At 60.6% G+C, this 66,640-nt stretch overlaps 4 protein-coding genes across 11 annotated transcripts; 3 read left to right on the top strand and 1 right to left on the bottom strand.

Annotated features, from left to right (window-relative positions):
- The first annotated feature begins 174 nt into the window (after positions 1-174).
- On the top strand, positions 175-5,555 carry GZMM (granzyme M). Of its 2 annotated transcripts, none has more exons than XM_061188922.1 (5): positions 175-235; positions 3,177-3,333; positions 4,373-4,508; positions 4,703-4,966; positions 5,400-5,555. In XM_061188922.1, exons 1-5 carry the CDS (start codon positions 175-177, stop codon positions 5,550-5,552), a joined length of 771 nt encoding a protein of 256 aa, XP_061044905.1. In that variant the 3' UTR covers positions 5,553-5,555. The 2 variants fall into 2 exon arrangements, with proteins under 2 accessions (XP_061044905.1, XP_061044903.1); XM_061188920.1 differs by having other exon boundaries at positions 3,174-3,333.
- Positions 5,556-16,825: 11,270 nt separating this feature from the next.
- BSG (basigin (Ok blood group)) lies at positions 16,826-24,384 on the top strand. 2 transcript variants are annotated; one of them, XM_061190966.1, is made up of 7 exons: positions 16,826-16,959; positions 21,672-21,828; positions 22,300-22,382; positions 22,496-22,909; positions 23,477-23,501; positions 23,589-23,655; positions 23,747-24,141. In XM_061190966.1, the coding sequence occupies exons 1-6, from the start codon at positions 16,893-16,895 to the stop codon at positions 23,650-23,652; spliced, it is 810 nt and encodes a 269-aa protein (XP_061046949.1). In that variant the 5' UTR covers positions 16,826-16,892; the 3' UTR covers positions 23,653-23,655; positions 23,747-24,141. The 2 variants fall into 2 exon arrangements, with proteins under 2 accessions (XP_061046949.1, XP_061046948.1); XM_061190965.1 differs by lacking the exon at positions 23,747-24,141 and adding an exon at positions 24,152-24,384 and having other exon boundaries at positions 16,827-16,959.
- A 5,344-nt stretch (positions 24,385-29,728) lies between these two features.
- HCN2 (hyperpolarization activated cyclic nucleotide gated potassium and sodium channel 2) lies at positions 29,729-50,331 on the top strand. Its single transcript, XM_061188919.1, has 8 exons — positions 29,729-30,366; positions 39,300-39,723; positions 40,801-40,962; positions 41,976-42,194; positions 43,849-43,995; positions 47,487-47,727; positions 47,936-48,100; positions 49,454-50,331. Exons 1-8 carry the CDS (start codon positions 29,729-29,731, stop codon positions 50,218-50,220), a joined length of 2,763 nt encoding a protein of 920 aa, XP_061044902.1. The 3' UTR covers positions 50,221-50,331.
- Positions 50,332-50,954: 623 nt separating this feature from the next.
- POLRMT (RNA polymerase mitochondrial) lies at positions 50,955-64,154 on the bottom strand. Of its 6 annotated transcripts, none has more exons than XM_061190962.1 (21): positions 64,021-64,153; positions 63,401-63,499; positions 60,651-61,270; positions 58,302-58,432; positions 58,009-58,201; positions 56,637-56,789; positions 56,271-56,435; positions 56,025-56,180; positions 55,573-55,797; positions 54,564-55,370; positions 54,099-54,221; positions 53,644-53,766; positions 53,218-53,397; positions 52,897-52,983; positions 52,699-52,812; positions 52,555-52,607; positions 52,341-52,439; positions 51,527-51,599; positions 51,295-51,386; positions 51,144-51,205; positions 50,955-51,055 (listed from the first exon to the last, which is right to left on the bottom strand). In XM_061190962.1, the coding sequence occupies exons 1-21, from the start codon at positions 64,106-64,108 to the stop codon at positions 51,006-51,008; spliced, it is 3,693 nt and encodes a 1,230-aa protein (XP_061046945.1). In that variant the 5' UTR covers positions 64,109-64,153; the 3' UTR covers positions 50,955-51,005. The 6 variants fall into 6 exon arrangements, with proteins under 6 accessions (XP_061046945.1, XP_061046947.1, XP_061046946.1 ...); XM_061190964.1 differs by having other exon boundaries at positions 51,527-51,638; positions 56,637-56,786; XM_061190963.1 differs by having other exon boundaries at positions 56,637-56,786.
- Between the last annotated feature and the right edge of the window lie 2,486 nt (positions 64,155-66,640).

The following is a 66,640-nucleotide window of genomic DNA, read 5'->3' as shown; positions in this document are numbered from 1 at the left end:
GAGGGTTTCTCGTCAGTTTTTGAGGTGTGATCATGGTGATGGGGTTCTGTCTTCAGAGAGTCTGTATCTTTCAGAAGCACTTCGGGGTGAGGTGGAACCAGCCAGAGCTGTGAATGTCACCTCCCCCACAGGAAGGGTGGGTGTGGGTGGCGCTGGGGGCCCGGGGCCAGCATCATGGAGGCTCCGCGATCCCCAATGCTGCTGCTGCTGGCGGTCCTGGGAGCCCTGTGGGCAGGTGAGCGCGGTGGGGAAACTGAGGCCCAGAGCTGTGGCACCCGGGGTCTGGGGGTGGGAGACAGGGCACGGGGCATCAGAACAGAGACTGGAAACAACTCCTCCGTCCTCAGAAGGGACCCCACTGAAGACATGTTGGCTGCCCCAAAAGCACAAGGCGGCTTTCCTTGAAACAGCCTTGAAAAGACATTGTGGGGTAAGCAAAGAGCAAAAGGCCGAGGATGCCCGCTGTCCTGGGGGTTTCTTTTCTGACAGTATGTGAGAATCCATTCCCTTTTGCTGGAATATTTCTGGAAGGAGGCTCCAGAGCTGGGAGGCATGGAGGGAGGGAAGGAGTTTCACTTTCCCCCAACAGTTTTGTGCGGGGCACGTGGATGACCTAGTGAGAAGATAATAAAAATTTTTTTAAATGGGAGGGATGTGGGACTTCCCTGGTGGTCCACTGGTTCGGATTTGGCGCTGTCACTGCCGGGGCCTGGGTTCAATGCCTGGTTGGGGAACTAAGATCCCACAAGCCTCAAGGCGTGGGGAAAAAAAAAAAATGGGGGGGGCATAAATTAGGAGTTTGGGATTAACAGATACACAGTACTATATATAAAAGAGATGAACAACAAGGTCCCACTGTTTAGCACAGGGAACTATATCCAATATCTTATAATAACCTAAAATCGGAAAAGAAACTGAAAAAGAATATATATCTATAACTAAATGACTTTTTGCTGTACACCTGAAACTAACACAACATTGTAAATCAACTATACTTCAATTTTTTAAAAAGTGAGACAAAAAAAAGCATTTAAAAAAAAAGTGTGAAGAGGGCTGCTAATGGCGCGGGGTCCCTTCCTGAGGTGATCATCTCACAGCTCAGTGCAGTGGAGGCTTTGAAAGTTTAGCAGGTGGATTGAGGGTCTGTGAGTTTTATCTCCAATAGCTGTTAGGACTTCTTCTAAGTGAAGCCTGAGGGCGAGTCGAGGCCTTGGGGCAGAGGAGAGGCCCCATGAGGACAGATATTTTACATTCTTTTCCTTTTGACTTAATTCTGCTCTTACAGAGAAGTCGAGGGAATCATGCAGATAACGTCCATCTTCTCTTCCCTAAATTCCTCGTTGTAAACACTTCGCTTCAGTTGCTTTATCATCCCCTCTGCTCACATCCCGCCCCTGGGTGTGTGTGTAAAATATAAATAGGTATGTTTATCATTCTTTTTCTGAGCCCTTTGAGAGTGGGCTGCAGACGTGCTGCCCCTCACCCCTAAGCGCTCCAGCGAGTGTTCTGAGAACAAAGACATCCCCTTATGTGACTGGTAGATTCTCAGCATCTATCTGCCCACCTACAGACCTTATTCCAACTGTCGCCACGGGGTCCTCTGTGGGTCACTGCGTCGTCCTGCTGTCCTCGGTCCCTGCGCTCTGGAAGCGTCTCCATGTCCCCCAGGTCCTCTGGCCAGTGCGGGCCTGTCAGCTGCGTCCCCAGACTGGGCTCCAGTGGTGCAGTTTCCACAGGAACCACGGAGGGGGCTGTGTTCGCCCTGTCCTGGTGGATCCCCTCGGCCGCTTGGAGAAGCTGAGGTTCACCGGGCTTCTCCAAAGTGAAATCAAGCATTTCCCCTTGTAGTTGTCTTGAGGGGAGACTTTGGGGCTCTAAGGATAGAGCGTGCTCCTCACCTCACCCTCGAGCTGGAGTCACAGGACATGGGGCAGATGCAGGCTGTTTGCCCCCCAGCAGCACGCAGGAGGCAGGGTGTGCTACGTATGTTTATACACAACTCCAGCTTGCAGGGGCAGGAGACACAGCCCAGAGAGTGAGGCAGCCTAGCCAGGACTGCCCAGCGGGGAGTGACGGAGCTGGAATTTGAGCCCCAGCTGCCTGCCTCCCCAAATCATGAATGCTTGGCCAGAACCAGCACCTGGCGGCGTGAGATGGAAGGACGGTGGTGGTGGGCATCCCACTCTTCTGGCCTGGCTGGATGACAATAGTTCTGTGATCAGTTGGTGACCCAGCAGGATAGGGACCCAACCATCCACCCATATCCTTTCTCCCTCCCTTCTTTCCTTCCTTTGTTCTATCCATCCATCATCCATCATCCATCCATCCATCCATCATCCATCTATCATCCATCATCTTCAGTCATCCATCCATCATCCATCCATCCATCATCCATCCATCACCCATCACCCATCATCCATCTATCATCCATCTATCCATCCACTCATGCTTCCTTATTTGCTGAGCATATATTGTATTAGACCTGTTGTAAACAAGACTGGCACAGAGCCTGTCCTTGCATCACTCATAGGCTAGTGGGAATAGACAGGAAATGAGCAAGTGTGTGGGATACAACACCAGGGTGGGGTGAGTGCTTGGAAGAGAACAGAGCTGAGTAAGGGGAGGAGGTCTCTGAGGAGAAGACTTTTGAGCCGATACCAGTGAGACAGCCAGACTTGGGAATGTCTGGGGGAAATGCACTCCAGGCTTCCAGAACAGTACATGCAAAGGCCCTGAGGTGGGAACGAGGGCAGTGCCCTGGAGGAACAGCAGGGAGACCCAAGTGCTGGAGTGGGTGAGGGCGAGTGTGAAGGAAGCAGGGTCAGCTGATGTGTGTCTCGTGGGTCATGAGGAGTTTAGATGTTTAAAGCATGATGGGGAATCCCAGGAAGATTTTGAGCTGATTCACATTAGAGCACTTTTTATCCTTTTAATTCATGATTGGTTTTAGAACAATTTTTATAGCTGCTTTATTGAGATGTCATTCACATACTGTACAATTTGCCCATTTAAAGGATACAATTCAGAGAATTTCAGCGCATTCAGAGTTGTGCAACCAACCCCATAGTCTAATTCCAGAACATTCCATCCAGGGCTACAGAGCTGTAGTTGCAGGGTCATGGCAGGGGTGGGGCACCCAGCCCTAACCTGGCTTTTTCTCTCCCCATCCCCAGGAGGCAACACGTTTGAGACCCACATCATTGGGGGTCGAGAGGCTGCCCCCAACTCACACCCATACATGGTCTCGCTGCAGAAATCCGGCTCCCACCTGTGTGGGGGGGTCCTCGTGCACCGGCAGTGGGTGTTGACAGCTGCCCACTGCCTGACCCATCCGTGAGTGACCCTGTCCTGCCCCACCCCCATCCCCCAGGTGTCCCCAAATCTATCCTGTCGTCCCCACTCTCACCTGAGAGATTTAAGCCAATTGTAGCATTGTAGGGGGGTCCCCTTCCCCTCTGCAGTGATTGCTGAGGCCTGTGTATGTGACATTGACCTTAGGCGTGTGTATGTGACATTAGGCTGTGAGGATTCCTGGGGATGGTTTATCTGCTACAACAAAGCACCTTCCAAGTGGACAGAGTCAGGCCCCTTGTGACACCCAGGAGTGTATCTCCCACCTGTGGCCATGTGGACAGAGCTGGTCTATGAGGGTGGCAGGGCCAACACAGAGAGGAACCTGGGTCCCTGATGCCATTGTGAAGCCACCAAATAAACCCATCCCAGAGCTGCCCTACCTCTGGTCTGGCCAGTAACAAAGACCACAGATCAAACTGGGTGAAATAACCAAAAGGGATCTGTTGGTTCATGTAACTGAAAACGCTAAGAGGAGGCAGCCTTCAGGCATGGCTTGATCCAGGTGCTCCCATGAGGCGCTCAAAAGCTTGCCTGTCTCTCAACTCTGCTGTCTTGCCCCTTGGCCACATTATCAGGCAGGCTCTCTCCCATGGTGGCAAGAATGGGCCCCCTTAAGTCCTGTAAAAAGAGCTTCTTCCTCTCTAGTTTGGGCAAGTTTATGAGGATAGGTACCGATGGGCCCAGCTAGGTCACTGCCAGCCTCTGAACAAATCACTGATGTTGAGGCATAACATAAGCGCTGTCTGGAGCCCCAGGCTGATGGTGGGGGCAGGGAGGGTCAGCATTTTTAAGACACACACAGCACAAGCCCCTGGCCGGGCCGAGTCTGGGGAGGGGTGGGAGCAGGGAAGGCTTCCTGGAGGAGGTGGGGAGAAGAACGGACTGAGCAGGAGCAGGGGGAAGGACCGCAGAGAGAGGCCGGGTGAGGGGGTGAGAGAGGCCGGGTGAGGGGGTGCGGGACACCAAGTGCCCCTGAGGCTGCAGGGCTGCTGCCCACACCCTAATCCTGTGCCCGCAGGACACAGCTGCTGAGGCTGGTGCTGGGGCTCCACGTGCTCGGAGACCCTGGCCTTACCTGCCGCATCAGGGAGGTGGTCCTGCACCCCGAATACAAGCCAGCCCCCCATCTGAAGAATGACCTCGCGCTGGTTAAGGTGCTGCCAGTGGGAGAAATGGTAGTTCCAGGTCCCCTCCCCCAGTGTGGTGTTCCCCTCCCCCAGGGTCCCCTCCCCACTGTCCCTCCCCCAGGATCCCCTACCTCATCGCCCCCCCCCAGTGTTCCCCTCCCCCAAGGTCCCCTCCCCCAGGGTCCCCTCCCCCACTCACCTGCCCCTTTCTGTCCCTGTAGCTGGATGGGAAGGTGAAGCCCAGCAAGACCATCCGGCCCCTGGCCTTGCCCCGAGGACGCCAGGCAGTGGCCGCAGGAGCGCGGTGCAGCGTGGCTGGCTGGGGTCTGACCCACCAGGGTGGGCAGCTGGCCAGGGCGCTGCAGGAGCTGGACATGCATGTGCTGGATGCCAAGATGTGCAACAACAGTCGGTTTTGGCACGGTGGCATCAGCCCCCGCATGATCTGCCTGGCGGCCCACTCCAAGAACCAGGCCCCCTGCAAGGTGAGGGCGCTGGGGTGGGGGAGCGCCTCATCGGCCAGCAGCTGGGCACCCAGGCAAGCCCCAACTCTCCCCGGGCCCTGCTCCCTCCATTCCCTGGGGGTCCTGAAGGTTGGCACGAGCGTGAGCCCATTTTTCAAGTGCAGAAACTGAGGCACAGAGAGGTTGCCCATGGTCACATAGCCGGCGGCAGAGCTGGGGTTTGAACTCCAGCACCCAGGAAGATCAGGGCATAGGTAGAGCATGTGCAAAGGCCCTGCGGTGGGAAGAAGGCGCAAAGAGGGTTAAAAGGAAAGGAAGGGAGGAGGGAATGAAGGAGGTGGGGGGAGGGAGGGCGCAGGGAGATGGGGGCAGGGGTCTCTGCTCTGGAATCAGCCTCCCACCCCCACCTGCCGCAGCGGGCAGCAAGGTGACCGGTGCTCTGTTGCCTTGGCAGGGGGACTCGGGAGGACCCGTGATGTGCAGCAGAGGCCAAGTGGCTGGAATCCTGTCCTTCAGCTCTAAGGTCTGCACCGACATCTTCAAACCCCCCGTGGCCACCGCCGTGGCCCCCTATACGTCCTGGATCAAGAAGATCATCGGCCACTAGCGGCCCACCTCCCTAACCCGACCCTCCAGAGATGGCCCGACTCCCCTCCTGTGCGCCAGCAGGATTGCAGGGAGGGGCGGCCGGGGGCCTGCATGTGTCAGGGGACCAATAAACTGTAATAAGGAAATGGCATGAGCCAGCCTGGATTCTGCCTCATGCGGCGGGGGCCGGGGGGATGAGGGTTCCCCATTTGCAAAACAGGGGTTGCAGGTTTGAGGCTTCCCAGGCAGCCCAGCAGCTGGCGAGGGCCCCAAGGGCGCTGGCAGGGAGCAGCACTGGCCACTGGGTTCTGAAGCCAGATTCCCTCTGGCAGGGGGTGGGCTGGGCACTGGGGAGCCAGAGGGAGACACTGAGAAAGCAGCCAGGGATCTTCTTCCCCCTCTCTTTTTTATTTTGGTACCGCCTTTATTGAGATATAATTCACATGCCATACAATTCACCCTTTTGAAAAGTGTGTAATGCAGTGGTTTTCGGTACATTACCAGGGTTGTGCAACCAGCCCCTCTGTCCAGTTCCAGAACATTCCATCACCCCCAAAACAACCCCATCCCCTCCCCCAGCCCCTGACAACCAGGAACCCACTCTCTGTCTCTGTGGATTTGCCTGTTCTGGATGTTTCCCATCAATGGAATCACACCCTGTGTGTCCGCGTCTGGCTTCTCTCACGGAGCATCGTGTTCTCAAGGTCTGTCCACGTTGTAGCGAGTGTCAGGGCTACTGAGTGACGTTCCCGGGTGTGGAGGGACATGTGTGTGTATCTGCTCACCTGTCCGTGGACACCTGGGCTGTTTCCACCCTGGCTGCTGTGGCCATGGGTGCACAGGCGCGTGTGTGGACGTGTGTTTTCAGTTCTCCCGGGCGTGCACCGATGAGGGAGAGCTTGCTGGGCCATGTGGTGACTCTCTGTTGAACAGTTTGTGGAACTGCTGTTTTCCAGCAGAATCTTTTACTTTTACTATGAAAACCTCCAACACACAGCCACGTTGAAATAACTGCACACTGAACACCTAGATGCCCACCATGCAGGTTCTGCCAGGAGCAGGTGATGTGCCTGCTTCTTGGTCCACTGTCCGTCCGTCCGTCCATCTGGCTTTGTTGCATCTCACAGCAGACAGACACTGCCCTGTGGGGACACGGCCGGGATTGCAGGGCTTATTTAGTGCCCTGTCTCTCCCTCCTACGCGGTGAAATGCACAAATCTCACTCAAGGATTTGCTGCTCCGACAGCAAGGACAGATGTGAGCAACCCAAGCCCTGCAGCATTCACATCCCTGACCCCAGAAGATCGCTCAGCCCCTCCCAGGCTTGTCTTGAATGGAGCTTTTGCATAGTTACTACAGCACATGGGCGAGAAGTTAAAGGGACAAAAAGCCGCCAAGGGAAAAAAGTGCCCCACGTCATCCGTCGATAACCTTTTTCCCAGGAAGTAACTGCCTCTGGTGCCTTCCGTCCTCATCTGAGGGTTTTCTAAGCAGGAAAGGCCACCGCTCAGGCAGCCAGCCCGGCACTGCCTCAGCCCAGGCCGGGGAGCAGCTCCCGGCCCGCACCTGCCGCCCGTATCTGCTTGTCTGGGCTATGGGCCCAGAAGTGGAGTTTGCCCATCAGAAGGCAAGGGCTTTTCCCCTTTGGTGATGGCACCAGAATTTCTTGTCTACTGAGCACAGACTGAGTTCCAGGCCTCCTGCAAAGTGTTCAGATGCTTTAGGAAACCCTTGCCATCTTCATTTCAGAGCCAGAGAGAGGAAGGATGAAAAGGAGGAGGAGGAAGACGGAGACCAGCTCTCTCTCTTCTTTTCCAAACTGCTAAAGCTTCTTTATCTTTTTTTTTTTTAATAGACTTTATTTTTCAGAACAGTTTTATATTTACAGAAAAGCGATGAAGATAGCACAGAGTCCCCGGGTGTCCCTTCCCCTTTGGTAGACATGGTTATTATCATGATACGTGTCACAATGAACCAATCTTGATACATTATTCTCAACCGAAGCCCATAATTTATTCACATCTCCTCGGGTTCCCCTGAAGTCCTCTAGGCTCCAGGACCCCTCAGGGTACCCTGAGATGTTCAGGCCTCTCTGGGACCCCTCTGGGCTGTGACGGTTTCTCAGACGTGCCTCGTTTGATGCCCTGGGCAGTTGGGGGTGGGGACACAGGTCAGGGGTTTTGGAGAGCAGCCCTCTCTGGAGATTTTTTTTCTCTGATGTTTTTCTCATGATTGGATAACCCATCCCAAGATTGATGGGTCTGGGAGAGGCAAGTGCCTCGTTAACATTTAACTGTTTATGGAGGTGTCACCTGTGTACAGAATGCACCCAGGTTACAACAGCCCAATGACTTTCCTTCCACAAACCAAACTGCGATATCCACATTTGGCCCTCATCCAGTCCCAGCAAAGAGCTCCTAAAACCCTCGTAATGAGCCCTTTTCAACCACACCTGAGTTTATGTCAATGAGCCCCCTTCAACCACACCTTTCAACCTGAGGGACGGGGCTAGAAGCCACTTCCAGCCCCACCTGCCAGCCTGGGGTAGGGAGGCAGGGAAAGGAGGGGGCGGTAGACCCAGCCCCAGGAAAACTCTGGAACAAAGAGATGTGACGTGCCCAGGACACACGTGGGCCGAGAGGGGGCGCACCCCACCCCCTGGGTACCCTCTGGACCCACCCTCTATGCTTCTTCATCTGCTCATCTGTATCCTTGGTCATGCCCCTTACTATGGAATAAACTGGAAAACAGGGGTAGGTGCTTCCCTGAGTTCCGTGAGCTGCTCTAGCAAATTTTTTTTTTAATTTTTATTTTATAGTGGAGTAGAGTTGATTTATAATGTCGTGTTAGTTTCAGGTATACTGCAAAGTGACTCAGTTATACATATACACATATCCATTCTTTTCTAGATTCTTTCCCCATATAGGTTATTACAGAGTATTGAGCAGAGTTCTCTATGCTATACAGTAGGTCCTTGTTGATTACCTATTTTATATATAGTAGTGTGTATCTGTTAATCCCAAACTCCTAATTTATCCCCCCCCCCACCTTGCCCCTTTGGTAACCATAAGTTTGTTTTCTATGTCTGTGAGTCTGTTTCTGTTTTGTAAATAAGTTCATTTTGTATCATTTTTTTAGAGCCCACATATAAGTGATATCATATGGTATTTGTCTTTCTCTGTCTGCCTTACTTCACTTAGTATGATCATCTCTAGTTGCATCCAAGTTGCTGCAAAGGGCATTATTTCATTCTTTTTATGGCTGAGTAATATTCCACTGTGTATATGTACCACATCTTCTTTACCCATGCCTCTGTCAATGGACATTTAGGCTGCTTCCATGTCTTGGCTATTGTAAACAGTGCTGCTATGAACACAGGGGTGCATGTTTCTTTTCGAATTAGAGTTTTGTCTGGATATATGCCCAGGAGTGGGATTGCTGGATCATATGGCAACTCTATTTTTAGTTTTTTAAGGAACCTCCATACTGTTCTCCATAGTGGCTGCACCAATTTACATTCCCACCAGCAGTGCGAGAGGGTTCCCTTCTCTCCACACCCTCTCCAGCATTTACTATTTATAGACTTTTTGATGATGGCCATTCTGACTGGTGTGAGGTGACACCTCATTGTAGTTTTGATTTGCATTCTCTAATAATTAGCAGTGTTGAGCATCTTTTCATGTGCTTGTTGGCCATTTGTAGGTCTTCTTTGGAGAAATGTCTATTTAGATCTTCTGCCCATTTTTCGATTGGGTTGTTTGTTTTTTTTATATTGAGCCACATGAGCTGATTGTATATTTTGGAGATTAATCGCTTGTGGGTCGCTTCGTTTGCAAATATTTTCTCCCGTTCTGTGGGCTGTCTTTCGTTTTGTTGATGGTTTCCTTTGCTGTGCAAAAGCTTTTAAGTTTAATCAGGTCCCATTTGTTTGCTCTAGCAAGTTAATCAAACCCGAGGAGATGGGTGGCAGGAACCCCAATAGCTGGTCAGGTAGAAGCTCAGGGGACATGGTGGACTTGGGATGGGTGTGTGGGGTGGGGGCAGACCTGTGGGGCTGGCCTGTAACCTGGGGGTCTGCACTGACTCTGGGCAGAGAGGGTCAGAACTGAGTTAAATCTTCAGGACGGCGTCCTCTGGGCATAAGAGGATTGCTGGGTGCTTGACAAACACCCCAGGCAAACACCCCTGTGTAACCAGCGCCTAGGTCGACAGACAGAGCAGGAGCCCCCCAAGCCCCCTCCCCAGCAAGATTCCCACTGCCGGATTCCCATCCCCGAGATGGGTCCTGCCTGCTGTGTGCCCCCGAGGATGCTGCTCTGTGCCCGGGTCCTTCCCTCAACACCAAGTGTGACAGTCCTCCCGCCTGGCCATCCACACCATTCCCACGGGGTGTTCCATCGAGCACCCCGCTCACATCTCCACGCTCCTGCAGACCAGGGGTCTCACCTGGGGCAATTCTGTCCCAGGGACACGGGGCCACAACTGGGGACGTCTGTGGTCCCTAGGACTTGGGGGCTCCAGCGTTGAGAACATGGGGCCAGAGAGGCCGCTCCACACCCCACGGTGCCCGGGATGCCCCACAGATGGTGAGCCCCCCATGGCAGCATGCGGGGTTGGGGAGCCCCGATGGAGGGGCCTCGGCTTGTCTCTGAAGGTTTGGGGCCTCACAAAGCCAGCGCCGCACTCACCGCACCCCAGCAAAGGGAGAGGGCTGAGCATCTGACCCCACTGGACGCACCCCAGCCTTTCCTGTGTGCATCTTCCAGCCTGCAGAAAAGCTGAAGACCCTGCAGAGAGCGGCGGTATCCCCCACCCCTAGAGCTGGCACGGTTGGCACTTTGCACGTTCCCTGCCTGTTCTGGACGTTTCCCGTCAATGGAGTCACACCCTGTGTGTCCTTCTGTGTCTGGCTTCTCTCACTGAGCCTCGTGTTCTCAGGGTCCGTCCACATGGTGGCGAGTGTCAGGGCTTCTCTCCTTTTCAGGCTGAGTGACATTCCCATGTGTGGAGGAACCACATGGCATTTGTCCATTTATCCGTCGAGGGACACGTGGGCTGTCCCGGCGCCCTTGGCTGCTGTGGGTGCGCGGCTGCCCTCTCTGGCCGCCGCCTTCCCGCAGTTCAGCTGTGGAAGGATTTCGGCATCACACCGCCACCAGGGCCACCGGACGCTGCAGTTTGCAGGGATCTGCGCCATCCTCCAGTAAGTCCCTGATTGGGAGGGGGGAGGGCCGGCGGCAGGGACCTGGGGTGGCTCCAGCTGGACGGAGATCAGTGGAGGCCAGGCGGTGTTTGGAGGCCCGGCGCCCTGGAGGGGGAAGCTTATCTTCGTCCACAGCTGTTGCCTCTCGCCCAGCTGAGCCCCACCCCACGCCCAGGTGAGCAGGAACCTGAGAGCCTTAAAGGGACAGAGTGAGGCACTGGCAGCAGGACATGCTGGGGGACTCAGGGCACCAGGGCACCACCACAGGGGGTCAAAGGGCACGAGCGAGTGGCAGGGCTGGGCGGGGGCTCTGGCTGGGCGGGGGCTCTGGTCTCTGCCGGTTTCAGCTGACCGGCTGGGGGTTGGGGGATGGTGGGAGAGGAACACTGCAGGGAATGTGTTTCCCAAAACCAACCCTACACCTGGCCGCTCACAGCAACTGTGTTGTGTCCTGGAATAAGGGCCAGGAGAGCAACAGGACAGCTCAATGCAGTGTCCCCAGGGCCTGGGAAAAAATTGCCATAAGGGCTGAGGTTGGGGCCTTCAGGGAGACTGGACCGCAGGGAAGATCCAACATTAATTTACAGGGAGACCTCAGATGGGTCTTCGGATCCCAGCCTTCGTGTCGCGTCTTAGGGTGAAGGCGGTGGTGTCCTCACGCGCAAATGGTTCTGGAAAATGTGAGAGGGAAACACAGAGACAGAGACGGAGAGACAGAGAGAGAGGGACAGAGAGAGACAGAGACAGAGGAAGGGGTTGGGGCACAAACGTGGCCAAGGCCCCTGGCTGAGAATCCAGGTGCAGGGGGCTGCTGTCCCCAGGGTGCCTCTGTAGGTTTGAGGACTTCTCAAAATAAACTGTTGAGAAACAAAGAACCCTCCCCTTGTTCCACCAGGACAAAGACATCAGCAAACAGGGTGAGGAAACCTTGAAACGCCAGGACACCTTAAAGCTCAGCCCCCACGAGGCCCAGGGAGGGTTTCCGTTGACAGCAGCGCCCCAGATGTTCAGGACATTGTGCATCACAACTGTGCAGGGAGAGAATCTCTGAATTCTCCGCCATCTCGGCGGGGAAGGCTGAGGGGAGGCTGGATCATCTCTCACTTTCAGATGCTTTGTTCTGTTTTGTTTTGTCCTGTTTTTACCTATCGGACTTGTTCGCTAGGAAAGATCACCAGCCCCCGGCCACGTTCATCTGGGGGAACTGCCTGTCACTTTTCCAGGGAGAGCAGTAGTTAAGGAGGAGAAGCCAAAGGAGGTCAGAGGGCAGCAGCTTCTGTAAATCCCTCCCGGGCGTGTCTGCCCTTGAAGCCGGAGCTGGACTGGCCCCAGCCTGCAGGGAGCCTCCCTGGCTCCCAGCTTGGCGTCCGCCCTGCCCACCCTACCACCACCGGGCGGCCCACCGGCCACGTCAGTCAACCCCAGCGCTAAAGGAACCGACCACCCGACCCTCTGTACCATCTCCTGGGGCCGCTGCAGCAGAGCGCCACAAGCTGGGCTGCTTACATAGCAGAAATTATGTTCTCACGGTTCTGAAGGCCACAAGTCTGAGACGGGGTGTGGGCAGGGCTGTGCTCGCTCCGGTGGGGGGGGGTCCTTCCCGCCCCTCCCAGCTCCTGGTGTGGCCCACGGTCCTTGGTGTCCTGGGCCTGTGGTCCCATCACCCTAGCCTCTGTTTCCATCTTCACGTGGCTTCTCCTCTGAGTCTGTCTCCAATTTTTTATTTTATTTTTATTTTTTAAAGATTTTTTTTTGATGTGGACCATTTTTAAAGTCTTTGTTGAATTTGTTACAATATTGCTTCTGTTTTACGTTTTGGTTTTTTGGCCCTGAGGCATGTGGGATCTTAGTGCCCCGACCAGGGATCAAACCCACACCCCCTGCATTGGAAGGCGGAGTCTCCACCACTGGACCACCAGGGAAGTCCCTGTGTCTGTCTCTTATAAGGTCATTGGATTCAGGGCCATCCTCATCCAAGATGAGCTCATGTCAAGACCCTTAATTTAGTTACATCTGCAAAGACATTTTTTCCAAATAAGGAAGGCCCCATTCTCAGGTCTGGAAGCAACCACTGCACCATCCTGTACCCTCAGTTCCACGCCTTCCCTGCCCAGGACCCTCTCCCCCCAGCCCCGGACCCATCTACAACACAAGGAAGATAGAAGACTAAGACCCTCCCTTGCTCGGATCCCTCCCAGGGCTCCTCAGCATAAAATCCACACCCTCACCACCAGTCACCACCTGGGGAAGGGCTGGATTTCAAACTCCACTCTCTCAGAAAAATGCACTGAAAACCTTAGGCTGGGGACTTCCCTGGTGGCGCAGTGGTTAAGAATCCGCCTGCCAATGCAGGGCACACGGGTTCGAGCTGGCGCCCTGGTCCGGGAAGATCCCACATGCCGCGGAGCAACTAAGCCGGTGCGCCACAACTACTGAGCCTGCGCTCTAGAGCCCGCGAGCCACAACTACTGAGCCCGCGTGCCACAACTACTGAAGCCCGTGCTCTGCAACAAAGAGAAGCCACCACAATGAGAAGCCCGCGCATCACAAGGAAAAGTAGCCCCCGCTCGCCACAACTAGAGAAAGCCGGCAGGCAGCAACAAAGACCCAACACAGCCAAAAATTAATTAATTAATTAATTAATTAATTTTTTAAAAAAACAGAAACCTTAAGCTGGAACATTTTAGCAATGGACAGATGGGTGTGACAGAGAATAAAACCCTCATGTTTTCTCTCCCCTTGTCTTCTTTGCGTTCAAAACGTTTCATAGGAAGAAGTAGAAAGCAAACAAACCAAAGCAGACATCCAGGGACGGGACAGTGGCTGGTGTCCTGAATATGAGGCCAGGAGAAAGGACGGCTCGGGGGCAGCCAGGGCCAGGTGGGAAGGGCCGGGCGGAGACCCGGGAAGGCGTGCCGGGTGACAGGCACAGCCAGGCAAAGGCTCGGGCCAGGGACAGTGCCAGCAAGGCTGGAGCCAAGCGTGGGGGAGGTGAGGGCGCTGAGGCCCGAGGGTCAGCGGGGCCGGGCCCCAGGGAGGAGTTTGGCTCTTCCTTCTTCCTGCCTGGCTAGAGCCAGCGGTGGTCCGTCTGTGCCAACAGCAGAGCTGGGAGGCGCTTTCCTTGCCCTTCTGTTTGTGGATCTCTGGACCGCTCCCAGGGCGCCCGCAGGCCTCAGAGGCCAGTGGGGGAGACCCAGGGAGGATCCTGGCTCTCCCATGGCCAATTAGGGGCGCCCGCAAGCCCAGGCCTTGCCGGCTGTGCGTGTCCCTGCGCGCACGCACAGCCGGCAAGGAGCACGAGGTGTGCACGGGGTGCACACAAGGACAGAGTGTTGGGGGGGCGAAGAGGAGAGTTAAGGGTGACCGGATCGGCTGCTTTCGACAGGCAGGGTCAGAGGTGCCCCGTGGAACACAGGGCTGCAGGACAACCAATGACATCTGAATTTCAGATAGACAACAGATTGTTTTTAGTGTAAGTATACAGCAGATAGTGTGTGGGATATATTATACTAAATAATTAGTGATTTTTTGCAAATCTGAAATTCGAATGTAACTGGGTGTCGTGTGTTTTTATTTGCTGAATCTGGCCACCCTTGCCTGGGCTGATCCTGAAAGGCCTCTTCTTAGAAGCAGAAGGGGACATGGGACCCTACTGACCCGGCTGGGGCCAGGACCCAGCTGAGGAGGGAGGGGGCAGGGAGGCACCACTGTGTTCTGGCAACCCCACGATTTCCCACGAGATCCGCCCTCAGCCCGGCTCTGGGCCGACGGGGGCACGGAGATCCGCCCAGGCCCGGAGGTGCTTTGAGGCCAGCTGGCCGCTTGCCCCGCTCCTCCTGCACGTCTCTCTCGACCCCGCTCCGTGCAGCCTTGCTGAGCCTGCCAGTGAATCTCCAGGAGGAGAGGCCTCTGTCCTGGCCCCTCTGCCACACCCTTCCAGCCTTTTCCTCCAGGATCCCTGGCCGTGAGCCGGCTCTGCCCAGGCTCCTCCTCCAGCTGCCTCCCGCTGCCCCCGACAGGCTGCTCCCAGACTCACAGCTCAGCCCTCCAGGGGCTGCTGCCCCTCCTCATACACGTGTCACCTCCAATGTTGTCACCTCCAAGAGGCCACCTGGCCCCTCATCTAAAGCGGTGCCCCCTGATCGACATCACCCCATTTTTTAATTGAGATGATTCACATACCGTACAATTCACCCACGAAAGCGTAAACAGTTCTGGTACATTCACAGAGTTGAGCACTCAGCATCACAATCAGTTCTAGAACATTCCATCACCCTAAACAGCAGCCCCGTCCCCATGAGCAGTCACCCCTCCCCCTCCCCAGCCCCGACAACCACGAACCCACTCTCTGTCCCTGTGGATCTGCCTGTCCTGGACGTTTCCCATCAATGGAATCACACATCGTGTGTCCTTCTGTGTCCGGCTTCTCTCACTGAGCATCGTGCTCTCAGGGTCCGTCCACGTGGTAGCGAGTGTCCGGGCTTCACCCCTTTTCCTGGCCGAGTGACATTCCCGTGTGTGGAGGGACCACATTTTCTTTATTCATTCACGCATTGATGGGCATTCGGGCTGTTCCACTTTTTGGCTGTTGTGCTGCTGTGAACATTGCAGTGGAAGTTTCTGTATGGATGTGAGTTTTCAGTTCTCTGCGGCACACACCTAGGACTGGCATTGCTGGGTCAGGTGGTCACTCCGTTTAACCTTTTGAGGAGCAGGTGCACCATTTCACCTCCTCACCAGCCCTGCCCAGGGTTCCACTTCCTCATCTTGTTATTTTCTGCCCTTCTGATGAGGGCCATCGTGGTGGGTGTGAAGTGGTGTCTCACTGTGGTTTCTGCCTGCCTTCCCCTGAGCAACTTCTCATGTGCTAATGTTATTTGCATGTCTTCTTTGGAGAAATGTGTTTTCAGATCCTTTGTCCATTTTTTAATTGGGTTATTTGTCCTTTTTAAGAGTTAAGGGACTTCCCTGGTGGTCCAGTGGTTAAGACTCTACGCTCCCAATGCAGGGGGCCCGGGTTCCATCCCTCGTCAGGGAACTAGATCCTGCATGCCACGACTAGGAGCACACATGCGACAATGAAGATCCCACAAGCCGCAATAAAAAAAAAAAGATCCTGCACGCCGCAACGAAGACGTCACGCACGGCAACGAAGATCCCCCATGCCGGAGCCAAATAAATAAATTTTTTTTTTTTAACTTGAGTTAAAAAAAAAAAGAGTTGAGTTGTAAGTGTTCTTTATATATTCTAGATACAAGTCCCTTATCAGATACATGATTTACCAGTATTTTCTCCCATTCCTTGGGTTGTCTTTTCACTTTCTTCTCTGAAGCACAAAAGTTTTTAATTTTGATGAATTCCAATTTATCTGATTTTTTGTTGCTGTTGCTTGTGCTTCTGGTGACATATGTAAGATACCATTGCCTAATCCAAGGTCACAAAGACTGCATACCCTGGTTTTGTTTGAAAGTATTTTGTCATTTTTAGAAGTATTTGTTGTAAAACACGGGGACCTCAGCGTAGGTGTTCCAGCCAAATACAGGACGGCCAGTTACATTTGAATCAGGTAAATGGTGATACTTTCCTTGCAAAACTGTGTTCAAACATCGCACGGGACACTTACACTAAGAAATTACTCATTCTCTGCTTGAAACTCAAATTTAACTGCTGTCCAGCTATTTTTATTTGCTAAATCTGGCAGCCTCACCCCAGGGGACACATCCCAGCTGTTCACAGGGATCCCCATCGCCTCCCTCGATTCTTTTTAAATTTTTTGCACTATGGCAAAGTACACATAAGTTGAGCAATTTACACTTTGAGCGTAAAGTTAAGATCTTAAACTTGGAAGGACAGCTGGCCCCCGCCGGGTCTCGCAGGCCCCGCCCCGTTTCCTAGCAACGTAGCCTCGCCCCTGGCCGCGGCGCGTGGCCCACCCGGGTGGTCACGTGGTGCCGCCCATTCGGCTTCCGTAGCGCGAGTCGGCCGGGTCCGCGCGTGCGTACATGCGTCCGCGCGCGTGCGCAGGTGGTGGCCGACTCACCGTGCGCGCCCCGCCCCGCGACGCCGCCTGCGTGCGCGCGACCGGCGGCTGTTCTGTTCTTATAGCGCCGCGGGCGGCGGTTGCGCGGGGACGGTGGGACGGTGGGACGGCGGGACATGGCGGCTGTGTGGCTCGTGGTGCTGGGGCTCGTGCTGCTGAGCGCTCAGGGCGACTTCGGGGCAGGTAAGGACCTTGGGGAGGGGGCGCGAAGCCTGCTGGTGGTCTGGCCTGGCTGGGGGTGGCCCGCCCTCTGCTCCAGGGGAGACCCCAGCCCGGGCGAGAGGGAGGAGAACCCGGCCGGTGGAGGGAGACCCCGCCTGGGGAATGGGGAGGGAGACTCCGAGCTGAAACCGACCTGCGCGAGGCAGCTTAGGAGGGACTTTCCTGCTCGGAGTGCTTGGGCGGGGGCCGCAGGGGAGCCCCCGGGCGCCCAGGCCCTGGCTGTCATCCGGGAGGTGGGCTATTGTCCTCACGGGGGCGCGGGCACCGGGGCACGTGACGGCCCCTGAGCCGGGTCGGCTTTCCGGCCGGAGGGACTGTCCTTCTTCCCGGAATTTAGGTCTCGTGTCTCGCTCTGGCTCTGCACTTGTCCCTGGAGTCGCCCGAACACTTAAACCCTTGTGGGGAGGCATACACTATGCTTCTTTCGTTTTTGTTTGATTTCGGGGCCCAGAAGAAGGTGGAGGCTGGTCCTCCTTCCTGTTTTTACAGGGATGGAAACGGAGGCCCCGGCCGGGAGGGGAGGTGTTCTAAGGTCACCGTGAGCCCCCCGGCTCAGAGCAGGAGCTGTGGGGGGACTGTTTTTACAGACTCTCAAACGGAGCTCCTCACGGGAGGGGCAGCCTGTTGGGTGGGCAGACGTGGTTTAGAGAATGCTCACAGCAAAATGGGTTAAGGCGTGCTTTTCTGGGAGAAAGCAGGGCAGCCTTTCTTTTGCCTGAAAGAGATTTTTTTTCCTGTATGGAGCGCGACTTCCCGTTTGGTTCTGGGTTAACGATTTATAGTGACCAGCGTGTAGAGAACAAAGTGCAGACCAGCAGGGTCTGGGGCTCTTCCCACAAGGGAGGCAGGAGCAGGTGGGCTCTGAGGGGGGGTGGCAGCTGCCCTAGGGCATGGGAGGGGCTGCCCCTTAGAGAAGCTTCACCGGCTTACTGCTGACCTACTTTTAGATCTCAGTTCGCCTCTTTCTTTTGCCTCATAATCAAAACGGCCATTTATTGACCGCCCTGTGGACGAGGCCCCTGGCAGGCAAGGTGAGTGCCTGGCAGCTTGAGCCCTTTAGACGCAGCCCTCGCCAGCCAGCGGGGAAGGAGGGCCCTCGGTGTTCTGCTGGGGGCACAGCTCCTCCGATCCATCACCCTTGTCTGTGGGGTTGCTCTTACACACTCACACCACGTGAGTGTGTGCAGTGGGCGGTCCTGGTTTATTTACGCCGAGTCTGAATCCCCCTGGGACTGTATCTGTGCCTTGTCCTCCTTTTTCACTTTCTACCTTTCCCGGGGACTCTGGGAAAGACCTGAAAGTCTGGGTCACGCGTCCTTTTTCTGCCTGGGGTGAGTGAGTTCGTGGCAGTGTTTGCCTTTCCTGGCCAGGTCAGCTCTCCAGAAACCTGCCTCAGGGGACTCTGCTGGAGCAGGTGTCTTCAGTGCCCCCATCGCCTGAGGCCCCAGGTTGGTCCTCCTGCTGGGAGAACCCTGCTCTCCAGGCTGTGCAGGGCCCCGTGGTCCTTGCGCGGCTGGTGGGCAGGCACGGGCTTGCTAGCTGGGTCCCTCTCTGAGCCTTGGGTGAGGGGCCGGAGCCCCCAGCCCGCAGGATTGGAGGGGTGAGCAGCCCGGGGCTGGCCTCCCAGAGGCGGTCTCTCCTGGCCACCGCCTCGTCCCGATAGCTCCCTCCAGGATGTGTACCCAAGGCCTGCCTGGCCCTGCGCCCCGCCCGGCCCGGCTGCTGAGTGGGCACAGAGGAGGGGTGGCTGTTTTTAGATGAAGGTGACTTTACTTGAAAACATGGGTTGCAGTCACATGGTCGGGAAGGAGGATCAGGCGCTCTCGGGTTCCCGGGACTCTGGGAGGGCTTGCCTGTGCACGGCCGGGGCCCTTGTGAGTTTTTGGGGTGCTGCCCTGGGCCTCCTGGGTGCTGGGCGTGGCTGGGGGTTGTGGAGGGTGGGCTTTTCACCCTTTTTCCGTCACCGCCCCCTGAGAAGCATTTTGAGGCATTCTTTCTAATGGCCCTGTCCTAGTGACCTGTCAGTGCCACAGATGTTACATCCCCTGTGGCAGCAGTCTCTGTGGTGGCCCTGGGGGCCACAACCTGGTACCCACCTTGGAGTGACCCAGCCTGTTGAGGATGGGTGACCGGCATGTGGCAGATGACTGGGGCGGATGGGCTGGCTCCCTTGCTGCGTGTGTCCCTCTGGCCAGGACAGGGGTGTTGGCCTGCGGGGCCTCAGGCAGGGAGGGCTCTCCTGGGTGAGTCTGGCCAGCCCGTTGGCCTCTGCAGACCCCTCGGAGGGGTGGAGTTGGGGCCCACCTCTGCCCCTCTCTGAGAGCTGAGGCCCCACCCTGCTGCCACCTGGAGGAGACCTGCGGGCACTCCTCTCTCCTCCAGGAGGCAGGGTGGGGCCTGGGTAAGACCTGCCTGAGCACCCCTGTCCGAGGCTCTAGGGTGCAGAGGCAGGCCCTGTCTGGGTGAAGCGCCACCTCTGGCCTCACTTCCTGCCCTGACTCACCTCCCAGCTCTGTACGGAGCTGCTGGTTCTGCAGTCTTGGGAAATCTTGACGGAGAAATGCGGGTTTCCGGAGGCCTTTGGTGAAAGTGACGCAGAGGTCCAGCCTCACGCCTCTGTCTGCCTGTAACCGCCTGGCCTGAGGCCTGAGTTGCCAGTGGGCGGACGTGAAGATCGGCCTGTCCCCGGGGCCTTGTGGCCAGCCAGGTGTGCTCTCCTACACGGCCGGTGCACACACACGTGCCGCGTGTGCCTCTGCACCTACGTGTCCGTGCACACGTGCGGGCACTGCTGCGGGCGTGCCCCCAGGAGCGGGGAGCACCTGGGGCTGCAGAGGGGCCTCCTTTGCTTCAGTCTCTGCGGGCCCGGACTTCTGAGACATCCTGTCCCCTTTTGAAGAAAGAGCCAGCAGGTGGCCAGAGGCAGCGCGGTGAGGGCTGGCGGCTCAGGAAGAGGCCCCGCCAGGCCCTGCACGTGTTCTGTGCACGCGCTGGCCTTGGGTCCCACCTCTTCCACCCGAAGCAGGCTGGCGTCCCCCGGACCAGAATGCAGCCGGGGCGCTGGGGCCTGCGTGCGGCCAGCCCACCCAGGACCTAACACACAGGCCCAGGCGCGATCTCAGACGCCCAAGGAGATGTGTGCTCTGCCCGCAGTCGTTCCAGAAAGCGGCCCAGCTGTGAAGTCTGTCCTGGGATTTGAGCTTTAATTTTCTTAGCGACTAAGGAGTCCATGAGGACGGGGGAGCCCGAGCAGGCTCTGCTGTCCTGTGCGGCCGGACACCATCTTCTCGTGCTGTCAGGACATCTTGCCTCTGCGTTGGACTATTGGGCGTCAGCCGGAGGGTTCCTGGTGCCAAGTCCAGCCAGGGGTCGTGACCTGCGATCATTCTGCTCAGCTTCATGTGCTTTGTCTGTGCTCACACAGTTGTGCTGTCAGAAGTCACCGTGTGACCCCAGTGAGGAAGCGGGAGTCCGGGGTGGCGGCCTGCCCGGTGGGTGTTGGGGCCCCGCAGCCTGGCTGCTTTGCTACTGGCTGAACTGTTCCAGTGCAGTCCTGGATTCTGCTTTCACCTCATTTTATGCCAGAGGCCTCTGGGCCGGCTCCCTCTGTGCCCAAGTCCTGTGAGCGTGGCCTTCTCCAAGGGTCGCCTCGGGTGACGGTTCTGGAGAAACAGGCGCTTCCTGGTAGACACCACTGTGCCTTGGACCCGGCTTTATAAAGTCCCCACTGTCCCCAAGGACAGCGCGGGCAGCCCTGTGCTGCCCCGGGATCCCGGGTGGTTTGACAGGAGTATCCCCAGGACACCTGCTCCCAGCCCTGGGATAGGGCTCTGGTGTGGACATTCACTGAAGGTCAGCATCTGGAGGTGCGGCCTGACCCCCAGCAAAGGGGTCCTTATTCTGGTCTGCCGTCCTGGCCCCCTCCCTGAACGCCCAGAGGTCTGGGGTCTCCTGCCCCTGGTCCCTGGAGAGGAGCCCTCCCCAGCTCAAGCCCAGTCTCCTGGCTCCAGAACTGTCAGTGTGCTTCTCACTGTCTGGTTCTAACTGGCTTCACATTTTGGTTCGTAAAGAGAAGGTCGTAATGAACGGGGAGGCTTGCTTGGTTGGAAATTGAGCGGAAGGGCTGCTGGGAGTCGCCCCAGCGTCCCAGGCAGGAGGACAGACTGTCATTTGTATGGAGGTTTGTGGCACATGCGGCCTTCTGGGAAGCAGGCACCTCCAGGACGGGGCCACTGCAGCCCCCTGGCCCCTGTGGCCTGAGCGCACCTGTCCCACCCACCCCGGGTGGCCTTGCCTTGGTTGTGGGAGAGAGGGGGAACATGCAAGACTACCCAGAGCGGGGGTGGTGACCTGGGCGGTGATGGACTTCAACTTTCCGAAAAGGCCTTTCGGGGCTGCGGGGCTGGACCCAGCAGTCGCTGCCCTGGTCCTTGTTCTGGGACCGGGGTGGTCGCTGCTGCTGTTCCCACGCCCAAGGCCCAGCCAGTTAGGACAATTCCTGGCAGAATCCTGCCCCAGACCCCGAGGGGAGGGCCTTCCAGGAGCCCCATGCGGTTCTGGGCTCTGGGTACCAGCCCTGGCTTCTCTCCCTCTGGGGAGTTGGGGTTGGGAGAAGTGGCAGACTCTTTGGGTTCTCCCCTGACGCCATTCTCTTCTCTTCTTTGGCTGCCCAGGGAGCAGGATCTGGACTTCCGTAGATGATGATGGCTCCAGAACCCGCCTCACATGCGCCTTGAATCACAGCGCCACTGAGATTGTGGGCCACCGCTGGGTGAAGGGGGGCAAGGTGCTGAAGGAGGATGCGCTGCCCGGCCTGAGGACGGAGTACGAGTGAGTGAGGCTGCCCCAGCAGGAAAGGGCGGGGCCTGCTTGGTCTCCAGGGGCCTCTGGTCAGCGAGTACGGAGGTTGTAGTCGGTGGGCTGGCTCTGGAAAGATGTTGGGAACGGGCTCAGACGGGGGTTTGGAGACGGCCGAGGCCCGGGATGCAGGGAGGGTCCAGTGGCTGCCAGACTTCACCACTTCCAAGACCCCGTCCTTCCTTCCGGCGCACTGGGGACCCCGGTTCCTGGCTTGCTGGGTTCTGAGCACCGCCAGGGCCACTGCGGAGCCTTGTCTGGGGGGAGGAGCGGCTCTGGAAGCCCAGGGCTCCTGGATGTGGGTGTGGGGTAAGCCGCCTGCTGCCCCTGCACCTCCTGGTCCCTCCTCCCCGGGGAGACACCCCCCCCGCCCCCCGCCCCTGCCCGGCAGGGTTTGGACAGAAGCTTCTCGGCTCACACCCCGCTCACCGCGTCTGCCTGCAGCGTGGACTCGGACGACCGCTCGGGCCAGTACTCCTGCATCTTCCTTCCAGAGCATGCGGGCCGCACCGACCTGGAAGTGAAGGGTGGGCTCCTGGGGGCCCCGGGCCTGAGGGGCTGGGGTGGAGGCGGGCAGGGCGGCTCCATCTCCGGCCCCGCGGCCCCGGGGTCAGACTCCAGCTCGCCCTCCTCCCCGCAGGGCCCCCCAGCGTCAAGGCGGTGAAGAAGTCGGAGCACGCCACCGAGGGGGAGACTGTGGTGCTGGCCTGCAAGTCGGACTCCTTCCCGCCCGTCGCCGACTGGCTGTGGTCCAAGATTACCGACTCTGGGGACCAGGCCATCGCTAACAGCTCCCAGAACAAGTTCTTTGTGGTCTCCTCGGAGACCAGGACGGAGCTGCATATCCCAGACCTGGACCTGAGCTCAGACCCCGGCAAGTATGTCTGCAACGGCACCAACTCAGAGGGCGCTGGCCAGGCGGTCATCACGCTGCGCGTGCGCAACCGCTTCGCCGCCCTCTGGCCCTTCCTGGGCATCGTGGCCGAGGTGCTTGTGCTGGTCACCGTCATCTTCATCTACGAGAAGCGGCGGAAGCCGGACGAGGTCCTAGATGGTGAGCCGGCCCCACACACCCTCTGCTCCCGTCCTGGTGGTGGACCCCTGGGGCCGGGGCCGCTGTCCGGGAGTGTGGAGCTGAGGGTCAGCCCCCTTGGCCACCGTGTCCCAGGGCCTCCCCGGGGCACCCACCCCCTTCCCTGGCTGGGGGTGTCTGTCGGCCCTTACGGCCTCACCTGCCCCTCTCTCCTCCTCACTGGGCTGCCAGCAGGCGTCCTCCGCGGTGAGTGCTCCTCCATTGGCTTGGTCTCCGCCTGTGGAGGCTGCTTTGGGCCCAGGGCTGTGGCACCAAGCGAGCCCCTGGCCTTGTGTGATGGGGCCACTGGGGCGCCTGCCCGTGGGTGGGGCTGGGGGCCAGGCAGGGCCCCCAGGTGCCCCTCACACTGAGACCCCAGACAGCTCACGTGAGGGTGCGTGTCCTGGGGCGGGCTGGCCCCCACATTGCAGTCCAGGAAGCTGAGGGCAGCGCCCCGCGGGATGGGGCTGCCCGGTGCGTGGCCTGGTGTGCAGACCCGCCGCTGACAGCCCGTTCTCCTCTCTTGCATGTGGCTGTGCACCTGCACAGATGAGGATGCCGGCTCTGCTCCACTGTAAGTCCCTGCCTTGCTGGGGGCGGGCGGGTCGCTGGGCAGAGCTGGGAGGCATGAGGGGCAGCTGTCTGGTCCTCCCGTCACCAGGAAGAGCAGCGGGCACCACGTGAACGACAAAGACAAGAACGTTCGCCAGAGGAACTCCAGCTGAGAGGTGAGGGGGGAGGGGAGGGGAGGGCGGGGCAGCCGAGGGCGGGGCTCCTGCTTCTGAGGCTGGTCCGAGTGCCCCTTCCCCTTCCCCGCAGGACCAGGACGGGTCTGCAGGTGCCCATCCCAGCATTTGCACAACCCCGTGCCCTTTCCTCTTACGGAAACCCACCTGGCAAAAGCAAACCATGTTGTGCATTCAAATCACGTTTTTTCACCTTTTTAAAGAAAAACTAAACTAGGGTTTTCTGTGTGTAGAATTCTGCTCCTTAGGGGCTTTGCTTTTCTCTTTTAACCATCTCGTGAGCCCCCCAGGGGAGTCCTGAGGTTTGTGTGAGGCCCCTGCCGCCCCCACCACCCGTCCTCTCGCATCCCCTGGGCTGTTGGTCTCCTGGTCTGGGTGTGGAGGACAGACGGCCCTTTTTCTGAGGCTCCCGCCCCAGATCCACCTCCTGAGGCTGCTCGGTTGTGTGGGGCCAGAGCCAAGTCCCTGCCCTTTGCAGAAGGTCCCAGGCGGAGCCGCAGTGCCAAGCATCCTGCCGTGAGAAGCCAGTGCTGTCGGGTCACTGCAGGTCTGAGCACGTGGCCACCCTGAGGGCGTCCCCCTCACCGCTGCCCCGTCCACACACCCAGGAAGAGGGTGTCTGCTGCTCTTCTCAGAGCAGGAGCCGCTGTGATGGGCCTCTCTCCCCACCCTACTTTCCTACTCCCCAATAAAGTGTGACCCCTCATCCTCTCCCGGCTCCTGTCTGCGCCGAGCCTGGCTCTCACCAAGAAAGCTCGTGGGGGGTTCAGCCGGTGAGGCGTAACGAGGTTAGGGTGCACGGGGGCTGGGTGGCGGGTAAAGCCGGGAGTGGTGGACGGACCACTGCAGCAGGACTGGCTCTCCAGTTCTTGTAAGCCTGCTTCTGCCCTTCAAAGGGTATCTGGACAAAACCAGGGCATCCTTCCTGCGGGCTCCCAGGTCGGGATGGGCAGCCATCAGCCACCGCTGCCAGGCACCCAGCTGTCCTGGTCAGAACGCTCCCGGTGCCTTCGGTGGTTTGAGGGGCAGGTGAGCAGCTGGGGCCTCGCTCTGGAGCTGCGAGTCTGTCCGGAGGCACATCTGGGGTGGGGGTGGGGTGCCCCTCTTGGGACTCTAGCTGGGGGTGGGGGGCAGCCCAGAGAACCCCAGGAGCAGCTCTGCACCAGCCCCCGGGGGGAGAAGGGGGTTGCCTGCTTACCCAACCTGCATCCCGGTAGCTGGGGCGAATGGAGAAGCGTAGGTGGGGTTGAAGGGGGTGGGGGAGCAAGAGGTCATAGGAGGTGTGGCGGAGCCCTGGGACTCTGGTAAGTACCACCTAGGCCTCCCACTGGGCACACCTGGGGAAACAGTGCCAGAGGGGAAAGGGCTTGTCCAGGGTGACCCTTTTCCCACACCCAGGGGCTGTAGTCACCCCATGTCCCCCTCTGGAGCCCTGCCAGACCTGCAGGTCTGGGTGAGGGTCTCAAGCCACCTGCTGGTCGGGGGAGGCAGCGGTCTCAGAGTGTTGGGCCAGCTCTTCCCAAATCTCCAGAGAAGCCAGAAATCTGGGCTCAAGTGTGAAGTCTGCATTTTTCAGTGTTGGCAAAAACAAATCACAACATACCAACGCCTCAAAAATTGACAGACTTGGCTCCCTGGCCACCGATTTGAGGCCCAGTGGGTTCTGAGGTGGGACGGAGAGGGCCTCTGCCCCGCAAATCCCACAGCCCCAGGACGGGGGGGTGGGGGTGGGGCGGGGGGGGTTTGGGCTGGACCAGGCTGCCCCCTGTCTGCTGACCAGGTGTGTCACAAGAGTCACCCGCAGGTCTGGTTTCCCTGAGCACCCACGGGGAGAGTAAGGGTTCCTTTACGGGGGCCTTGCACCGCACAGCCTGGAGGAGATGCCCCCCCCCCCCCCCCCCCCCCCCCGGTTCACAGGAACTGAGCCGGCTGGGGCTGGGGCTAGGGGCTGCGGCTGGCCAGCCGTTCCCTCCAGCCACCACCAGAGGGCACCACGTGCACACCCCTGAGGGCACTGGGGCCCAGGAAGTCAGGGGAGCCCCTGTCTACAGAGGTCTTGGGATGCCCTGCCTGTCCTGTGTGCCTCCCAGCTGGACACGCTGGGCCCTCGGTCCCGGGCTCCCACCATCTAAACATCTCTCGTCCAAAGGATGTACATCCCTGCTTGTTCACTGGGCCACGTGGTTGGCACTGACGGTGTACATGGGTCCGGGGGTTCTGCCAGCACAGAAGGAGGTGACGACGAGGCTGGTTCCTCTCTGGGGATGCTGCTGAGGCTGGGGCTCGATGTTGGAGGGCACGTGAGGTTGTCCCCTGCTTGGGGTCTGTGTGTGTCCTCACTGCACCCCAGCTGGGGCTCCGCCCACCTTCCTGCTGCACCCCTGGCGCCCACACACTTGGGGCTCGGGAACGACTGCTGGTTTCTTTGTCCAGACAGCAAGTGCGGGATTGTCCGCAGGCAGCGCCTTGGGGGACAGGAGAGGGTGGCATGTGGTGTGGAGAGGGGACCAGGCCCCCAGAGGGGGATGCTGCTCACATGTGCTTTTAGGAGAAGCCTGACTGCATGTTTCCCTCACTGAGCATTTGATGAGCACTGGCAGTCTTTGGCCCCCTGTGCCACTGGGGGCTGTTCTTGGCTGCAGCCGCTGGAGCTGCCTCAGTTTCCCCAGGGGCGGGACAGGACGTCACCGGATGCAGTGAGATCATCTTTGGCAAACGCCTGGAGGCTCAGGACCCGGGGTCTGTCTCGGGGTCCCAGTCGCTGAGGCAGAGGGGCAGGGCTGGGCGTGCCTTCCTTCTGGGGCACAGGCTGCCCACCCCTTCCCTGGGCCCACCGCCCTCTGGACTGGGAGCCCTTCGAGGACGGGGACGGGCCCTGCGCTGGAGGCATCGGGGGCGCCTCCCAAGCCCCAGCCTCGTTCCTCCCCCACTCTGGGGCCCTGACGAAGGGCACCTCTGTTGTACACCGGGGGCACCCCAAGGTCCCATGGCGGCTGGCAGCAAGAGAGGAATTTAGGGGTCTCGCCTGGCAGCAGGGGGCAGAGGTGAGAAGGAATTGGCCAGAGGTGGGGGGGGGGTCCCTGACCCCACCAGGGGGTCCCGGGGGGAGTGAGGTCCGCAGGGAAAGGAAATCCCAGGTCAGCTGAGGACCCCACCCTCATCGCACAGATGCCAGGAGACTCAGGCCTGGGTGAGGGGCCCCCTACTTAAGGTCACTCTCCAGTCGGGGCTGGACGCCAGGGCGCTGCCTGGTACAATGGCGCTCGTGCGGGCAGCCCAGACTGGGAGATGTCATTCCCCTTCCGAAGTCAGCGGCACATGTGGGCACTCAGGCCCGCCACACAAGGCTGAGGGGACAGTCAGTATTGCTCAAGTCTGGCGGTGAGTTTTCCAGGCAGCCCTCGGAGCTTAAACTCTGAGACCCCTCCCTGGTCCGGGGCCTGCCAAGACCCTGGCGTGGCTTTGTCTCCCTGGTCTCTAACTATTTTGCACTCAGAGGGCCCCCAAACTGTGGGCTCCAGGGCTTCGGACCTGGACCCGCCCCAGCTGAGCAGGAAACACGGGCCATGTGCTGAGGTGCTGAGAGGCTGGGGAGGGGAGCTGCGGGCAGGACAGCAGGGCAAAGGCCTCGGGCCCCCGCCAGCTGGGCCTGCTGGAGGCCCCTGTGCCCAGAGCCCAGCGCTGGGGAGGAAGAGGTGGGGCAAACTGGGTGGGGAGGGACTGGGGCTTCCTTCCACGGGAAGTGGGAGTCCAGCAGCTTTGGGTAACAGACCACTCACTGTGAACTGACTTCGGGTTTTATTCCTGTTTGCCCAGGCTTGTCCCCAGCCCACCCCGCCCCCACCACCTCCGGGTCCTCATCTCCTACACCCCCCACCCACCAGGTCCTCAGTATCCCTTCTCCTCACACCAACCAGGCACCGTCCTGCCTGAGGACCTTTGCACCGGCCACGACACCTGCCGGCCGCTCTGGGCTCCGTCCTCCCCTCAGGTCCTGGCTCTGACACCACCCACTCTGCAAGGCTTCAGACAACCCCCCAGCACCTCCTCATCCCCTGTCCCGGCTCAGGTTGAGCTCACCCCCTTCTAACGGACACTACAATGTCTGCTAAACATCACATCTGCTGTGTTGACTGTCACCCCACCAGGGTGGGGGCTGCCTGATAGGTTCACTTCTGAATCCCAGCCCCCATCAGGTGCCTCATAAGTATTTAGTGAATGAATGAATGAATGAATGAATGCTAAGAATGCTCTGGCCCAGGGCAAGTGGTGAGACGGGGTGGGAGGCTGGTGGCAGCCTGGCCCAGGGTGGAGCCCGTGTGTTGAGGAGGAGTCTTCAGGAGAGGAGCTGGGACCCTCTCCTCCTCTGTGACTTGCAGGTCCAGGCCAGGTCCCTGGGGGAGGGGTGCCATTCTGCCTCTCCAGGCCTGGTGGGTCCTTGGGCTGGGCTGCGGGTCCACCTCCTCCCTGCTCTCAGCCGAGAGCCCTGGGGCTCTGGCGGCCTGCCTGGACTGACATCTTCCCAGGGCGAGCATGAAAGGTCCCCCTTCAGCTGGAATACACATCTGCCTGGGCGGGCCACAGCCTGGCACTGCCGACTCAGCTGCTCGCCCAGCCTCTCTCTCTCGCAGACTCAGGGCAGACGGCGGCCCAGCCCGTCAACCCATCTGGCTGTGGGTCTGGCAGGGTCTGACTGAAGACACAGTAGAGGTGGCCCCTGGGAGGCCCCCCAGGGCTCAGGACAGCCTGCAGGGGGACAGGAGATGGCCCGGCTCAGCCCACCCATTGTTCAGATGGGCCCATCCCTCAATGCCCTTGAGTCCCACCTACTGTGTGCAGGGACATGTCACATCTCCACCCTCATGGTCCTGACCTCCAGGTGGGTGAACTCACCCAATATGATGTCAGGCCTGAAAGCGCTAAGAAGGCCAGAGGGTCCCTGGAGGCCAGCGGTGGTCTTCCACCCCTCTCCCTGGTTCTCCAGGCCTTTCCTTATCTCTGCTCCCCATCTCTCCTTTGCGCAGGATGCTCTGGTTGATCTGGGGTGGGGAGCGGAGGCTGGGAAGAATCCTGGGCTTGTGGCCTATGTCACCTGACGCCAGGAATCACTCCCCGGCCTGACTCTAGCCCCAGAAGCAGAGCCTTGAGTGTTCTCCCAGATCTGGGGGCCTAGGGGGCGGGGGCTGGTTGGAGCCTGAGCCCAAGGGGCAGAGAAATGGGGTAGCCCAACGGGGCTCACATGTGGGCATCCGGTGGGAAGGGGTGGCAGACCCTGGGTCCCCCTGTCACCTGGGCACTTCCCCACTTTAAAGCCCACCAGCCTGTTGGGAGAGCCCCCCCCCCACTGTACTTTAGTGCCTTGTTTGAAGGTGGGGATCCTCAGCACCCTTGGGTGGCTCTTCCTATTGGCCCAATTCGGCCTCAGTTTCCTCATATGCAGGAGGTGGGGGAGAGGGGGCCACGGTGGGACCTGGGGACTCCTGGCCTGACCCCGCTTTGCCGCTCCCCACACAACACGTCTTTGTCCGGGGGCTCAAGTGACAAAGCAAGGGCTCGTGTGGCCTTTTATTATGGAAATTCTCAAACCTATAGAAAGGATGGAGGCTAGTATGGGGGCGGCTCCACTTCTCCGAGCCCCAGCGTCAGTGGTTACCGCCCCGCTGTGTCCGGACAGAGGCGAACCGAAGCGCCAGGAGAAGGCCCTTCGTCAAGGTCGCGCGCGGAGGCGATGACCTTGGGCGCGTCCTTCTTTTTCGCGGGCCTCAGTTTCCCCTTCTGGAACTAGGCTTGATCGGGTCTCCGAGGCCTCGAGCCGCGTGACCTTGGGCCGTCCCAGGGCCGGCGGCCTCAGTTTCCCGGGCGCGGGACCCGTGCGGGGCGCGCCGGGAGTGCGCGCGGGCAGAGGAGGGGCTCCCGCCCCCTCCCCTCCCCCGCGGCCGCGGCTCCGCCCCTCGCGGCTCCGCCCCGCCCTACCCCCGCCTCCCCCCCCTCCCTCGGGCTCGGGCCGGCGGCGGCGGCGGCGGCTCCGCTCCGCACTGCCCGGCGCCGCCTCGCCATGGACGCGCGCGGGGGCGGCGGGCGGCCAGGGGAGAGCCCGGGCGCGACCCCCGCGCCGGGGCCGCCGCCGCCGCCGCCGCCGCCCGCGCCCCCGCAGCAGCAGCCGCCGCCGCCCGCGCCCCCTCCGGGCCCCGGGCCGGCGCCCCCTCAGCAGGCGCCCCGGACCGAGGCGGCGCCCCCGGAGGCGGCGGACGAGGGCGGCCAGCGGGCCCGACTCCGCAGCCGAGACAGCTCATGCGGCCGCCCGGGCACCCCGGGCGCGGCGAGCCCGGCCAAGGGCAGCCCGAACGGCGAGTGCGGGCGCGGAGAGCCGCAGTGCAGCCCCGCGGGGTCCGAGGGCCCGGCGCGGGGGCCCAAGGTGTCGTTCTCGTGTCGCGGGGCGGCCGCGGGGCCCGCGCCGGATCCGGGCGCGGGGTCCGGGCCGGCGGACGAGGCTGGCAGCGAGGAGGCGGGCCCGGCGGGGGAGTCGCGCGGCAGCCAGGCCAGCTTCATGCAGCGCCAGTTCGGCGCGCTCCTGCAGCCGGGTGTCAACAAGTTCTCGCTGCGGATGTTCGGCAGCCAGAAGGCCGTGGAGCGGGAGCAGGAGCGCGTCAAGTCGGCGGGGGCCTGGATCATCCACCCGTATAGCGACTTCAGGTACAGCCGCCCAGAGGGCCGGCCGGCCAGCGCGGAGGGGCACGGCGAGCGGACGCGCTCAAGGGTCGTCCTGGGAGCGCTTTGGAGAGGGCGGGGCGGTGTGCCCCGCGGGTGACCTCGGGGCCCCTCGGTGACCTCCGGCGCGTCCGGGACCCGCCCCGGAATGACCTGGGCGCGCGAGGCGCCGCCCTTGGAGGGACACTGGGAGGCGCGCGCCCCCTCCCACGCAGCCTGACATTCCCCGCCCTTCGGGTGGGCGCACGTCACGGGCCGCAGGACCAGGGTCTGAGCGCGGAGGGGCGGAGAGGACGAATAGAGGGGAACGTGGGCGCCGGGGAGGCAGCGGAGCGGAAGGAAGGAGGAAGGAAGGGCGCCCGGGAAGGACGCGCCCCGTAGAGGCTGGCGGAGAAAGGGTTAAGCGGACACGCCGGGTCCCAGGGCCTCCACCTGCGCCCCACGCCGCAGGGAGGCGCGTCCCGGGTCCCTGGGCCTCGGTATTGCGCAAGGAGGGGACACTGTTCGTGCTGGTGTCCCCCGGCTGTGTCTACTCTGAGCCGCATCAGCTCCAGCGGCTGGGTGGTGTGCCCAGGTGTCAGTGGTGGTGATGTTGATGTGAATTCAGCCGGCTGATCCGTGGAAAGGCTCAGAGCAAGGCCCGGAGCAGGCTCAGCCGCGTGTGTTTGTGGTGTGCCCAGGTGTCAGTGGTTGTGTAGATGCTGATGTGAATTAAGCCAGTTGGTGCGTGGAAAGCCTCAGAGCAAGGCTGGAGCAGGGTCACGCCGCCGCCTATGTTTGCAGTTCCGTTCCCGGGCGAGCGCTGTGTGGCCTGGGAGTGTGAACGATGCATATCATTGCAGGCCGTGTGTGTGATCACGAACATGTGACTGCGGCGGGCGGGGGCCGAGTGCTCTGGGGGGTGTGTCTGCATGGTGGATCACTGGTGTGTGTTGGGGAGAGAGGGGGTGTGTGTGCATCAGCGGGCAGTGGGTGTGAGGTGTGTGCATGGTGTGTGTGTGAGGTGATGTGTCCGTGACTGGGGTGTGTGAGTTGGGGTGCAGAGGGTCTCCCCAGGCCGCCGGGCCATGATCTCAGGGCGGGCACGGTTTCAGCACCACGGACAGCAGTCCAGCGGCCTCCGAATCCTATGACGCCGCGGGTCTCCCCTCCCTCAGGCCCGAGGTCGGATTCCTGGACCCCCAGAGCTAGGAATGGGGAGCTGTGAGACTCTGCTTTTCCCTGGCCCCTCCATATCCCCTGTGCCTGACAACTGGGGAAACAGAGGCCCAGGGGCACACTACTCAGGAACGGAGGCTGGAAGAATGTCCAGGATTCCAGCTCCTCACCCCTCACACCGTCCTGGGAGGTGAATGCAGCCTTGACCGGTGGCTTTGGGAGAGGCCAGTGGGCCCAGATGGGGTGCCTCTGGATGGTCCCGACCGGCATGGGGGCTCAGCACCCCTCTGCAGATGGTTCCAATCTGTGAAATGGGGATGAACTTGACTTCCAGGGCTCCCTGGCCCACCTGGCCCCTCTGTGAATGGGGGCTAAAGCCAGCTGGCTGGAAAGGGACGTGGGGGCCATGTGGGCAGGGGGAGGTGGCTGCAGAAAGTAGCCATTCCTCTGTCCCCTCCAGCACATCCGCCTGCAGCATCCCCAGGGCTGTGGGTGGCCCTGGGCTTCCTCTCAGCTGCAGAAGGGGTGGAGGCTGCTGGGAGAAGGAGCTGGGCGTCCCCAGCCTTGTGCGCGTCCAGCACAGTTGCCCGTGGGTCCCTGGGCAGATACACTGTAAACTGGGAGTGAGCAACGGGGTGGGGGTGAGGGAGGGGTGAGTAGGGCCTGTAGCTGGGACTAGGTGAGCCAGTCAAAGTAAAAACCTTAAGATCCTGCCAAGCTGGGGTGCTGCGGGGCCTCTACAAGCCCCCACGTTTTGGGAACCCTTCTAGACCCCTCGGATTCAATATGGAGACAGACCCCCAAGCACATGATCGGAGAAGTGCTTCCTGAGCCCCTCTTGGGCCACAGCACCTTAAGAATATAGATCCAATCCTCATGTCAGTTGTGAGGTGGCTCCCGCAGCTACCCCAAATTTACATGCGAGGAGAGGGGCTCACGGAGAGGTAAAGTCACTTGCCCAAAGCCACACAGCTAGTCCCCGGCAGAGCAGAGATTCATGCCTGGGCAGGCTGGCCCCTGAGTCTCCACTTTTGGACTGTCAGGCAAGCTGGCCCCTGGCCGTGTCCTGTCCAGGCCAAGAAGAAATGGGAGGAGAAAGGCATCCTGGGGATTGTTCAAGATAAGGGGGTTGCCCAGGGGGAGCTGTGGGTCATCTCTGTGTCCTTGTGAGTGTTAGTTTTAGGACCCGTTCGTGGAGCAGTAGGGAGGGGCCTTACTGGGTCTGCTTGTCCACACTTGGCTCCGTTTGTCCTCATGACCTGATGGTGCAGACACCATCCCCGCTGGTGCCCGGGTAAGGCCTGGACGCGTTTTAAAAGGGAAACGGGGGCCGTGAGACCGAGGCTTCCTCCCCAGCCCCAGGTCCTGCCCAGGGCCGCGGCATCTCCACTTTCTTGAGCTACAACTTTGTTTAAAGTGGCCCGGCGCCCACCTGGCACGGAGAACAGAACAATTCATGTTTGGTGAACTGGAACAGCCCTGGTCACGCCTAGCTCCTCGGGCCACATGGGCTTCCCGGGAGGGCAGGCGTCTGCAGAGTCCTCGGGGAGGGGGGCTCTTGAAGAAGGTGACCGGACCGAGGCCGGAGGAGCAGGAGTGCATTGTCCGGGCCGGGCTGCAGAGGGGCTGGGGCAGTCTGCGGCAAGGCCTGCGCCCCCTGTGCGTGGCCTGGAGTCCTCTCCGGGCTTCCCTGCCTCGGTTTCCCCAAATGCGTGGTGCAACCCATTCCTCTCGATCCGGTTGATGTCTGCACTGCCTATGCGTTCAGAAGCGGCCTTTTTTGCTTGATACGCTTACCTGCCTCTCCCCCCACCTCCATGGCGTCCTGGGGCCTGACACGTCGGGGGGGGCCCAGGATGGTTTTGGGAACCTGCCGAGGGGCACACATGGGTGCCAGGCAAGGCCAGTCAGGTCGTGAGCCCCGTTTCCTGGCAGCTTTGGAACAGCCCCAACCCTTTCTGAGGCGTGTCTTCACTTCTTCGTGGGGCCATGAGTAACACTAGAGCTGGTGCCCAGACACAGATGTTCTAGGAGCTTCCATGGGGGTGGGGGAGGGGAGAAGCATGTTCGAGGGACAGCAGGAAGGATTCAGGTTCAGGAGGGTTGGTTTTCCTTCTTTGCACCCTGAGGTCCATTCCTGAGTCAGAACAAGCATGAAGACCACCCCAGAGCAAAGCAGGGAGAGTGGCCGAGGGGCCTGTATGGAGGGTCACAGCCTGGGCCACTGCCTCCCGGAGGTCCTGGGGCCCTGGCAGGATCTTCTGCCCCTGCCCCCAAAATGTATGAAGAAGAAATACAGTTAACTCCTTCACCTGGCCACCCCGGATTCTAGAGGCCAGAGAGAGGGGTTCGCGGGAAGGAGGAGAGCTCAGAGGGGAGGGCGTGGGTGGTGGTGCCCCAGGCAGGTAGAGCCCGGCTGCAACTCCCCACCGCCCGTTCTGGACAGTCCGCTTTTTCTGCCACTTCCTCCACCTCCTTAGTTGGTGGTCACTTGGTGGTCAAGGCAGCCGTGGCCGTGTGGGAGCGTGGGCAGGTCTGGGGGGTAGAGGCTTCATCTCCCTAGAGAGAGTGTGGGCAAGTGGCTTCCCACGGCCTTTCTTCCCGTTCCCGAGTCTGTATGTGCTTCTGAGGTCTGACCTGAGTCTCTCCTGCTGCTGCTGAATTTCAGTTCAATGTTCCCGAATTGTGTACCGCCGGGAGGCCTGGTGTGTGGGGAAAAGATAAGTGGGTCCTTTTCCTGGCCCTCAGCGGAGTTTAGACAAAGCCAGGACAGGTGGATGCTGACCTGTATCTGTGTGACATCCTGTGGGGTCCCTGAGGGCCTGGGGTGGTGGAGGGGCTGGCCTGAAGATCCAACAGGGCTGGAGGACTTCTCCTGCCCCAGATGGCCCTACGGATTAGCGGGAGATCAGGATGAATCAGCTCATGAGAATAAACCCTGAATTATCCCAAGCTGGGGCGGTGGTGAGGGGCGGAGGCCAGAGTTTCCCCAGTTCTGAATCCAGCATGAAGGCACTCAGAGTGGGGGGTTGGTGGACATGCCCATTACCCAGGTGGGAGGATTGAGGCCCAGGGCCCACCCGGCTGGGAGGAAGGACGCTCCATGGTCCCTGTGAGGGGTCAGGGGCCTGAGGTGGCCGAGGCCCCCCTCCTCACTCCATTGGTTTCCTGCCAGAATTTGGAGTTTCTGGCCCCTGAATTCCCTGCTTTAAAAACGTCACATCCCCACACCCCCTGTTTCAACATCCATGACCTGGGGGTTCAGGGGGACACTGGGGGGCCTTCCTTAGCTACCCACTTGCTCAGGACAGACCCTGCCTCGCTTCCCCCATCAGCAAGCCCAACCCAAATGCAAAGAGCACAGGCTACCCCACTTCCTCCCTGGACGCCGCCCTCTGCCCCTTCCTTGCATTCCGGCTGCTGGCAGGGGCATCTCAAGATTCACGTTTGTCCTTCTCACTTAAAACCCACCATGGCCTCCACGGCCCTGCAGAGCCCGGCTCCCACCCCCTCTCATCCCTTCTCACCTCCCTTCACACCCCTGCTCCAGCCACAGGCCTCCCGGCCGCCCCGAAAGGCAAACTCCATGCAGCCACGGGACCTTTGCACTTGCCGTTTCATCCGCCCGGGGTGCGGTGCCCGCACTCCGCCTAGCGGCCCTTCTCCATTATCCACCCACATGTCACTTCCTCTGAGAAGCCCTCCCAGCCCACCCTGGCTAAAGTGGCCCCTCTGAAGCATCCCACTCATTTATCTGTCTGTGTGGACCGCCTGTCTCCCCCCTGGGCTGGGGGCCCTGAGGGAGGGCTGGGTCTGTCTGGTCGCCACGTGTCCCCCAGGCCTGCAGACAGTCAGCCCCACAGTCTGCCCTGTCTTGGGATCACTCAGGAATCTTCCCCCGCAGGAGTCTCCGTTTCCCAATCCCTGACACCGGCCTGGGATCCGTAACTCACATCCGAGGGCTCAGGCCCTAATAATCCATCCCTAGCTCATCCTTAATCCCTGACTGCCCCCCTTCCCGGCCCCTAATCCCCTGGGATTTGCCCGATCCTATCTGTAATTCCTGGACTGCTTCCAGCCTGGTTCTTGGTTCTCTGACCCCGAAGGGAGGGAGCCGCTACCCTTGTTAACAGCGTCCCTGAGCAGCCACTTCAAGCTCCCAGGACACCCCTGCCCCTCGTCTGGCCCTGCCCTGCCTGGTCCTGGAAGAACAGGGCTGCTTATGAGCTTCTGGAATTGGAGGGGCCCCAAGCGCTAGAGACAGGAGGGTGACAGCATGGTCCTGAGCTCTGGCCCGGAGGCCTGGCCACCTGGGTTCCGTCACTTCACCACTTCCCACCTGGGTTCCTCCATCTGCGCAGAGAGAAGGGTCGGGGCAGCCGCTGGAGCGGGAGCTGGGCCCACGGTGGGGGCCCCGCTGACATCAGAGCTGTGTGGGTGTGGCGCCCGGGAGAGGGTTCCAGGCTCTCCTGTCCACAGGGCGGTGGGGGTCGTTGCCGCTGAGCCCCCGCTCCCCAGCGGGAGCCCCGGCCTTGCTGGTCTCTCAGGGCCCAGTTCCTGTCCTGGCACAGGCAGGAAGCGGGATCTGAGTGTTTCCCGATGGGGCCCGTTGTTTGTTAGGAAGGACTTTTCAATACGAGGTTTAGTTACTGTCCCTGAAGGCCCTGGGTAGCTGAGGGCTGACTCAGGCCCCTGCAGGCCCCGACCACGTCCCAGGGGTCTCTGGGTCCCAGGGGTCTCTGGGGCAGCCTGATGCGGGAGGGGCTGCCGCGGTTGGGCAGAGGAAGCATTGTGGCTCAGAGAAGGAGAGTGATTTGCCCTGGGCTGCACAGCCCAAGGGGGCAACCGTGCCCCCAGGCCTCAGTTTCCCCTCCTCCTACCCAATTCCAGGAGGACCAAGGGCCACAGGCCTGGGGGTGGCAGGCTGGCTTTCAGGTCTTTGCACCCCTCCCTGGCTGGGCCACCTCTCTGGTCTGTCAGTGGGGAAGTGTGGTGCCTGCCCCCCCCCCCAGAACAAAAGGAGGGAACGTCTATGACGAGTCACCTGTGAAGGAGGAGGCCCTCCTCATCCTGGCCATTTACACTGTGGCTACCACCCCCGGTAGTTTCTAGGCCCCCCGATTTAGATTGTTTCTAACCCCCCCTCCTTGGTTTCTAGGCTCCTGCCCCTGGCCTTCAGTTACTTCTTCCTGCTTGCTTTGTCCCTGGGCGTGAGCCCTTCAGCCCCGAACTTGGGGATTAGGACCGACCTCTGCCGTGGACGCTCTGGGGGTGGAGATGGGGAATAGGCAGGTGCGGCCCCTCAGTCAGGTTGGGGCTGAGTCCCTGGGGGTCTTGAGGATGAGTAGATGCCCCAGATCAGAGGTCTGAGCCCAACACCTTGTCTGGATTCAGGCAAAGGAAGGTCTTGAATTTGGAGCAGTCATTTGGGTTTTGCCCTTAACACTCACCCCAGATCATGTCAACCCTTTCAGCTCTCAAGGGAGGGACTCGCCCAAGGTCACACCTGCCAGTGGGCGGGAGCCCAGGTTTGGCTGCTGTCACCACGATCTTAGACATTGGGTCCCTTCCAACCTTGGCTCTTGCAGACCAAGCTGCTGTGAACATCTTGTTACAAATCACTTATTAATTTTTTTCTCTTCCTCTTGGATGATTTCCTTGGGATCAATTCCCCGAAGTGGAAGGCCTGGGTCACCCGGCAGGCGCGGTGCTGTAGCTCTTCCCTCGGGGGGCTGCTCAGAACACAGCCAATTCACAGTGAGTCCCAAAATAGAGAGCCCAGTGCGGCCATGCCAGCGCTGGGGTTTACGGCTTTCTGCTCATTTGGGAGAGTCCCTCCAGCCCCTGGGAACCTCAGTCTCTTCTTCTATCCATCCAGGAGGAGCCCAGGGAGTGGCAGGCTTTGAGGGTCCCCCAGGCCTGTCCTGCCTACACACGCTAGAGCCTTCTCCAAGAGGACATGGGGACTCCGGCCATGATGGGGAGGGCGCCGGGCCGACGGGAGAGCCCTGGAAACCCACCGCGGGGTGGGCGTTTCTCCCTGCACCGTGATGGGCAAAATCAGACGAATGACTCTGTTCAGAATTTGAGACCCTCCTTTGTCCAAATCTAGACAGGGAGTGTGGGCTTAGACCCCGATCTGGGGCATCTACTCATCACTGAGACCCTGGGCCTCGGAGGTTTTCTCTTTATGTATATGTGTTAACAGAAATATAAGTTAGCCTTTAACCATTTAAAAGTGTACAGTCAAGTGACATTAAGTACCTTCACAGTGTGGTGCAGCCGTCCCCCTTATCGCTCGCCAGAACTTTTTCATCTTCCCAAACAGAAACTCCCCGGCCCCTACAGCCACAAACCCACTCTGTGTCTGTGGATCGGCCTGTCCTGGACGTTTCCCATCCGTGGAATCACACACCGTGGGTCCTTCTGTGTCTGGCTTCTCTCACTGAGCAACGTGGTCTCAGGGTCCATCGACGTGGTAGCGAGTGTCGGGGCTTCTCTCCTTTCCGTGGCTGCGTGACGCCCTGTGTGTGGAGGGACACATGTGTTTGCATGTCCATCCACTGGTGGACACTCGGGTTGCTCGCACACTCTGGCCATTGTGAATCGTGCTGCCGTGGACACTGGTGCACAAGTGTCTCTTTGAGTCCCTGCTTTTGAGTCCTTGGGTGAAGGCCCAGGAGTGGAATTGCGGGGCCACATGGTAACTCTAACTTTCTCAGGAACCGACAGGTTTCCCTTGGAGTGGTTTTGATTCCTATTTTATCAATTGCCGCAGGGCTGGGCATCTCTCCATGTGGCCTTTGCTGCATCTGTCTGTCCTCATGGGTAAACGCTGGACTCAGAACACTGTGCCCGGCTGTTAATATTCCTCAAATGGACGGGCCTTTTTCTGGGAGCACAGAATTCCCGGGTGGAGTTTTGGAATTGACCTCCAGGACTTCTATCGGTCCTGGGCATATTTGGCCAGTCATCCCTTTTTCAGGCGTATTTATCACACGAAACATCCAAGCCGTGGCCAAGTCCCATCCCTCACGCTCTTCCGCCACACGGCCCCGCGCTCTGCCGGGCAGGCCTTGGCTTCTCCCTTTCTCCCAGACGGCCTGGCACCCTGGCCTCTGCCCGGTCCCCAGCCCCCCGGGGGGCTTCCTGAAATGGATGGACAGCCAGTGCCCCCTGTTCAGCCTTCCGGTGCCCCATTGGGAAGTCCGGCCAGGGTGGAGGTCCTGCACCTGGATGTCAAACTGTGGGTGTCCGGTGCCCACCCGGCACCTGCAGCCCCCGGCCGCCCAGCCACTCAACCCTCCTGGCTGCAGTTCCCACCCCCCACCCCCCGCCCCTCCAGCTCCTCCGCTTGTCTCCCCCTCCTGGCTCGGCCCTAGTGCTTTTTGGACGGCAGCCTTGTGCCAGGCACGTTGGGCCTTCTTGGTCCTGGGAAACATTTAGTCAATTTTTGAGCGGCCTCTTGGACTCTTCCAGGTTTCCGGCTTCTTCAAGGAGAGAAGGTCAGGCTGGGCCAGCGAGAGGGACCTGGGCTGGGGGAGCCCAGCCGGCAGTGGAGTGCTGTCTGGGGCTTGGGAGGGCTTCCTGGAGGCGGGGTCCACACTAGCCGGGGCCAAAGTCTCAGCTTTGCCGGAGGAGGCGAGCGCTGGGCTGGTCCTCAAAGGCGCATGCGCGCGTGGTAGGGCAGGCAGGCTCCGCGGAGGGCCCCGCGCAAAGGTGGAGGTGTGACCGCGTGACCGGCTACACCTCGCCCCCAGGTTCTACTGGGACTTCACCATGCTGCTCTTCATGGTGGGAAACCTCATCATCATCCCCGTGGGCATCACCTTCTTCAAGGACGAGACCACGGCCCCGTGGATTGTGTTCAACGTGGTCTCGGACACATTCTTCCTCATGGACCTGGTGCTGAACTTCCGCACGGGCATCGTGATCGAGGACAACACGGAGATCATCCTGGACCCCGAGAAGATCAAGAAGAAGTACCTGCGCACGTGGTTCGTGGTAGACTTCGTGTCCTCCATCCCCGTGGACTACATCTTCCTCATCGTAGAGAAGGGCATCGACTCCGAGGTCTACAAGACGGCGCGCGCCCTGCGCATCGTGCGCTTCACCAAGATCCTCAGCCTGCTGCGCCTGCTCCGCCTGTCGCGCCTCATCCGCTACATCCACCAATGGGAGGAGGTGAGCACGGCTGCACGTCGGCGCAGGGGCGGGGCCATGGGCGTGGGCAGGGTCGTGATGAGCGAGGAGGAGTGGTGACGCGGATGCAACGTGGGGTCTGTGGGGTCGTGATGGGCTGGAGCGGGGCTAGGATGTAGGGGCGCGGGGTTGTGATGGGCGAGGGGGTGGTGATGGGTGAGGATGCCGTGATGGGACCCGGCCATTGGCTGCAGGAGGGGGCAAGGAGGCACCAGAAACGAAAAGGCGGGGCCATGATGGGAGACTCTGGGCGGGGCTACCGGGGTCCAGGGCCCTGGTCACAGTGAGAGGATAGGTGGGGATACAGGCAAACGAGCGGGGTCATTGGGTGGGGCACTGGGCGGAGTTACAGGGACTGCAGTGAGGGGCCTAGGAACCTTAGGGGTGGAACCTGGGCCTCGGGGCGGTGGGGGGGGGCACGGGGCGTGGTCACAGGAGCTTGTACCCAGTGGAGGGTCGGGGGGGTCACAGGGAGCGCAGCATGGACCCTTGACGCATCCGCACCCCTTCCCTTCCTTGTACCCTGTAAGAGGCGGACTCCACAGCCCCGGTGGCAACGGGGAAACTGAGGCTTCGAGAAGCGAAATCACGCCCCTCTCCCCCAAGTTCAGACCCGCCTCTGGACTGAGTGTGACCTGATTCCTGAAGCCCGTGGCCACCACGCGGGCTCAGAGTCGCCGCCACTGTCCAGGACAGCAACTAGGCTCCGAGGCGGGGAGTGGGTGGGGACAAGGCTGCGGAAAGAGGCCGTGGTCCCGGGAGAGGGCAGTGGGCAGCCGGCCAGGCAGAGAGATTTGGGCGCCCGGGGCGGCAGGCCGGGCAGGGGGCCATGTGCTCTAGTCTGGGGTGCCGCATTACCTTGAAAGGCAACGGGTCTCACAGGAGCGGGGGCCCCACCGGCCGCGTGGGGGGCGTGGTGAGGTGGGGCGCCTCCCAAGGGGAGTGGGCCCTGCGGAGGGCTTCGTCCTCCCACTGCCCGGGTCGCAAGAGGCCGTGGGCGGAGGCCTCTCCCTCGCACACCGTCTGCGGGACTCTCACGGGCGCCGCCCCACCCCCCAGATCTTCCACATGACCTATGACCTGGCCAGCGCCGTCATGCGCATCTGCAACCTCATCAGCATGATGCTGCTCCTGTGCCACTGGGACGGCTGCCTGCAGTTCCTAGTGCCGATGCTGCAGGACTTCCCGCGCAACTGCTGGGTCTCCATCAACGGCATGGTGGTGAGCCCCGAGCCCCCCGCCCCACATCCGCTCCCGGAGCGCACGGCGCCTGAAACACTCCTCTGGGGGTGAGCGCCCCTCTGGGCTGCTATCCGACTTCGAGCCTTGCCTTGCAGACCCCGGGACCATGGAGATCTTTGACCGGTTGAGGGCTATAGGACAGTGTCTGTCCCCCAGAGATCGCATCATCTGCTTACTGTGCTTTGCAATGCATTCCGCTTTTTAATTTGCATACATGTATTTAAAAGACAGTTTTATATCATAGTCCTCAAATGGAAAAGTGGTATCATGGGCCGTGAGAAATAAAAATTGGAGACTCACAAGCTCCTATTACTTCCTGGCTGAGATGCTGAGTGTTAAAAGCTTTCCTCCTGCACGTGGAGCACAGGGCAGGTGGGTGTTGATGGGCGGGAGCAGCGGAGGGAAAACCCGCCGGTGCCCAGCCCGGCGCCTGGCACAGCTGCCTGGCTGAGGCAGCTCATTGTCTGGCCGGACACCCAGGCATGTGGTCCTGTTTCCTGAACGGGGCCTGCTGCCCCTCCCCTAGCCAGGTCAACTGAGGACTGGGAGGGGGCTCCTCCTGGTCCTGCCTGATGCCTCCCCCCTCTCCGCCCCTCTGATCAGATTTCTGTGTCCCCAGCTCACTGTCTCCGGGGTCCCCGGAACTTTCCCATTCTCTTGGCCTCACAGACACTCTCATCAGAGGCTGAAAAGTGGTGGGGGCTCGTGAGCCCCCAAGGCTAGACTCTGGCTCCTCTGAGCCTCAGTTTCCCAGGACTGAAGTGGGGAGGCGGCTTCAGACCCGCACCTGCTGCTGAGTTGCTGTGACGTGTGTGCACGTCATGTCAGCTGCCTGAGTCTCAGTTTCCCTTGGTTACCTCTGGAAGACACGGAGCTCACCACCTGGATGCCTGGGGGAGGACGGGCAGGCGGGGCCCTGGAGGGGGGTGTCAAGGGGCTCCCTGGGGGCCGCGAGCGCCCACCCACCCGCCCACCCACCCGTGGCCTTGCAGAACCACTCGTGGAGTGAGCTCTACTCCTTCGCGCTCTTCAAGGCCATGAGCCACATGCTGTGCATCGGGTACGGGCGGCAGGCACCAGAGAGCATGACGGACATCTGGCTGACGATGCTGAGCATGATCGTGGGCGCCACCTGCTACGCCATGTTCATCGGCCACGCCACCGCCCTCATCCAGTCGCTGGACTCCTCGCGGCGCCAGTACCAGGAGAAGGTGAGAGGGGGAGGCACCCCCGTGGGTCTGGGGGTCCACCCCACATCCCCCTAGCTCTGTGCGTTGTGCTCAGGACAGCGGCCAGGGGGGAGTTGGGGGGAAGCATGGGGACCCCAGAGGGGCCTGTGGCTGTCATTAGGAGTGGACCGCCCCCCTCGGCGGGGGAGTAGCTCCCGGAAGGACAGTGAGAAAGCTCAGGGCCCTGAGGAGGAAGGAAGTCTGGAGCCTGGAGGGGGGCAGGGCAGGAGGGGTTGAGGGAGACACAGGCCAAGGAAGGGGACAGGAGCTGGAGGGGTCCGAACAGGACAGGGCCAGTCCGAGGGGCATCAGGGGGCTCCGGGCGGGGGGGAAGGTCTCTGGGCCATCTCGGGAGGGGCTGGGGTGCTGGGGTCGCTAAAGGACACGGGGGAAGTGTCTGGGGGAGCAAGGATGTCCTGGCACTTGGCCTTGGTGGGGGAGCCTCCGTGGAGCCAGTCCGAGGCCTGTGGGCCGGGAAGGGCCAAGAGAGGGCGGGTGCGACCCCACAGGCCAGCCCTATTCTGGAGGTCAGCCTCAGGCTTCACTCTGCCTCAGTCTCCCCTCCGTAAGGCCAAGGGTGGCCTGGTCCCTGGGACATCGCCCCATTGGCCCTGCACTGCTATCCGATGGCTGGCCTTGGCCAGACAGCTACAACCCCCCAAGCAGTGCCCAGCAGTCGGGTCGGCTGGGTCAGCTGGGCCTGGTGCCAGGCACCCCGGCTGTCCGGAAGCCACCGGCCTCCCACCCGAACATAAGCTGGTGCCGCCACCCGCCTGCCGTCACGGGTTCCGCTGAGCTCAGGGCAGCTGTGGCCAGGCGGGGCTGGGGCGGAAGCAGGGCCAGGGCTCCCCTGAGGGTGCCATCCTGTGGACAGCAGGGCCTGGCACCCCTTCCTGGTGCCCACACCCCTACCCTGCTCAGGAGGAGCTGGGCTGATTTCTAGAAAGATCATTGGGGAGGGGAGCCAGGGCCACCAAAGGGTCTGGGACCTCTGGGGCGGGGGCCAGTCCAGCCCCCTCTAAGGGCTGGGGGTGGGGTGCTGGTGGGGGGGAAGGGTTGCCAGATGAAATTCAGGACAGGACTTCCCAGTGGTCCAGGGGTTAAGACTCCACGCTGCTACTGTAGGGGACACGGGTTCCACCCCTGGTAGGGGAAGTTCTGCATGCCGTGTGGTATGGCCAAAAAAAAGGAAATTCAGGACATAGCAATAACTTTTTTTTTTTTTAATTCATTCATTCATTATTGGCTGCATTGGGTCTTCACTGCTACGCGCGGGCTTTCTCTAGTTGCGGTGCGTGGGCTTCTCATTGCAGTGGCTTCTCTTGCTGCGGAGCGCGGGCTCTAGGCACGCGGGCTCAGTAGTTGTGACGCACGGGCTTAGTTGCTCCGCGGCATGTGGGATCTTCCCGGACCAGGGCTCGAACCCATGTCCCCTGCACTGGCAGGTGGATTCTTGACCACTGCGCCACCAGGGAAGTCCCCTGCCCAGGATATACTTATCTGGGGCATTTTGGTCGTTTATCTGAAGTTCAGATCGCCCTGGGCATCTCGTATTGTGTTATTGTTAAGTCGAGGCCCACTCGGGGCGGGGGCTCGGGAGCGCGGCCGCTGACCCGGGCCCCCCGCCCTGTTACAGTACAAGCAGGTGGAGCAGTACATGTCCTTCCACAAGCTGCCTGCTGACTTCCGCCAGAAGATCCACGACTACTACGAGCACCGCTACCAGGGCAAGATGTTCGACGAGGACAGCATCCTGGGCGAGCTCAATGGGCCCCTGCGGGAGGTGAGGTGGGGGTCCGCATGCGGAGGAGGGTCCTGGGGGAGCCCCACGGGCCCCTGCAGGAGGTGAGGGGCGGGGTGCTCACTCCAGAGGCTCCGGGGAGGGTCCTTCCTGCCCCTCCCAGCTCCTGTCGTGGCCCATGGTTCTCGGTGTCCTTGGCTTGCGGACACATCACCCCGGCCTCTTCCTCCATCTTCACGTGGCCTGTTCCTGTGTCTCTGTGTCACCTCCTCTGTAAGGACACCAGCCACTGGGTTCAGCACGACCTCCTCTTAACCAATCACACCTGCAAAGACCCTATTTCCACATCTGGCCCCGTTCACACGTACCAGGGCTCAGGACTTCAGCGTATGATGGTGGTGGGCAGACAGTTCAACCCGTGACCCTCAGCAAGCAGTTACTGGGCGCCAGCTGTGTGCCCTGCCCTGTTTCCAGGGAGGTGGTGCCAGAGGGGAAGCTCTGGGAGGGACGGAGTGGGGAGGGGCTTGGGGCGACTCACAGAGGCAGGTGTGAGCCTGTGTGGCCCTGAGCAGGGAGAGGAACGGGCACTAGGATTTCTTCTGAGGATGGAGGTGCCTCCCAGCAGGCAAGCACTGTGGCTACCTGCACTGAAAATATTCGCTTGGTAATTATTTTCATTCATTCACTCATTTACAGACAAACACCTCACAGACCACAAAACGCATGAAATACCATGTCGAGTGTATTCAGAGTGGTGCCACCACTGCCGCCTAATCCCACGGCCTGGCCTTCCCGGCCCTCACTCCCCATTCCCCTCCCGCCAGCCTCTGGCGACCTGTGTTTGATCATTACTTAGGTGTTTACATAAAGTCAAATTTACAAAACCAGATATATTCAGAAAACGCCCGTCTTCTGTCCTGTCCCTCCGCCCGGTTTCCTCCTGCTCTCTCCATCCATTTTCTGCCTTTTTAACACAAAACAAAGGCGGGCAGCCTTCCGGGGTGTCCGTGCCTGGCGCTCCCTCTCTGGGTCCTGTTTGCTTTGCGGGAGGAGCTCGCGGCACAGGGCAGAGGCAAGGGTGGGGTCGGGGCCCTGCCGGTCTGTCCAGATTCCCCTCCGAGGGCGCCACGAGGGACACCCTGGATACGGTCCCAAAACGCCCAGGTGAGAGGTGTACCCCTCAGGTGCGATTCTCTTTATTTTCCTGCCATCAGGGGCCTATTTGCATTTCTCTTTCTGTAAACTGTTTTTTGCTTGTTTTCCTACAGAACTTTTGGTCTTTTTGTTGTTTTTATTTATTTATTTATTTATTTATAAAAGATTGGGAGCGTTTGATTTATTTATTTATTTTTGGCTGCGTTGGGTCTTCGATGCTGCGTGCAGACTTTCTCTAGTTGCGGCTAGCGGGGGCTACTCTTCATTGCGGTGCGCGGGCTTCTCATTGCGGTGGCTTCTCTTGTTGCAGAGCACGGGCTGTAGGCGCGCGGGCTTCAGCAGTTGTGGCTCTCGGGCTTAGCTGCTCCGTGGCCTGTGGCATCTTGCCGGACCAGGGCTCGAACCCGTGTCCCCTGCATTGGCAGGCAGATTCTTAACGACTGCACCACCAGGGAAGTCCCTGGCCATTTGTCTTTAAAACTTACTGTGGTTTGTTCCCCCCCGTGTGGAATTTTTGTGCCCTGTACATCAGGTGCTGCGTGTATGCTTGCTGTACACAGTAAGTGCTCAATGTGTGCTTGTGTAACAGAGCAAGTGTAGTGTTCAGTGTTTGCCTTCTGTACACAGCAGGTGCTCAACACCTGACTGCTGTACATAGTAGGTTCTCAATATGTCCTCTCTGCGGACGTCAGGCACACAATACATGCTCGCTGTATACAGCAGGTGCACAATACCTGCTTGCTGTACACACCCAGGCTTTAGAGGAATTTGCCCACGTTTTCTTCTGATACTTGTAGAGTTTCATTATTGGCATGTAGACCCCCTATGCCTTTGGAATTTATCGTGGAATCTGGCGTGAGGAAGGGATCCAGGCTCATCTGCTGTGGGGCTGGACCATCTGGCTCTGCCCGGAGACTTGGCTGGGGAGGGGCACCTTAAGCTGAAGTTTCCTCCTGCTTGGGTCTATTTCTGGACTTTTCATCTGTCCCATCAGCCTGTCTGCTCTGTGTGTGCCAAACCCACTCTGCATCGCAGAGGTCTGCAGTGTGCCTTGGTGTCTTAGAGGGGGATTCCCCCTCCCCGCTCTTCTTCGTCACAGGCTCCCTGCTCCTTCTGCTCATTTGTTCTAAATGAACTTGACTAGCCCCGGTCATCGAGAAGCGAGCCAGGCGGCATTTCCACAGGGCTCTGTGACCTGTATGCCTGCCCAGGGAGAACGGGTGTCTTCCATCTCGAAGATGGTGAGCAGTGCTCTCTAAGGATACAATGTGTTCAAGGCTCTTCTGTGCCTCTGGGAGGGTTTTCAGAGTTTCCTCGTATAGATTTGGCCGTGTCTTGGTAAACTCGTGCCGTGCCATCTTACTTAGCTCTTTATGTGGGTGGAAATGGGGTCTTCTCATCCATTACGTCTTCTTCGGAGTGGCTTTTGTTTGCATGTACAAAAGCTGTGGATTTATTTTATTTATTTATTTATTTTTGGCTGTGTTGGGTCTTTGTTGCTGCGCGCGGACTTTCTCTAGTTGAGGCGAGCGGGGTCTACTCTTCGTCGTAGTGCACAGGCTTCTCATTGCGGTGGCTTCTCTTGTTGCGGAGCATGGGCTCTAGGCGTGCGGGCTTCAGTAGTTGTGGCTCGCGGGCTCTAGAGCGCAGGCTCAGTAGTTGTGGCGCATGGGCTTAGTTGCTCCGCTGCATGTGGGATCTTCCCGGACCAGGACTCGAACCCGTGTCCCCTGCATTGGCAAGCGGACTCTTAACCACTGCGCCACCAGGGAAGCCCGATTTTCTAAGGTAAGCAAAGTGCCCTGTCATTAGGGCACACCCGATGGATGTTCCATCAAGTGAAATCCCCACATGACCCCCACCCAGATCAAATATGGAGCATTTCCATCCCGCAGAAGCTTCTTTGCCAAGGATAACCGTCATCCTGACTTCTACCACCGTGGATTCATTTTAAGGCTCTTGGTTTTCATGTTGGTTTTTTTAATCACTTGCTATTTTGACTAATTTCCCTTGTTACAGTTTTCCATTGACTCTTTTGGGTTTTTCAGGCAATCCCATTAATACAGATAGTAAAGAGATAGTTTTACTTTTTCCTTTCCAATTCTTACGTCTCTGAATGCTCTTCCATGTCTAACTGCATCGGCCAGTATTGCCAACAACACAGAGTTCAACAGTAGAGGATCTTGGGAATCTTTTCTTGATCCTGTCTTTGGTGGCAAAACCTCCAGTGTTTGCCGATTAAGATGCTGGCTTTCAGGCTAACGTGTTAAATCCCTTTCACAAACTGAAGGTCTGAGAGGTGCAACAGTCCCAAAGGTAGGGTGAGATGGAGGAGCGGGTGTGTGTCCTGTCGTCACCCCCGCCTCCCACCCCTACAGGAGATTGTCAACTTCAACTGCCGGAAGCTGGTGGCCTCGATGCCACTGTTTGCCAACGCCGACCCCAACTTCGTCACGGCCATGCTGACCAAGCTCAAGTTCGAGGTCTTCCAGCCGGGTGACTACATCATCCGTGAGGGCACCGTTGGCAAGAAGATGTACTTCATCCAGCATGGGGTGGTCAGTGTGCTCACCAAGGGCAACAAGGAGATGAAGCTGTCTGACGGCTCCTACTTCGGGGGTGAGTGTCTGTGGGCAGGGGTGCCGGCGGCAGACGGAGGTCAGTGTGGGGAACCCAGGGGCAGGGGCGTGGCTGGCACGCGCAGCACGAAGGCCCTGGGGCGGGGGGAGGCTGGACTGCTCCGCTGGCTGGGAGGGCCCTGGGGACAGCTGGCTGGGGCCGTTGGGTGTGGCCCAGCAGTGAGGACGCTGCCCCTGGCTGCACGCAGAGATCTGCCTGCTGACGCGGGGTCGGCGCACGGCGAGCGTGCGGGCTGACACCTACTGCCGCCTCTACTCGCTGAGCGTGGACAACTTCAACGAGGTGCTGGAGGAGTACCCCATGATGCGGCGGGCCTTCGAGACGGTCGCCATCGACCGCCTGGACCGCATCGGTGAGTGGGCCCAGCGGTCGGCCTCAGTGGCTGTCGGGGGGCAGCCTGAGCAGCGGGGTGGCACGGCCCAGCTGACCCTCAGGGCCCCTTCTGACCCCCGGACCAGATTCCTTGACCCACTTTCTCCCTTGGCGAAACACAGCCCCGGTTTCCCAAGAATGGGGAAATGGGTGTTTCTGCTCCCTAGGCAAATGTCTGAGTGCCTACTGTGTGCTGGGAGGTGTAGATGTGGCCCACGAGGCTGACGTGGTGGCCACCCTCAGGCTTGTCATGGCGGAGGGGATGTCGGGGGGACTTCCTTGTGACTCCAAGTGGAGACCCAGATGGGTAGGCATTGCCGGTAGAAAGACAGAGGCATGTTCTGGGAGTGGAGACAGCATGTGCCAAGGCCCTGAGGTGGGAGAGGCCTGGAGTCCAGGGACTCAGGGAAGCTGGGAGGGAGGTGGGCACCAGGCACATGAGGCCACAGGGCTGTAGAGGAAGGGGTTTGGGCTGTAGGTCAGAAGCACTGGGGAGCCATGGATGATCCTAGCCAGGGGAGGACCTGATCAGATGTGCACTTTACGAGGGTGGGCGTATGGAGAAATCTGGTGGCCTGGCCTGTGTGTGGGGGCTTGGCTTTGGGTAAAGGGAGAGGTGGGCGGGGGAACCTCAGAAATGGCTAAGGACTGGCTGAAGACTAGAGCAGGATTCAGAGAGGTAGAGGCCCTTGGTGCTATGTGTGGGAATAAAGACAACGAATGGCTGGAAAAGCAAAATGGAGTGCGGTAGGGAAGAGTTGTTAAGACTTCCCACTACACAGAAAGCACTCAACGTGTTTATATTACAAGAGGCGCTTAAAATTTTGCTCTGTACAGTATCCACTTAGATGTGTTTCCTGTATACAGTAGGCACTCAACCCATGCTTGCTCCGTACACGGTAGGCATTCAGCATGCCGGCCGTGTACAGGCAGGAGTCTGCGTGTGCTGCTGTGCACAGTAAGTGTCTGATACCTGCGTGGTGTACACAGCAGGTACACAATACATGCTTACTGTATACAGGAAGTGCTCCATGCATGCTGGCAGGATTCGGGTGTCTCATACTTGCTTTGTGTGTGAAGCAGGTGCTTGATGTGTTTGTTTGCTACACACAAAGGTGCTTGATTCATGCTTGCTGTATACGGTAGGTGTACAAGTTCAGCTTCCTATACACAGCAGACACTTGGCATGTCTGCTGTATGCAGGAGGGGCTCCATTCGTGCTGGCTGTACAGAGCAGGCACTCAGATGCAGGCCGACTGCACGCAGGTGCTCCACGCATGCGTGCAGTGCACGGCAGCAGGCACCTCTGACGCGCCCCCCTCCCCTAAACCAGGCAAGAAGAACTCGATCCTGCTGCACAAGGTGCAGCATGACCTCAACTCGGGCGTGTTCAACAACCAGGAGAACGCCATCATCCAGGAGATCGTCAAGTACGACCGCGAGATGGTGCAGCAGGCCGAGCTGGGCCAGCGCGACGGCCTCCTCCCGCCGCCCCCGCCCCCGCCCCCGCCGCCGCCGCCGCCGCCGCCCCCACCGCCCCCGCCGCCGCCGCCGCCGCCGCAGGGCGCCTCGGCCATCGCCACGCTGCAGCAGGCTGTGGCCATGAGCTTCTGCCCGCAGGTGGCGCGCCCGCTCGTCGGGCCCCTGGCGCTCGGTTCGCCGCGCCTTGTGCGCCGCTTGCCCCCCGGGGCCGCGCCCACCGCCGCCTCGCCCGGCCCCACGCCCGCTGCCAGCCCCCCGGGCGCGCCCTCCAGCCCCCGGGCACCGCGGACCTCGCCCTATGGCGGCGCGCCTGGCTCCCCCGCTGCGCCCCGCGCCGGGCCCGCACTGCCCGCGCGCCGCCTGAGCCGCGCCTCGCGCCCGCTGTCCGCCTCGCAGCCCTCGCTGCCCCACGGCGCACCCGGCCCCGGCCCCGGCCCCGGAGCCTCGGTGCGCCCGGCCAGCAGCTCCACGCCGCGCCTGGGGCCTGCGCCCACCGCCCGGACCGCGGCGCCCAGCCCGGACCGCAGGGACTCGGCCTCGCCCTCACCCTTGCCCAGCGCCACCAGCGGACCCGACCCGCTGGACTCCGTGCGATCACGCCTCTCGTCCAACTTGTGACCCTCGCGCGCCGCCCTGTGGCCCAGCCAGGCCGGGGCGGGGCTGTCACTCAGACCAAAGCCATGCCATTGCGCAGCCCGGGCCGCCCGCCCCAGAAGCCATAGAGGAGACGTAGGTAGTTGTAGTCAGACGGGCAACCCGGGCCGGCGGGACACCCCCGCCAAGCCACCCATCGCCCTGCGCCCACCCACATCGCCCCTGCCCCCGGCGGCCGCGCGCGCGGGCGGGCGAGGGGGCTCCCTTCACCTCGGTGCCTCAGTTCCCCCAACTGTGAAGCGGGGACAGGCCGGCCGGGGCCGAGGGGAGAGGGCCGTGGAGCCCCGCCCGCGCCCGCCCTCGCCCTCGCCCGCCCTCGCCCTCGCCCTCCAATGAGGATCTGTTTTTAAGTGCAATACTTAGCCCGCCGGCTTCCCGCTGCCCCCATCGCGCTCACGCAATAACCAGCCTGGTCCCTGTCCACGCGCGTCCGCGGTGACCGCCCCGGAGTGGGCACACACCACTCCCTCCAGCGCCCCAGCGTGGGGGCGAGGCCGGGGGGGGCGGTCCCCGCCGTCGTGGTGAATGTACTGACGAGCCGAGGCAGCAGCGCCCACCGCGCCCCCCACGCCCCACTAAGCCCCACGCCCCCATTCCGCGCAATAAACGACAGCATTGGCGCCCAGCCTGCCGCGTCTGATCGCTCTGCCTGGACCCAGCGCGCAGCCCGCCCCTCCCCGAGGCAAGCAGCCCCCACGTGGTGACAGACCCTTTATTCACACTAAAGTACAGGGAGGCAGCACTGGCCGTCAGCTGAAGAAGTACGTGGAGTGCTTCACCTGCTCCAGGTTGAAGGTCCCTGCGGAGCAGAACAGAAGGCTGGGGGCGGGCCCTGGGGAAGGCCCTGCCCCCAGCCCGGTGAGGGGCCGTCCAGCCCTGGGCCTCACCTGCCTTGGGCACAGACAGCAGCGTGTCCATCAGCCTGGAGACCCAGATGCTCTTGGAGGTCCTGAAGGCAAAGGCGGGGTGGGGGTAAGGCCGGGGCGGCCTGGGGAGGGAGTGGCCACTGCGGTGCTGGGCTGGGGGGCGGGGCCTCACCTGGGGTCGGAGCAGAACCGCTTGATCAGGAACCTGGACAGGTTGTGGAGAATGGGCTGGCTGTGCAGACGGACGAACTGCTCGCGGCAGACCTGCGGCGGGGGGGTGGGGGGCGTCAGCAGCCAGGAACCAGGCCCAAGGGGCAGGGGGACCGGGCTTCCCAGGTCAGGAGAGGATGAGATTGGGGGCGCGAGAGCCGGGGGTGTCCGCCCTAGTGGGGGTGGGCCTGCACCTGGTTCATGACCGCAACGTCAGCGGCGTGGGTCCAGAAGCAGTCGTGCACCGAGACGAAGGTCAGGCCCTTCCTGCAGCAGCAGTGAGGGGCCCCCGTGGAGAGGCCACGCCTTGAGGTCTCCTCCCTCACAATCCACACCCCCCCGCCGCCCAGCACTGGCCCAGCACTGGCCCAGCTCTCACCTCAAGCCCCTCCCCACCACTCAGCCGGGGGGGCCCACTGTCCAGTGACGCCCACTCTCTTCTCGCCCCTTACCCCCACGCACTCCAGCAGCTGTCTGTGCACCACACGTGCCCCTCAGCAGGCAAGTGACAAGTTCTGCTCTTAGGAAGAAGCCTCTTTGCCACCCTACCCCCAACTGCCACCCAACTGATTCTCAGCTTCCCGTAGGGGGTGGCTGAGGCTGGGCCCCCTTCCACCACAGGACTCCATCCCAGGGGTCCCCAAGCCACCCCAGGGGGGCACAGGAACACAGAACTCCCACAGCAGTCTGGCTCAGTGCAGCCACACACCCCCACAGGAGCAGCCGTTTCTAACAGAACCGTGAGAAACTAGACACCTCTGCCTGCCCCGGCAGGTCCACACACATCAAGAGCAGGCCACACAGCAGGCCGGACCCGGGGACCCTCCGAGGGCCACCTTCACATTTGGAGCCCCTCCCCCGCCCAGTCAGCCGCATCCCAACCCCTCCCTGCCTCGCGGCCTGTCGCCTCCGGGGCACCAGGTCCCCCAGGCCCACACAGCTTCGGTCCTCGCCTGACGCCATCTCCAGCGGGCGGCACCCACCGCGGGGTCCCCAGCCCTGGTGCACCTGTAGCAGTGCAGGGCCGTGAGCATCATGTGCGAGGAGTCCAGCGAGTGGATGAAGTTGGGCGGGAAGCCGTTCTTCTGCTTCAGCGTGTTGGGCTTCCTGGGGGCGGGGTGCAAGGTGGGGGACTCTGGAGCCTCAGCCCGGCCCGGCTCGACCCCAGTGGCCTCCCAGCCCAGGCGCCCCGGCCCCGCCCGCCCGCCCCCCGTGCACTCACTGGCTGGTGTCCACGCTGCTGCTGAAGGTGAGGCTCTGGAGCCCGCCTTTGATCTGCAGGGTAGGGGCGGTAGGGGCAGGGGGCGTTGAGTCCTGCCTGGCGCAGCGGGGGGCAGGGGCGGGGCAAGGGTGGGGCTGCACATACCATGACCTTGGAGTCACGGTGGTAGGGCTGGATGATGGGGATGCCCAGGGGCGTGACCCACTCCACGGCCGAGCCCGTGTGGGAGATGAGCCGGGCGCTCTCGGTCAGCCAGCGCTGCAGGGATGGACACCGGGCTCAGGGGGGCCGGGTCTGGGGAGCCACGGCCGAGGTGGGGGCAGGGGGAAGACGAGGCCTCACCTGGATGGACCGGGTGCCCGAGAACATCTCCTGCAGGCTGTTGAACACCTGGCGCACGAGGTAGTGAGAAGCCTCCCACACGAAGTCCTGGGGAGAGGGCGAGGGGAGGGCGTGGGCGGGGCCCAGGTTCCCTCCACGCCCCCTGATGGCCCTGGGCCAGTGACCTTGCACACTCTGAGGGGGTGGGCTCGCTCCCATGGACCCCGCTGGAGGACCCCACGGTGGGCAGAGACAAGACCCTGTGTCAGGACCGCCTGCTGCCCAGCGGCCACCTGCTACCGGACAGTGGCCGGCAGGATCTGGAGTCTCGGCCCCGCACACCTGGGGGAAGTCGTGGATCTCCCGGAGGCGCTTCTCGATCTGCAGGCGGCCCCCGTAGCGGGTGACCCCGTACACTACGGTCATCACCGTCTGCTTGACCACCTTGCGGCTGATGAAACCCTCCAGCACCTGGGCCACCCGCACACCCTGTTCGGCGTCCTGCCTGCGGAACACCTCCACCTGGAGGAGCGGGGGTCAGTGGGCAGGGCCCTGCCCACCCCGAAGCCTCCCACCCCGAGGCTCCTTCTCTTCCCGTGGACCTCACCATTGCCCCCCCTGACACGTCCCCCAGGAACCCTGCCTGACTGCCGGGTCACGTGACAGTTGGCAGCCATGGCAGTGGGGTCCACAGCACCCAGATGTTCGAAAGACAGACCCGGGTGGGTCTGGGGGATAAGAACAAGCGGGGGCGGGGTGGGTGCGCACCTGTGCAGCCACCTCACTGTACACGTCCTGCGGCAGGTCCAAGGGCAACAGGTTGACGGAGGCGGCCCCCACGCTGTCCCGGCCCAGGGCGGCGTAGTGCTGCAGGCCGTTACAGGAGCCATCCTGGGCGAGGGGTGGAGGGTGAGGAGCAGGGAGCGAGGGGCGGGGCAAGGCGAGCTCCAGGGTTCCCCAGCTCTGCTCACGGGGAGCTCCCTGGACCTCCCACAATGACAGGCGGGCATCAGCCCCCACAAAGCGGAACCGAGGCACAGAAAGGGCGGGGGGGGGGGCATGTCTGCACAAGCTGCTCACCGTGGGAACACCAGCCTGTGCGGAGAGGGATGGGCAGGTGCCGGACACCCGTGCCATCCCTCGGCACCTCAACCCGAGGGAGACACCTTTGGCAGGGGCCCACAAGGGCCAGGCACGCTCCACACCGGAGTCCCCCAGCTCACCTGGTGAACCGGGAAGTGGGAGACATAGGCGGTGGGGTCGGGGGCACGCACCGCCTGGGCGACCTCCATGCAGCAGGCCAAGGCTTGCCAGGGCTCGTCCGCCTCCATCCACCACTTGCGGCCCTGAAGGAAGCAGCGGGCTGGGTGAGGCCAGGCCCGGTGGGGTCAGAGCCAGCCTGGGGGCACTTCCTGGGCGGGCCCAGGTGACGTGGGGACACCGGGAGGCCCTGAATGGCGTGGAGAGAGGACAGGAGTGATAGACCAGGGAGGGGTCAGCCTGGAGGGAGGCCTATTGTGGCATGGGAGGCTGCCGATGGCCCAGGACAGAGGGAAAGACAAGCAGAAGGGTGCCTGGGAAGAAGCAGGCGGTGGGGGGTGCCTGCATGGGTCTGAGGTGGGCGCCGCGGCGGCCAGGAGAGCGGTCAGGGGTCAGGGCCCAGCCGCTGTCCTCCCCACGCCGCCCACCGTCATGGGCTGGTCCGCCGAGTCCAGGATGTCCTCCATCAGCTCGTCCGCATAGTCCCGGCGTGCCTGCAGCGACTCGCGCTTCTTGAGCCCCGTGAGGTTGACCAGGTGGATCTTGAGCCAGTTGAGGCCGTGGGGGCCGAGTGGGCGGCCCTGGGCGAACTCCAGCAGTGCGCGGGCCAGGTCACTGCCCAGGTGGTTGAAATGCGGTGAGCAGGGATAGGTCCGGCCGCGGAAGTCCATGTTGTGCGGCAGCCAGAAGACGCGGTGCCGCAGGTGCTGGGCCAGCGACAGGCGGTACAGTGCATCGGCGCGCAGGCTCTGCATCTCCCGTGCCACCTTCAGGCGCCGGGCCAGCTCCCGCCGCATTTCAGCCTTTTCGGCAGGCGAGACCTCGGGCAGCAAGCAGCCCTTGGGAGCCTGACGGCCCTCGGGTGGCCGGGGGGCCTCGGAGGGCGGGGCGGGCACACCCAGGCGAGGGCAGCCCTTGTCAGTGAAGAGCTCCAGCACCAGGTCCAGCACGCGCCCGTTGACCCGCCAGGCACAGTTGCCCAGCTGGGTGAGGGCATCCAGGGCACCGTGCAGCTCGGCAGGCGGGCAGCGCTCCAGCAGGAGCTGGTGCTGCTGGCTGCCCTCCACAGAGCGCATCATCTTGGTGGGGCTCAGCAGGAAGGCACCCGAGTGGGGCGACGTCCAGGGCAGTGGTGGGCACAGCATGGGCACGTCCGTCGACTCAAAGGTCAGTGTGCGCTCTGCCGCCGTCTCCAGCAGCTGCGTGAAGGCCGGGTGAGGCTTCAGGATCCCGATCTGGGGGCGGGGCAGGCGGAGAAGGTTCGGGGGCTGCCCCAAAGGCAGTGGAGGAGGACCCTGGGGTCCCCTCAGATGCCCCGACCCTGAGACCAGGTCCGGGGCCACAGCAGAATTCTGGCAGGATCCCACCATGGCCCAGGGGCCCTGCACCACCCGGAGCCCGTGGCCTCCTCGCAGGCCCGTCCCCACGGTGGCCCACCTGGCGGAAGCTGCGGAAGGAGTACACGTGGTAGAGCACAGGGATGAGCGTGCCAGGGCTCCGGGGCGCTGCCAGGCTGCTGGGCATCTGCGCGGCCCGCACCAGCACCTCCGCCAGCTGCTTTCCCAGCTGCACCACCACTGACATGGGCCAGGGCTGCTCGTGGGGGGCCTCAGGCACCCCCAGTGCCTCCCAATGCTGCCGTGGCAGGCACGGTTCCGCCACCTACAAGCGGGAGGGTGGCTCAGGGGGATGAGGGTCTGGGTGCAGAGCTGGAGACCCCCGCCCACCCCCCAGGGAGGGGTGAGCTGACTGCTATCCCAGGGTTAGGTGAGGAAAATGAGGTGGAGTCTGGGGGCAAATCTGGCCGCCTCAGGAAAGGGGAGAGGAGAGAGGGGAGGGGACCTCCGCTCAACGCCTGGGTTTCCCCACCCAGGCTTCCTGGGCCTCACCTGGGTGTCGGAGGCCAGCAGGTGCAGGTACTTGGAGTAGCGCTGCTCCAGTTCCTCCACCTCGTTTCTGAGCTGCTTCCTCTTGAAGACGCGCAGACCCAGCTCGTGCGCCAGGAAGAGAAGTGACTCTCCTTGTGCGGGCAGCGCCTGCAGGGTCTGGAGGGCAGCGAGCGCCGTGAGCCCCGCGCTCCATGTGGACCCCACAGGCACACCCACAGCAGCCCCTCCCCCCGGCCCCGTGCGCACCTGCAGCAGCATCCCCACAATCTCCTTCTCGCTGAGCAGGCACAGGTACGGGAAGAGTGAGAGGCGGCCTTCTCGAGCAGCGTGGGCCTCGCTCTCCTTGGTCTCTTGCAGCTCCCGGTACAGCGCTGTCCTCCATTGGGTGCGCAGGCCTGCCAGGGTCTTCCGCTGGGGGGAGGGGGTACACAAGGAGTCATCACCGTGCCCACCCAACCCTGCAGCCCGCGAGGCCCCAGCCCTACGCCTGGCGGTGCCTGGCTCAGTGGGGGTGGGGTGGGGGGGTGCCGTGCAGCCGGCCTCCCCCATGCGACCCTGCCCAGGCAGGGGACGCCCAGCTTGGCCGGAGCGGACCACCCCCCAGCCCCTTACCGCATGCAGGACCTCCTTGGTCAGCAGTGGAACCTTCTCCACGGACCCCACAGTGACAGTGGTGGCCATCTCCACGCGAAGCTGCTGTCGGAAGAGGCCCTGCAGCTCCTTCAGGGACAAGTGCAGCCTCGGGTAGGACACAGTGGGGTCCTGCTGGTGGCAACAGGCTGGTGGTGAGGTCCCGGTGCCTGACCTCTCGACCTGAGTCCCCCAGGGTTCCATCCACACCCGAGGTCAAGAAGAGCAGCTGCCCACCCTACACGTGCCAGGACCCCCACCCGCCCCCATGGCAGAATCACAGTCATTTTCCCAAGTCTCCTGAAAATCATCCATCCTTAACGCTGGGGGGAGAGCGGGGCCCAGGATAGTTAAGACAACGATGCTGGTGTAACAGCATCTGCTGGCCTTGCCAGGCGGGCAGGATGCCCAGGAAGACAGTGCAAGTCCCCGGATGCTGCTGTTTTCTCTTTAAACTTGCAACTGTGTGAATGTGTGACCCTTCCAAAAATAGATAAATTAAAAATAGCAAAACCCAACACACTGAGAATCCAAAATACACATCTACACAAAGACCTGTCCACAGCCACAGCAGCACGGTTCACGATGCTTAAAAGCTAGAAACGACCGAAGTGTCCATCAACAGATGATAGATAAACACAATGTGGTCCCTCCACACACGGGAACATCACTCAACCCTAAGAAGGGGTGAAGCCCTGACACTCGCTATAGCGTGGATGGACCCTGAGAACACGATGCTCGGTGAGAGAAGCCAGACACAGAAGGACACACAGTGTGTAATTCCACTGATGGGAAATGTCCAGAACAGGCAGATCCACAGAGAGTTAGTGGCTAATGGTTGTCAGGGGATGGCGGGGGGGGGAATGGGGACTGACTGCTGATGGGGACGGGCTTCCTTTAGGGATAATGGAATGTTCTGGAATTACATAGAGATCAATGTACTAAAAAAAAAAAAATACTGAATTACACTTTAAAACGTGAACTGTAGAATAGGAGAATTATGTCCCAGTAAAAAGAAAAAACCCAGTGCCTCAAGGTGTCATGCTCTACTCCACCCTGGGAGGCGGATGTGGCCTCGCCTGCTGCCTGCCGCCTGCGGAGTTAGCTGTCCAGTCTTAGGGAGGGCACACAGGCCCTGTGACACCCCGATGCTCGGCCCACGGCTGCATGGCCACGTGGAAACCGAGGACGGTGCGGCGTGGGCCCCCCACAGCAGCCTCCCTCCCGCCAGCATGGGGTTGGGTGGGGCCGACCCCGCCAAGAGAGACGGGGAGGGGCCGAGGCACCCAGAGACAACATCCCCCCCCCCAGCCCCCCGCTCCCGGCACGTGCCAGGCCACAGGCCCCAGCTCACCTTGGCGTAGATCTCCCGGAGCAGCGGCGAGGTGTTGACCTGGGGCGGGGGCACGGGCGGCCGCGGGGGGGTGAAGGCGGGCTTGGCCTTGAGCACAGCCCGCAGGAGCTCAGCCCGCTCCTCGGCGCTCAGCGGCACAGCCGTGAAGAGCCCCTGCAGCTGTAGCCCGTCCTGCGCCATCTGCTTCAGGCACCTGCAGGGCACACACACCCGGCTCACAGCGCCGGTGCCCGGGGAGCCCCAGGGATCCCAGCCCCCAGCTCAGCCAGGCCACCCCACACCGACCCACCCACCTTCGGATGGTGCCAGCATCCTGGTCCAGGCGCCCCATGCACTGCAGGGCAGCCGCGTAGGACCGCAGGTCCGGGGTGAGGCCGGCGTCTTTCAGCATGAAGAACACGTACATCAGCTCTTTGAAGGAGCCCTGGGGGAACCAAGCGGGGTGAGGGCCTGCGGGGGGGCCGGGTGTGGGCGGAAGGGAGGCCCCAGCTCGGCCCACAGTGCTCCCTGCTGCCCGCCTGCTCCTCTACCCAGTTTCCCGACGACTGGACCTCCTTCCTCCACACAGGCCTCCCCGCTAACTTCCCCTGCGGTTTTTCCTCCAGCCCACTGGTGGCTCAGGAGAGATGCCACAGACCCTTCCAGAGAGAGGCATTCCCAGCACCCCGCCATGTGTCCTGCACCCTGTCTGAGAGGTGCTGCCACCCCAGACCACGTGCCAGCAACTGGGTCCTAGGTGCTTGTCTGCACGGCCCGGGGTGTGGGGGGAAGGGGGGGGCGCTCAGTCCGGTAGTCACCAACCACACCGGCCACTTAGCTTAGTTTAAATTAAATACTCGGTTCAGCAGCAACAGGAGGCTGGAGCAGATGCAGAACACTGGCAACGTCACAGAAAGCTCTACTGGACGCTGCTGGTCTAGATCCAGCCCATCTATCCTACCTCTAAAAACTCACAGTAGGAGGACTTCCCTGGTGGCGCAGTGGTTAAGAATCCTCCTGCCAATGCAGGGGACACGGATTCGATCCCTGGTCCGGGAAAATCCCACATGCCGCGGAGCAACTAAGCCCGTGCGCCACAACTACTGAGCCTGCGCTCTAGATCCCGCGAGCCACAACTAAGACCTGATGCAGCCAAAAAAATTAAAAGTGGAAGCAACTTTTATTAAAAGAAAGAAAAAAAAACTCACAGTAATGTCACCACCACCATGAAAACATGCATTCGAACCTTCACAGTGTTAAACACACACACACACACACACACACACACACACACACACACACACACACACACGGGGTTGGAGCCCTGGATTACAGCCCTCACTCCTCCCAAGATGGGAAACCCGAGGCTCAGAGGGAAGGGAGGGGTGTGGCCACGGGGAGCACATGGCAGAACGGGACTAAACTCAGGTCTGGGTGGCAGCCAGGCCTGCCCGACATAGGCTGGCTGCCTAGGGCCCCCAAAACTCACATCCACCTGGAACCTCAGAAAAGGGCCTTATTTGGAAACAGGGTCCCTGCAGGTGCAGTTAGGATGAGGTCACACTGGAGGAGGCCGTGTGACCACTGAGGCAGAGATCAGAGGGACGCGGCCACAGCCCAACGGACATCGCAGACCCAGGAGCTGGCAGAGGCGCGAAGCACCCTCCCCTGGAGCCTCCAGAGGGAGTGGGGCCCTGCCACGCCCTGACCTCGGACGTCTGGCCGCTGGGACTAAAAGAAAACAAACTTCTGCTGCTCTAAGCCTCCCAGTTTGTGTTCATTTGTTCGGCAGCCCCAGGAAGCTCATCTAATCAGAAATATGCTGCCGTAACAGGACCCTTTGTGGGGGGGACGCCGGAGGCCAGAGACCTGGGAAGGCAGACTAACTCCTGGGAACTGAGTGCCCTCCTGCAAAGACAATGCAGGCAAGAAGCCCCCTGTGACTGTCGCTGTGGAGCCCTTGGAAGCCTCCCAGCGCTATCAGGCGGCTCTGGGCCGCGTTCTGTGCGTGAGTCAGCACAGCGAAGTCCCTGCCGCCAACCTGCCTTAGCGAGTTGCACCTGTGTCTTCACACAGCTGTTTCCCTTGTTTGCCCGGCACTAACGCTTTCCCTGCTGCTCCTCAAATGAGGCCACAGACCCACGGGAGGGAGGGTGTTGGGGAAGTTTTCACCGCAAGGGCACTTAAGCAACTCTCCTAAGCAGCCATGGGTCAGAGGAGAAATCACAGGTGAAAACAGAAAACGTGGGAGAGGGAAGCAGCTAAAGCTGTTCCCAGAGGGAAATTCACAGCTGTGAATGTCTGCATTAAAAAGAAGGATCCCACCTAGGAAACTCGAGACGAGAACAAGCTAGATGGAAAGCACTGAGGTCGCAGCCCCAAGAAGGGTCTGCAGCGCCCCTCGCACCAGAGCCGTGGTCAAGTAACCAGAAGGAAATGCTCTGAACCAGAGCACAGCTTCTTCCTGCTCTTTTGGTCATTTTCACACTTTGCTTTGAAGGCCACGTGTGACTCATAATCGACAAGCCTGAAGAATTATTAAAACAATAAAAGACAAAGGCCTGAGCCCTGGGGCTGAAAGACAAGGGTTCGAATCTAAGTGCCCCCAAGTTGGCTTCTGCCTCTGACCCCGGGGCACTCGCTCCCTGGGCCCAGCCACTCACCTGGCGAGCCCAGCCGAGCATGAGCATGTTGTACATGGAGAGTGTGAGCAGCCGCTGCTGCTGGGACTTGCTGTGGTGGGTGACCAGCACGTGGTGGGCCAGGGGCAGGTGGCCCGTGAGCAGGCAGCACTCAAAGAAGGACAGGAGCCTCTGCCGCTGGCCCTCCAGCCGCGACTCGGGGCCTCCGTCCGCCGGGGCCGCCGCCGCCTCGCCGCTCCGCCCCTGCGGGGCCTCCTGCAGCAGCTGCGCCAGCTGCTCCTCCCACGGGCTCCGGGGCGTCCCCTGCTCCCAGTGCTGCAGCTGGCTCGCCAGCTTCCTGCTCAGCAGCCGGGGCTCCAAGCGCAGCTGCTTTTGCCAGGCCACCTTCTCCACGTGCTTCTGCAGCTTCCCCTCCAGCCGCCGCTTGCGCCTCTCCATCAGCCGCTGATCGTCGTCCAGTTTCTGCGCCCAGCGGCTGCTGAGCATGGGGGCGGCCCCCTCGGCCCCTGCCTGGGCCTGCCTGGGTGGCTGGGCGCCGCCAGCCTCCGGGGCTCGAGCCACGGCCACCCTCTTGGCCACCCTCTTCACCGTCACCTCTGCCACGCCCTCGGCCTGCAGCTGCCGCACCCGCGCCTTGAGCACTGTGGGGCAGAGGGCGAGACGTCAGGGGACCCCGCTGCCCAGGAGGCGAGAGACCTCAGCCCTGGGTGTCTGCTGACCACCGCAAACGTCCCTAGACTTACCTCGTCGGCCACGCACGCCCCGCCCACCCAACCAGCACCCATCCACCCGAGCCACTCGAACCCAACGTCCCGAACAGGCTCCCGGTGTTGCCCACGACCTGCCTCTCTGTGTCTTCCCCCACCCCCCCCAAGCTCTGTCCTTCCCAGCCCGACCAAAAGTCACAGGTCGTCTGCGACTCTCCCCCTCTACATGCAGCCCATGAGCGCCTCCTCAGGGCTCTGCCTTCAAAATCCACCCGGGTGCCGGCGCCTCCCTGCCCCTCCCACCCCCACTCCATCTGTAATGGCCTTAGGGCCTTTGCGTGTGCCATTACCCCCCCACCCCACCCCCCCCCCACACAGACAATTCACAGCCCGCCGCTGCTCTGTGTCACTTCACTGACAGTCAGCTCTCAGGACCTGGGGCAGTTCTGTTCTACAGAGTTTCAGGCCACTGAGCTGGTGAACAGGGAACCACCACTCCCAGGCAAACACGGGGCTCCTGAGAGCCCGTGCTCACATTTCCACCAACAGGTCCACACATAACCCTGTTTTGTGAGTTCTCATCTGAGATATCTTATTTCCTGTGTACTGCTGATTGACTAACATTGAACTCACAGCCAATACTTCTACAACTCACTCCTCAACAAAGCTTGTCGAACACGCAGATTTTCTACAAAAGGCACGTCACAGCCCCCTTGAGCTGAGGAAACTAGACAGCACCCCAGCACCACGCCTGGAGCCATTTTAAACTGCAGAACCACCAACGAACAGCACAAAATGCAAAAACGTGGCACTAGATACACCCTGAAAAGGACGCCTGTTGACAGGGAGTCGGCCAGCTCCACCTCAGCTGGGAAGGTGTGCATCGGCTTTGGGATTACAAGTTCAGCTGGTAGGAGACTTTGCAAACACAGAATCCGCGAACGTGAGGACCAAGGGTATCCATCTCCTGCCTGCGCCTGTCTCACTACAACATCGGCCCCAGAGAGAGCTGGCCCAGAGCAGAAACACAGGCGCGGCCCTGGCCTCAGTGACCGGAGACTCAGCAGACCCTTTCTGCACGTGCGGGAGACTGTCCGGCGGCAAAGCGTGGGGCAGGACACGAGGCAGAAGCAGGATGTGGGCACAGGTTTCCCTCGGAGGCGGCCGCATCCGAGCCACCTGGGGGGTGACCCGGGACAAGCAGGTGCAAAGCTCCTGATGCCAGAAGCCGAGGAGGTAGGCAAAGGCCGGAGGTCTATGGCCCTCAGTGGGGGTCTGGAGATTATTCTGTGAGAGAGGAAACAGTTGGACGGTTCAAGGCTGGGGAGTGAGATGAAGTGATTCAGATTTCCAGACCCTGGGCTTAGCTTTAAAATAATGAGATGGGTGAGAAACAAAAGAAGGTTGTTCTTGAAGCGCGTGGGACCTGTGGCTTCACTTCTGTGTGTTTGGGGTTTTCTGAAATTAGGTGTTGTTTTTCAAAGCCTCCCCCACCCCACTCCTGGCTGGGGGACACACACTGGACGAGGGACAGGAGGGGAAGCAGGAGGCACTGGACGTCTGGGAAGGAGAGGACAGTGAGGTGGCGAGAAGGACAGATGCCCCCCACTTGCTACAGAGGCTGCCAGGACCTGGCTGTCCGTCCCAGGTGACAATGACCACGACTAGACCCCCATCATGTGCCCAAGCCCAGGAAGCTGAGCCAGGACCACTGAGCTTGGTCAAGTCACAGCTCAAAGCCCAGCTCTGCACGTGCAGCGGTGTGTGGCCTTGAGCCAGTCTCTCCAGCCACAGATCTGGGCCTCGACTGTCTCATCTGGAAAGGGGGAGCCCCTGCTGGGACGAGGGAACTACAAGAGCTCCCTGTGTACAACACTCACTTCACCGTGGGGGCCCTCGGACCACCAGAGAGCGGGACCCCATGAGTCACCCCACCTTACAGACTGACATCCCTTCTCACCGGGGTCACTGTGGGGAACCAGGGAGGCGGCTCCCAGCAGCGCTGCCGACGGGGGGACAGTGAGGAAGGGGCTTCAGGCCCCAAACCTCGGGGGTCAGGCTCACCCTCCAGCAGCTCGGCATGGCCCCAGTCCTTCCGGCGGTCCTGCTCACAAGGGCTGGCAGTTGAGCTCCTCTTACGGCCCCAGACGCCACCAAGGGCCCCTGCAGGAGAAACCAGGGAGGCTGAAGGAGGCGGGAATCAGGGGTGGGGGAGGGAGGGCCCTCACAGGGTCAGGAATCGCAGGATCCGGGGCAAAGGAACCCTAAAGGCAGTGGGAACTGTCAGTGGTCACCGGTCTCACACTGGAAAGAAACTAACAGGACAAAAGTGAAGGGGACACCACGGGCAAAGGAAAAAAGAAAACTGGGGCGTGGGGTGGAGGATAAAATGTTCGTCGAACTAAGGCACAGACAATTCAAAGGTTAAAAACCCTAAACCGTAAATAAGTGGGTCATGGGGCTCCAAAAGAAATCAAGGGTCGAAGATCAAAGTGCCCCGCCAACCCCTGTCCGGAGAGTGGGCCAAGGGCGAGTGAAAGCTGGGTCGAGTCACTGGGTTCCCCAGAACTCCCAAGGGCAAAGGGCAAAGGTCGGAGGGAGCTGGATCCCGAGGGTCGAGAAGCCAAAGGTCACGGCCGCGGGTGGGGGGGCAGGGCAGCGGTCCCGGGACCCCCCTTCATTACCTTCCTCGGCCAGGAGGCCGGGGGGGCCCGCCGGCCACAGGGCCCTCCCGAACCCCGCCGCGCCGCGGCCCCAGCGCACAGCAGACATGCCGCCAGCACGCAGGACCACCGCGCCGCCCGCGCCCGCCGGGAGTTGTAGTCCTAAGGCCTACGGCGGCCGCGAAGGGACCACGCGCCGGGAGAGCGCTGACGGAACCACAATTCCCAGGGGGCAGCGGGGCGCCGGAGGCGGGGGGCATGCGCCGGTGGCGCCCTCTGATTGGCTGTTCGCTGTCGAGGCGGGGCGGGACAGAGCCGTTGCTTGGGCAACACTGCGAGAATCTAAGCCATCTTTGGGAGGACCCGGAACCTGGGTTTTGTTGTTGTTGTTGTTTAAGGAATAGTCGCCAAATAATTAGGACAGCGTTCAGCAATTTAGAGATTCCTATCCGCGATCTTCATTGATCCAAAGATAGCTCTGGGGAGGGAACTATTACTATCTCCGGTTTATTGTGGAGGAAGCTGAGGTTCAGAGAGGTCAATCAAGTTCCCCAAAGACACACAGCACGAATGTTAGCGAGACTGGAATGAAGGCCCACATCCGTCTGACTCAAAGCCGCAGAGCCAACGGTCAGCTGAGTCATCGTGTTTCCTGGACATTTCCCTCATTCACTCTTTCTGGCCTCAGTTTACCCACTAGTTCCCAAGGCCAGGGACGGAGTGGGGCAGAGAGCGCAGACTCACCTCTAACTAAGTTGATTTGATGACAAGTGGAATGAAATAATCCCTGGAGCCTGGAGCATCTCAGCCCTGGTCTCCAGGGAGATCCCACTCAGGAGTAAGCAGGGCCAGAACTTTAGAATCAGACCTGGAAGGCATGCCTCACCTTATCGTTCAGTTGGGGAAACTGAGGTCAGGGGAGGGAGCGTCTGCTCTGGGATTGGCTGGTATGTGAAGGATGAGAATAGGCACACATGGTGTAACTGTGCTCCAGGCAGCAATCAAAGCGAGTGCAAAGGCCCTGAGAGGCAGGAATAACTGTGGAAATTTGGAATTCGAGCAGTGTTTGGAAGAGAGGAAGCAGAGACAAAGGTGGAAGGGTGCTCAGGGGCCAGACCACGGTGGGCCTTAGGGGCCTCAGCTCAAGCTGCCACCTGTCCCCAGTTGCTCAGACTTCAGTCTCCCCACTACCCAGAGTGGAGGCCGGACCTGTACTCTGGAAGGGCCAGACTCCTAGGTCTGGACGCCTCTCGACAGCACATTCCAGACGCAGCTGCCCACGCGGGCCTGGGCACTGTGATGCCACCAGCTGGGAATGTTTTCAACAGACAGCAGCATCCTCCCAAACCCGCCCCAATCCACCCCAAGATGCCCTGGGGGGCCGTGACCTCAGACCTGGCTCACACCTAGGGTTTCCTTCCTGGCCTGGTGGGGGAGGGGGTCACTGAATCAGCTGGCCCTGGCCCCCCCAAGACCTAGAGACATCCCCTCGTATCCCCGCAGTCTGGCAGAGCCAGGAGCCTGGGCTGGAAGCCAAGACTTCTGAATTCTTTTGCCTCAGTTTCCTCTTCTACTCTCTGGGACATCAGATTCCCTAAACTAGTGTCTCCCCAAGAGCTGGATCCTGGATCTTGGCGGTAAGGAAGCCATTCTCCTTTCAGTCCCTGCTCAAACACGGGCGGTCTCGCTTGGTGCCACCTGCGTGTTACCCCTGTCTCAGCTCCCGGGCTGGGGTCCTGCCAATTGGAGACTTTTGTCACATGGTCTCTTCTCTTTGTATTTCTTCTTACAGCTTATTGTCAATGTGTCAACGTATGGCACTGGTTTTCCACTCCTGATGGGGATATCAAATTTCCTTGTAAAACTTAAGCATGAAAATATGAATAACACATGAGACAAGTGGAGACAGATGTCCTTAAGAGGGGGTCATGGCGTCGAGACGTTGGGGTTTGGGCAAGACTGTGTTTCAGAAGCTGTTCGCGTGTGCTGGGTTCTTCCCCAAAACTTTTCACCCAAATTGAACCAAGAGACGTTCAGATGAACTTAGGCTGTGGGACATTCTGTGAGACTTCAAAAGTGTTGGGGGGTGGGGAGGGATAAACTGGGAGACTGGGGTGGACATACACACACTACCATATATAAAACGGATAACTAGTAAGGACCTACCGTGTAGCACAGGGAACTCTACTCAGTACTCTGTAATGACCTATACGGGAAAATAATCTAGAAAAGAGTGGATATATGTATATGCATAGCTGATTCAGTTTGCTCTACACCTGAAACTAACACAGCATTGTAAATCAATTACACTCCAATAAAAAATTAATTAAAAAAAAAGAAGACGTGTTGAGGAAGGCAAGGAATGCTCTCTAGATGGAAAGACACGGCATCAGAGTCCTGGGGCCACCGTAACAAACGACCACAAACTTGGTGCCCTAACAACAGAAATTAATTCTCTCATATTTCTGGAGACAAGACATCCAAAATTAGTATCACTGGGATGAAATCAGGGTGTGGACAGAGCCGTGCCCCATCCGGAGGCTCCCGGGGAGGGTCCTTACTGCCTCTTCCAGCTTCTGGGGCTCCACGCATCCTGGGCTTGTGGCCGTGTCCCTCCCGTCTCTGCCTTCGCCTTCACGTG

The sequence above is a fragment of the Eubalaena glacialis genome, chromosome 4 (assembly GCF_028564815.1).
Source record: "Eubalaena glacialis isolate mEubGla1 chromosome 4, mEubGla1.1.hap2.+ XY, whole genome shotgun sequence".
In the NCBI taxonomy this organism is placed as follows: Eukaryota; Metazoa; Chordata; class Mammalia; order Artiodactyla; family Balaenidae; genus Eubalaena; species Eubalaena glacialis.
The sequence above is the reverse complement of the archived record's forward strand: the minus strand, read 5'-3'. Positions and strand labels throughout refer to the sequence as shown.

What these genes read in the sequence shown, in the direction of transcription:
- GZMM (XM_061188920.1), top strand. Translation starts at nt 175, where the DNA reads ATGGAGGCTCCGCGATCCCCAATGCTGCTGCTGCTGGCGGTCCTGGGA. An exon ending in ATGACCTCGCGCTGGTTAAG is followed by an intron (nt 4,509 to 4,702) that starts GTGCTGCCAGTG and finishes CTGTCCCTGTAG; the next exon opens with CTGGATGGGAAGGTGAAGCC. An exon ending in AGAACCAGGCCCCCTGCAAG is followed by an intron (nt 4,967 to 5,399) that starts GTGAGGGCGCTG and finishes TTGCCTTGGCAG; the next exon opens with GGGGACTCGGGAGGACCCGT.
- BSG (XM_061190965.1), top strand. Translation starts at nt 16,893, where the DNA reads ATGGCGGCTGTGTGGCTCGTGGTGCTGGGGCTCGTGCTGCTGAGCGCT. An exon ending in CACCGACCTGGAAGTGAAGG is followed by an intron (nt 22,383 to 22,495) that starts GTGGGCTCCTGG and finishes TCCTCCCCGCAG; the next exon opens with GGCCCCCCAGCGTCAAGGCG. An exon ending in GATGCCGGCTCTGCTCCACT is followed by an intron (nt 23,502 to 23,588) that starts GTAAGTCCCTGC and finishes TCCCGTCACCAG; the next exon opens with GAAGAGCAGCGGGCACCACG.
- HCN2 (XM_061188919.1), top strand. Translation starts at nt 29,729, where the DNA reads ATGGACGCGCGCGGGGGCGGCGGGCGGCCAGGGGAGAGCCCGGGCGCG. An exon ending in CACCCGTATAGCGACTTCAG is followed by an intron (nt 30,367 to 39,299) that starts GTACAGCCGCCC and finishes CCTCGCCCCCAG; the next exon opens with GTTCTACTGGGACTTCACCA. An exon ending in GGCGCCAGTACCAGGAGAAG is followed by an intron (nt 42,195 to 43,848) that starts GTGAGAGGGGGA and finishes GCCCTGTTACAG; the next exon opens with TACAAGCAGGTGGAGCAGTA.
- POLRMT (XM_061190959.1), bottom strand. Translation starts at nt 64,108, where the DNA reads ATGTCTGCTGTGCGCTGGGGCCGCGGCGCGGCGGGGTTCGGGAGGGCC. An exon ending in CGGGCACCCGGTCCATCCAG is followed by an intron (nt 52,813 to 52,896) that starts GTGAGGCCTCGT and finishes CCATCCCTGCAG; the next exon opens with CGCTGGCTGACCGAGAGCGC. An exon ending in GCTGTCTGTGCCCAAGGCAG is followed by an intron (nt 51,056 to 51,143) that starts GTGAGGCCCAGG and finishes TCTGCTCCGCAG; the next exon opens with GGACCTTCAACCTGGAGCAG.